We start from the raw sequence: 65,599 nt of genomic DNA, 5'->3' as shown, positions 1-65,599 counted from the left end.
CCTTCCCTTCCCTTCCGCACCTTCCCTTCCCGCACCTTCCCGCACCTTCCCTTCCCTCTCCCGTGCCGACAGCGGCACCTGGCGGCCCTCGCCGCCCCTGCACCCCCGCAAGGAGCCCGCAAATCCCGGGGGCTGGAGCATGTCCAGGGAAGGGAACAGAGCTAGGGAAGGGGCTGGAGCACCAGAAGAGGCTGAGGGAGCTGGGAAAGGGGCTCAGCCTGGAGAAAAGGAGGCTCAGGAGGGACCTTCTGGCTCTGCACAACTCCCTGACATGAGGGGACAGCCGGGGAGGATCGGAACAGGGACAGGATGGGAGGAAACAGCCTCGAGTTGTGCCAGGGAAAGTTTAGATTGGATATGAAGGAAAATTTCTTCATGGAAAGGGCTGTTGAGCCCTGGCACAGCTGCCCAGCTGGTGAAGTCCCCACTCCTGGAGGGTTTTAAAAGCCGTGTGTATGTGGCACTTGGGGACACAGGTCAGTTGAAGCCTTGGCAGTGCTGGGGGAACAGTCGGACTCTGTGGTATTAGAGGGCTTTTCTGACTTAAATGGTTCTATGAGTCCATCTTTATATTGCATTTAGTCACCCATTCCCCACAGCAGAGGTTGGCAGTGGTGTTTTTCAGCCAAGGGCTTTTCCCTGTGATTCATTCAGGAACATTTCTCCCTGGCTGGTTTCATTCTGCTCACAGTAATGAGTCTTTAATGACAACCTTGTTGCATGTTCAGGACAAAGCTTAGAAATGAGGAATAGGGAATCTGTTGCCCTGTCCAGGAGGGATTATGAGCATGGGTGTTGAGATGCAAATATCACCAATGTAAAAGCAATTTTGAAAGTGAAATGCATGGCTGTAAACTGTCCTTTCATCCCATAAAAATGCCTGTGGATGGTTTTCCAAGACCTGCCTTTTGCTTTTCGTGGGATTCAAGAGATATTAAGCAGCAGAAAAGTTCCTTTCCAGCTGACCTAACTCTCACCCTGCCCCACAAGGAGATGCCTTCAGTAGGAAACAGGGAACAGAATTAATTGCTGTGACCCATCAGTGTCCAGCCCTGTCACCCGCAGCTCAAGAAAATGCTGAAATAAGACCTGTGGAAGTGGTTCAAGGTCAGACTTCTGCTTCACAGGGAAAACCCAAGGAAATGCAGCTTATTTTAGTCATGCAAGCAAAACAGCTAAGCACAGTGATTGCAAAGCAAGAAAATGCCCAGGGATTTTTGCCACAATGGAGACAAAATTTTAATCAGCTGGTGAAAACGTGTGAGGATCTTGCAGCCATCATCCAAACTAGGGCAAGACCTGGGCAGTGCAAGTTCCTGCTTCCAGGATCCCTTCTTGCTTCCAGGATACCTTCTCACAGTCTCTGGGGCTTTAAAAGATTTCCTAGCACAGAAATTAACATGGGAATACTGTTGGTTTTATGAGAAGCATCTAAAAATGTTTTGGATTTTTTTTATTTTTTTGAAAGACATTTTCATTGAATTTAAGGTATACAGGGCTTCATGTGGTGGGAGCTGCTGGAGGGCAAATGGTCTGGCCAGGATTCTGAAATCACCCAGGAATGGTTGGATGGGAGTAGGACTGGTTGCCTTTCCAAAGCCTTTTTCCTGACTCTTCCCACAATTTCAAGATGAGGATCTGTGAAAACACACCAGCACTGAAAGAATAAAATAGAGCCAAAGGCACAAAGCATTTTAATGAGGCAAAAACATCCTGCTAAGTCTTTTAGTTTATTGGTGTTGAGCCTGTTCCAAGCCCAAAGAAAAGGACTCCAAATCTATTAAAATAGTTGGCTTGTGGGATGTGCAATATAAGCATGATTAAAATCCATCTATTTTTACCCACATGAGAATATATCAGCCAGAGGAGTCTGTTTTTTTCAGAAGCAAAATATATTTGTCATCAATAAAAGCGTCCAGGTGAGCTCACTGTGTAACTGAGCTTTGCCCAGTATTGGGAAGAGAGAAAAGTGCCTGGGTTTGCAGCTTCCCAGCCACTTTGTTGACTGGTGCTGATGACATTCCAAGAATTGTAATGCCACTTGCACAGAAAGTGGGAGAGAAAAGTTAGATCTCTGCAACCTAAAGAAATTTAGGCTTGCTGCTGCCCAGAGCAATCTAAGCCCTGAGAGGAGTGGGAGAGTCCTGCTCTTTCCTGCTTACAGTTTTGATGGATCCAGGGGCTCCACAACCTCTTCTGTAGAGGGTGTGGGATTTGCTCAGTACTTCTTTCTGCTTCTCATTTATCCCAGTGAAAATGGGATTGAAATACTTTCTCAGAAAGCAAGTCACATAAATATTTTTCACTTCCTGGGCAAATGCTCCAATTGTGCTTTTGTAAAAGAGGGATGGGATATAGTGACTCCTACAATTAATTATCTCCATTCCTGTATTGTGTGTGTGCTCTGAAAAACTGTGGTAAACCATAAACCAGCTCCAACTGCCAGAGCTAAGGGAAACACTTGCATAAGTGACCTGTAAAACACCTGTAAAACACAACCACATCAGCTTATAACTGCTGCTCTCTTGGCTTCCCAAGGGAAAAGGGGAAGTCATGGAGAAGACTGAGCTCTCTGAGGATGGGCGCTGCGTTTGGAGTCATGTACTGAACTACAATGAAAGGTCTGTTGTTTGAGCAGAGACATAATAAAATCCCTGAAGACAAATTCTGAAGGATTTGCACTGAAAAGCCAAGAAAAGACCAAGAAGGAGCAGGTTGAGGTGCCTGCTTTCCTTCTCTTCTCCATCTGACAGATACTCATCCAATTTTCCCTCAATTTTTCCATCGAAAATGGTTTGATTTGTAATTTTCTGTCCCAATACCAGCTCTTACCTGAGCATCAAGCTCTGATCGAGTGCAGAACAAATTGTAACAGCATTATAAACCTTGTTGTGCAACATCCACAGCCTCAAAATCCTGGCATCCACCGGCAAGCAAAACACTCCCAATGACACACACATCAGCCAGCAACTGCTGGGTGTCCTGGGGAGGGAAGAGGTGAGACAGCCAGCCCCCAAACACAAACAATTTATTTCATATTTAGCAATATCATGGCATGTGCACTCCCTTTATAACGCAAACACAGGAATGGCATGTGCCTTCCCAACCACATGCTGAAACCGTACTCTGAGGCTCTGCTCTCCCCTAGACCCCCTTGCTTAATGCCACAGCAGCTCCAGCCAGCTTCATGCTCACAGGATGTTTTTCCATTAAATGCTACATTTCCAGGAACTTGTACACACATTTCCCTGTGCTGCTGTGTGAGTGACTTTTCCTCTCTCTATATCCCAGCCTGGGCAGTCCGACTGCAGCAATGGAGAGCCAGTCCTTCCTTCTCCAGGGCAGCTTTATGGACCCACGTGCACAATAGGAAATAAATAAAGGAAAAATAGAGGTCTGGTGCAAAGGGGAGCAGGTTGGAAGTCTGAAGGCTTTTGACTTGGCCTCAGTGCTATTCCAGAAACAGGACACCAGCCTTCCCAGTGCTGCCTGTTTATAGTTGATGTAACAGGACAAGAGTTTGTGAGAAGGTCTGTACATTTTAAACTTTGAAATTTCAGCTCTTCCCTTCCCTGGAAGACTCCACGGGTCAGTGCTGATTTGAGTAAAGCCATCTGTCTATTTATATTACTCAATATGTTGTCCATTCCCTCATTCTCAGTTCTCCTCATGCTTAGGGAAAAGGCATGGCAAATTCAGAGATGTGGGAGAAAACGAGCAGCAAGCCCCCAGTTTGTTCCACCCTGATGAGCAAGGAGAACTGGAAATCCTGGGGCACTGTGCTCTGAGAAAAACAGAAGTGAGAAAGTCCTCAGGAAACAGAAGGAAGTGAAGCAGAGCAAATAAATAGGTTTATCCCTACTCAGAGGTGTATGGACGAATCCTTGCTCATGGAAAGGGGTAAATAAATGCTAAATAAAGGGGAATGCTAAATAATAAGGAAGTCAGTCAATACTAAATAGCTTAGGAAGCCTTCTGCTTGCATAAGCTCAGCTGTGCCATCTTTTCCTAGCACTCCTAAATCTGAAGCCCCTCTTGCCCATTTCTAATGCCCATCCACGAGCAAAGCCAAAGCTCCAGATAATTTCTGCAGAGAAGCCTTGCAGGCAGAGGTCCTTGTGTAAATGACAAACTGAAGACTCCTAGGCCACAGAACCAAGGTGCAGTTGTGTTGGAAGCCATCCGAGCACTGAGGTCACCTGGAACTCGTAAAAGAGAGAAGCCGTTTGAAGGGAAAAATGTTGGAAGGCTGATTGAATAGAGGCTGCAGGACTTCATTCCTGTGTCTGTGTGAAGGGGCCAGCTCTCTTCTCCAGGGAATGCTGTACAGTCACATGCAATCATGAAGAGGAGGTGAGAAAAGCCACCCCCTATCACAGCAGCGTGTGTGAGCGAGTCTGGACACGGAGCAGTCATTCCCAAAGCCCTGTCTCCCATCTTCCAGCACCCAGGTAAACATCCCTATATCATGTGTCTTCCATCAGGCCCTCATGTATCAAATTCCTATCAGTGCCATTAATTGTCAGCTATTTGCTTTTACAGATTTGTTTGACATCCAGAAATGAATCACAGCTCTTCCATGCCTCTCGGGACCCGGCGGTGGGAAGTGCTGATACAATCAGGCTGGGAGCACATGCAGTGAGGCATCCCAGTGCCTATCCAAGCAAAACTTTTCCATGTCAGCGCTGCGAGTTCACAGCTATTGCTAGCAGCTTGCCATGGACAGACTTTGTGTATCCTCTTGCAATATAATCTTCCCCAAAATGGTTTTGAAAGACTGTGAACTCGATCCTGCCAAAAATAGTCTGTGCAGCCAAAAAAAATCAACACAAGATCTTCAGTGTTTGAGCTGGCCTGTGAGTTGCATTTTTCACCTTTTTCCAATGAGATGTTTCTTGACATCCGTGAAACCTTCATTTGGCTTCTAATACCCCCAATTATCCTTGCAGCCTGCATTTTAATTACAACATCAGAGCCCAGCAAGCAATTGGCTTCATGGGCAAGAGGGGCCCAGCCAGGCCTGTAGCCTTGTGAGCGGCCGTGCACAGGCTGGCAGCTGCAGCACAAGAATGTGTTTATTTGTGTTTGGTTTATGTGGTTTTGGTGACCTTTTGTTAAAATCAGCCAGTGGCTTCCAGGAGGCAAAGTTACATACTCACTGAAAAGAAATGCAGGGAAATATCCCCGCCTGGGCCCTTCTGCTGAATGTCACATTTGTGCTGAATATCGTGTCCTTATGCCCAAGGCAGGGGTGGCTAAGGTTAAAGTCATATTTATTATCCATGGTGGCGGCATGAATTATTGTCCTCTTGGTCCTTGTGAAGAAGGACAGCCCAGAAATAAGTCTGGGTAAAATGGGGCGCAGTGGAAAATGCAAAATGGACCCCCATACTGGGGTTCCTGTGGGTCCTGCCACCATTACAGGGTGTTACAGTTGAGGATTGTCCATGTTTTTCACCTAAGTGAGGTGCATCAGAAACCACGTGGAGTCTCAGATTTAGGCTACATCTGCAGGGCAAATAAACACAGATGCCCAGGCGCCGGGTTTCCAGGCTGAGGAAATGGACTGTGGGGAAGCTGTGGTGTGGAGGGATCTCTCAGCAACCAGTGCTGTGCAAGCCTGATCCACAACCCCCAACTACAGACCTGCATGTCATTTCCAGTTCCATTCCAGTTTGGTAATTTTTTATTTTTTTTTTTATGCCTCACACTGTTTAAGTAAGTGATGGATACTGTGGGGAGGAGTGTGAGCAATTTCTCTTTCACCTCAGCGATTAGAAGAGCAGAACTTCCTACACACTTTCCACTCTTACGATTATGAACTGAAAGACTCAATGATTAAACCCCACCATGGTCAATTAGCCTGTCACGGTGTCCTGCAGGAAAAAATTCCTCCCGGCAGGTCAGGAGGGAGCATAGAATTCAAAGCCATTAAGGGATTTAATGGTCATAAGTGAATATTGTGATGCTTCTGCTGAAAGTCTCAAGCAAGCAGACAGCTCCCAGTGATGGATTTGCTAAAAGTGAAGCTGTCACTGCTCTGGGGATTCCAGAGGAGCTGGAGAGCAGCCAGGTGTGACAGCAGGTAGGAAGGTGACATTGCAGGTGGCTCTTCAGCCTGGACGCATGAGGAACAAGGTTTAGGGCAGTAGCCAGCTTAGAAAAACAAAATCCCCTTCCTAAGCCAATTGGAGCAGAGCTTTTGTGTTTCAGGGAAAAGACGGACCTTGAAAAAGGGTTTTGCACCAAACTGCCACAGAAATCCTTACTTTTGAAATTCTGCACAGCAGAGGATTTTGGGAAAAGGTCAGGAATGTTTGTATAGGAGATTCAAAGACTCACACTGGAATTTAATGTTGTTTGCATCATTGGACTTGATTATTATTGCATTCTTTTAAAATATATCAGCTGTCAGGCAGCCCTGCTGCTGGCATTCCATACTGTAACAGAACAGGAGATGTGTTTACAGTTTGGATTTTACTTCAGGATCATTACAGGCAGCAGTGGCTTGGCTGGAGCTGAAATGCCCATCCTCTGTGGGCCAAAGGCCCTTTGTTACAGTGAAATGAAATGCTTCTGCTTCTTAGCTCTGAAAGGACCGTAAGATATAAAAGCAGATTAAAACATTAAATATAACATCAGTATGTTTTATATACTCATAAACAGAGCATTTAAAAAAACATTTTTTTGTTTAAAAAAAAAAAATCCTGAAAAAGGAAATTCTCTTAAACTAAAACACTGGTATTCCAGCAGTATTTCCAGTATGTGTTGGGTTTTGGATAGTGGGGGAGCTATAGAAGTGGCTTCTTTGAGAAGCTGCCAGAAGCTTCCCCTGTGTCTGATGGAGCTGATGCTGGCCAGCTCCAAAACAGACTTCTCATTATCCTACCAATCTGATTGGAAATAAATTCCATAAATTTCCTCAAACTGACTCTGTTCTGCCCGTGACAGTAATTGCTGAGCGATCTCTCCCTGTTTTTATCTCAACTTAGGAGCATTATATTTTCTCTCCTGTGTCCAACTGATGGAGGAGCTTTGCTGGGCACCAGGAATCCCACAGTCTGTCACTCTGGGATTATCTTTTTTTGGAGGTATTTTGGCAGAACATTTCTAGTTGTGGCCATGGCCCCCTGGCCTAACCTGGATGGATGGCTGGGGCAGGCTGGAAGGGTTTGGGGACGGAGACAACCACAGCTAAGTGGGAGCACGGGGATGTCCAGGGCCTCAGGGTGAGCATGAGGTGATTCAGTGGGTGACCTCCAGGATGGGATCAGAAGCCGTAAAGGACCTGGATGAGGGTTTGGAGATGCTGGTCAACAGTGGCTGGATGAGCCCGGGTGTGCCCACGTGGGCAAGAGGCCAATGAGTCCAGCACGACCAGGGCAGTGACTGGACATTGAGGCCCCTCAAGTCCCGAGTCCAGTTCTGGCCCTCATGAGAAGGACATTGAGGAGCTGGAGTGCGTCCAGGGAAGGGAACAGAGCTGGGGAAGGGGCTGGAGCACCAGGAGAGGCTGAGGGAGCTGGGGGAGCTCAGTCTGGAGAAAAGGAGGCTCAGGTGGGACCTTCTGGCTCTGCACAACTCCCTGACAGGAGGGGGCAGCTGAGGAGGATCACGTTCTGTTCCCAGGAAACAGGGACAGGAGGAGAGGAAACGGCCTCAAGTTGTTCCAGGGGAAGTTCATATTGGGTATCATGTAAAGGGTGGCCAGGCGTTAGAAGGGGCTGCCCAGGGAGGTTTGGAGTCCCCATCCCTGGAGGTGTTCAAGGAAGGCCCGGACGTGGCACTCAGTGCTCTGGGTTGGGTGACGAGGTGGGATGCGGCACAGGTTGGACCTGATGGTCTTCGAAGTCTTCTCCGACTTCAGTGACTTTGTCACGCTGTGATCAGCACTACGCAGGGACCAGGGATGATGTTCTCCCTCCTCTTCTTCCTCCCGGCGCCGGGCGGGATGCGGGAAGAGGCGGGAAGAGCCGTGAAGAGCCGTGAGGGGCATCCCGCCCCTCCCGCCCGCGCAGCGGGGGCGCCCGCGGCGGCGGGAGCGGCGCGTGCGCGGGGCGGGGCCTGGCGGCGGCCGCGCCGTGCGAGGGTCCGGCGGGGCGGGGGGTTCTGCCCGCTTCCCCCCGGCCCTGCGTCCGTCCCTCCGTCCCCGCGGAGCGATGGTGCCGCGGCGCCGGGAGCCCGGCGGGGGGCGGCGGGGCCGGCCCCAGGAGGCGGCGGGGAAGGCGGGCGCGGGGCCGCGGCGGGGCCGCCGGGTGCGGGGCCCGCGCCGCCATCTCCTCCGCCTCCTGCCGCCGTCGCCGCCGCCGTCGTCGTCGCCGCCGCCGCCGCCGCCGCTGCTGCTGCTGCTGCTGCTGGTGCTGGTGCTGCCCGTCGGCGTACAGGGCCAGCTCGGCCCCGGCTCGCACGCTCCGGACTGGCCCCCCGGCGGCCCCGGGCCCAGCCTCAGCATCTACCTGAGTGAGGAGGAGGTGCGGCAGCTGATCGGTGAGTGCGCCCGGGGGCGACACGGGCCCGGGGGCCGTGCGAGGCTGAGGTGGGGGGCGTCCGGCCGCTCAGGAGGGACTTAGGGGAGTTCTGTGGGCCGGGGTGGAAGTTTGGGGGCCTGGAGAAGGATGGGACGATGTGGGACATGGCTGGAAATTATGGGCGTCAGCAGGACCGGAGGTGGGCGTGGGGTCCAGCAGGGAATTGGGGGTGTCTGTGGAAATGTTGGGAGGGATGCAGAGGAGGGTGGAAAGGGCTGTGACTGGGGATGAAGGACCTCCAGCTCATGAGAGAATGGGGATCTGTGGGTCTGGGATGGGAATGGGTGAATCCAGAGATTTGTGTGGCTTCTGTGGGAGTGGCTGCGAGTGGGCATGAAGGACCTGGGGCTCGGGAGGGTGGGGGGCTAAGGCACTGGGGTGGGGATGGAGGGTGTCAGCAGGACCAGGGATTTGCTGTGGGGTCCAGGAGATGTGGGATGTCTGTGGGATTCCTGCAAGGGATGCAGATTTGGGGGTGCAGGGGAGGATAGAAAGGGTCATAAGTGGGGATGAAGGACCTGCAGCTCAGGAGGGGACTATGAGACTGGGGTGGGGATGGGTGATCCCAGGGATCTGTGGGTTTTGTAGGACTGGGGTCATGGTGAGAGTGGACAAGTCAAAGGGGTCTGTGTGCTGCCTTGTGTCTGTGTGGTTGGGAGAAGAAAAGAGCACAGGGCTTTCACCCTTATGGTGAGGGGCTCCCCAGATTGGTGCAACCCAGGGTGGTGTCCTGTGGGAGCAGGGTAAGCCCTGGAAGAGGCGAGCTCAGGTCCATGATTTAATTAGCCAGGCAAACGACAAGGAGAGGGCAGAGTGGAGACCTGGCAATAATTGGGTGTGTGTGTGAAAGGAATCTTAATTTCTAGGCAGGCTGACAATTGCTGCGCAAGGACTTGGAGGCAGTTCCTGAAGTCCCCCATCTGGCCTGCTGTGGAAGGCTTTCACAGGAGTTCTGTGCTTGGAGAGTCTGACTTAAACAAAGATTTGTTTTCTGTAGGCTTTGGCTTGCATAGGCTCTTGTTTAGAGTTGGTGGCTGGAGTCTTAAAACAAATCTGTTGGTGACCCCAGTGATTTGTTTTTCCCAAGTGCCCTGTATCTCTGCAAGCTGGAAAACTGGCAGTGTAGGAGTTTATTTGTGTCAAATGGACAAAATAAAAAGATCTCCAGTTAATTGGCACTCTCTGAGCACACAGCTGACCCAAATCAGGGGATCTGGGGACTGAAGAACACTGTAAACATTTTTCCCTCATGATTTGTCTTGGTGATCAGTGTCCTGCTGTTGTCATTTGTGTGTGGCATGTGCTTGCTGCCAGATGCTCCAGTATAGATACAGGGTGAAAATGTCTGCCTTGATGGCGAGCTGGGATTCTAAATAAGTAGTTTATCTTGGGAGTACTGAATGGTAAGGTTTGAGCTCTTGTCTGTCTAGTGCCTGAAATCTCTGTTAGTTGGAATTGTTCAGGCTTCTGTGGCCCACTGGCATAATTACTCATCATGAAGTAGCAACTGAGGAGGCAAGATGTGCTGTTACTGGTCTTTAGGCATAATTTCTTCCTGTAGCCTACCTTACTACTACATGGCTGAAGGCACTTAATACTCAGCTGTCTGTAGCTGGTTTATATCACTTTAAGTATCTGACATGAATGATTTGCTCTGCCTCTGTGACCCCAGAGACTTGGATAAATTGGAATCTAATGTGGAGGTAAACTGGGACTCCCTTCAGTTAGTGGGATTCAGATCACTGGAAATCTGTTGCAAACTAAACTTCTGGGATCTAAATTGTTGTTGTTTGCATAAGCAGATTTAATTTTAGGGGTATCTCTACATGTGCTCTCTGCTATAGGTGAGGTGTAGATTCTGAAAACAAACCCAGCTTTTCATATGTTCCATTTTGCAGTATCTGATTGAGGTTTACATACAGTCAGGTTCATGGTTTAAGGCCTCATACTGATGTGTGAACTTGCAGAGAGCAGCAATGGGGGTTCAGCTTCTGGATCTTCCCTGAGAAAAGCCGTGGTTCAGCAAATGCTGGGATAGTCAGCCACGGGGGGATAGGAAAATGAGGTTGCTTGTGAAGTGTGAAGTTCAGTGAAGCTGCTAATAGAAACTGGATTCTTTCACCTTTTGTCTCTAAACAAACTCTTGTCTCTGTTACTGTCTTGCTGTGGCTGAACAGAAACTCTGACTTTCTGAAGTGCTCATAAACCCAAATGTTGCAGGAGTTACTACAGCCGGTGCTGGTTTCATGCTTCTAAATATCATCCCTATACATCTTTAGGTGACAAATTTGATTAGGAATAAGTGTAAGCACACATGTGGCTGCTGAATCAATTGCAGACAGCGATGCAGAGCTGGAACATCCCCAGGGTCTGGTGGAAGCTCTGTGAGGCCATATTCCCATGTGGTCTCTCCATCAGCCAGACTGACATGGTTCAGTGGAGTGTCTGGTGCTGCTTCTTTCCCTGAACCCAGGGTTTGGTGTCTTGCAGAACCATGGGTTGTGTTTTAATCAGGTTGTGGCTCTTGTAAGTGAAGTAGGAACTTGTTGCAAATTATTTGTAGCTGCTGTTCTTTGTGGTGTGGAGGAAGGACAGATAGGGTGATTTACAGTGAAAACTGCTCCTTTCCTGTATGCTCACGCCAGATTTCCACCATCAGGCTGTGGAATTCTGACCATGTGTCTGCCTTAGGAGGAATTGTTTTGTACTCTTCAGGACTTTATGTAAAAGAAAACTAGAGGAAACTGGCTCATCTTGTTGTGCAAGGTGGATTTTTGTTTCAAAATGCTGCAGAGTTCTCAGGGTCTGAAAGCAGGACTTGCTACATGGCAGGCATATGGTGTCTCTGTCAGAAATATCTCTTGCCATTCCCATGGAAAATATTCCCAGCCATCCAGACTATAAGCCTTTGGGAAAAATAATCTGTGTTTTTCACATAGTGAAAACTGAATGTGAAATGTGAATGTGAATCTGAATGTGTCAGATTCCGCTTGCATCAGGCAGGATTCGGCAACAGAGGGGATGGAGTAGGATGGAGGGGACTTGGCTGAGGTGTCTCTGGCGAGGGCAGCAGGAGCCAGAGGTGTCAAGGAGAGAGCAGTGATGTGGAGTACAGGGTGATGGGGAGTTGGGGAGGAGGAAGTGCTGCTTTTGGGGAGAGATACCCAGAGCACCACAACCATTTTAGGGGTGTCTGTGAACTCTCTTGGCACCATCATCTGTAGCTTTTTAAAGCTGGTTCATCTGGCGAATCTTTTTTGGGCCTGTGCTTAGACCTGAAGGAAGTTTTGTTAGTAGTGACTAACATCTTATGTCTTACATAGTGACTGTACAGGTGTGAGAACACCTGATCCTATCCCTTTTTTCCAGTGACCACCTTGTGGTGCTGAACACACAGGTGGTGTGAAGTTAGTGATGAGTTATTCAGTAGGAGGTCTCTACTTGATTTAGTGACTTTCATTCAAGTTTTCCCATGAAATCAAAATGTGGCATTTGCCTCATGTTGAAATACTCCATTGTTCAGCTTTTCACAGGATCCTGGGATGTGAAGGCTGCTATATCCCTGTTTTGCAGGTAGCAGTCTAAGGTTTAGAGAATAAGGTAGAAAATATTCATTATTATTAGATAGCTTGCTTTAATAATTAAGGATTTGATTTACTCTGTTTCAGTATATGGTGTTATTTGGCACTTTCTGCATTCCTGTTCTGTCTCTTAGACACTGATTGTGAGTTCCCAGCAGTTCTGAGCTTAGCCTCACAGGTTCTACCTCCTGATTCTGAGGACCAGAATCAATAGCTGCCTGTGAAAACTCTGCTTAAGCAGTTCTCCTGGCATTGCAGGCTGTTCTTTTGCAGCATTCATATGACAGCAATAAGGTGCTTAAGCAGTGAGGACAACTCTTTCTGTCCTTGCAGGGTTTTTTTCTGGAGACTACATGACTTTCAGCCGTGAAATTGGTCTTGTGGATAGTCCTCCTGTCACATGGCTGTGGGTCTTTTTAGGAGTCTGGTCTGGATGTTAACTGAGACTTTAGACCCATGGGGGGAAAATACCACCACATTATCATGTAACTAAGGGGTATCATAATGGATATATATATATATATATATATGTATATGGGGCTAAATTAGTCTTGCAGGGGAATTTTAAAGTCAGAAGTCCTACAATGTTTTCATTGAGTTTCCAAATTTAGTGTTCTGTGGCCTAGTTTCTTCTGAGCAATCACTGAATACTGTCTCTTAGTTTTATATTTGCACTCACTCAGTTACAGAATTAAATTAATTTCACTTACGTGACTTGTACTTACCTGTTCTGGAATTTCATTAAAAGCGATTGTGCAGTTTACTAAAATGACTTGTCTGGCTCTAAGATGCAACATTGATGCAAAAATCTATTACAGCAGAGGGTTGTTTGTTTGGTTTTTAAATTGAGGTGGTGACTCACAGGGTGACTGAGGTTGGCAAGGATCTTTGGAGGTCATCTGGTCCCACCCCCTGCACAAGCTGGGCCACCCAGAACTGCTTGTCCAGCACTGCATCCTGGAGCTTTTGAACATCTCAGAGGATGGAGACTTCACCACATCTGTTGGCAGCCTGTGCCAGTGCTCAGTCACCTCTGCTGTATGAGTTTTTCTTGCTGTTCAGGCAGACCCTCCCGTGTTCCAGTTTGTGCCTGTTTTTTGGATTTTGTCACTGGGCACCAGTGGGAACCTGCTTCCATCCTCTCTGCACACACCTTTGAATATTTATATACACTGATGAGATCCCCCTGAGCCATCTCTTCTCCAGGCTGAACAGTTCCAGCTTTCTCAGTGTCTTCTCATGGTAGAGGTGTTGCAGTTCCTTTAATCCTCTTTATGGTATGTCACTGAACCCCCTCCTGTAGCCCTGTGGTTCTTCTATTGGGGAGCCCAGTGCTCCAGGTGTGCCTTCACCAGGGCAAAGTCCTGGGAAGTTACAGGCCAAATGCAATTTTGTATGTTAGAAATGGAGTCTAAACATCATCTTATTGCAGTAGATGATGTTAATTGTCTTCATTTTATACTGTGAAATATCTTTGTTGATGTCGTTGTGTTGGGGTGTTGGCCAGAGGAGTTCCCAACAAAAGTGCTCTATGGTATTTGCATTGTGTCTGTAGTGGCTGGAAACCCTCTTGTTCCTTTGTTGCCTGATTGTTATGAAAGGGAGTTCAAAGTGTGTATTCTTTGTGATTCTTGAAAAGCTTGAGGGCCTTGTTAAAATCCCACTCAGCCTGTCTTGGATAGCGTCACAGCCTGGAGCACCACCAGCCAGCCAGAGTGTGTGCTCTGAGTGAGGGTTGTTAGCAGCACCCAAGATCATTTTCCATGGGAGTTGGGGAACTCACAGGCTGTAAAAAATGCAGCAAAGAGCCTCTAAGGTTCCATGAAAATGAAGGAGGTGTCCCCAAGGAGCAGACATTTGAGTACCCCAAGATGTGGAAGCAGATGTGTGTGTGACTTACAGTTCAAGATCAGGTTGTCTTGAATACGTGTTCTGAAATCTTAATTTCATAACTTAAGTGCTGGGCTCTGAAGAACAGAAGCTTTTTGCAGGCTGTACTTTTGCAGTGTTCCACATGTCTGTCTTTGCAGGAGCACAAAATCCCACTTCATGGCACCAGTAGAAAGGGAAAGATTTACATAGGTGCACACCTGGATGTGCATACTTCTAATCCTGAAAGACACCACACACTGAAACAAAACCGAACTGCTGAAAATATTCTGATATATCCAGTGAAGTGCAAGTGCTGTTTTTAGGATAATAATTCTGTTATTTGGTTCTGTAAAGCCCTTTAGCCCACTGATAGTCTGTGATGTGTGCCAGTGAGATTGGGGGTGGATGTTACCCAGCCTGCTCTGGAGAGTGGGGCTGGAGACAGGCAGATGTTTAGGGCTGTTCAGCAGCAGCAGCAGGTCGTGACAAGTTTCCTGCAGCAGCCTGTGTTCCTTCTGGAACCTCCCATTGTGCCTGGATGTCTGTCTGTCTGATTTACCTGTGTCCATTCTGGAGCCTCCATTGTGTCTGGGTGTCTGTCTGTCTGATTTACCTGTGTCTGTTCTGGGGTCTCCCATTGTGCCTGAGTGTCTGTTGATCAGATTGACCCAGTGCCATGGTTCACATCCATATTGAGGCTTCTGAGACCGTGTTGCAGTTGGGGTTCGTCTGTCTCTTTCCATTCTGTTACCTCCCCTTCCACTTGAGCAGTTCTAATAACAGTGCACCACCATTTCTTTGGAGATGTGCGAAATTGTATAATCCGCTGCATTATTGGTAATGCTTGCAAACCTGCAGAAGAAGCTTCTAGAAGCTTGAAATAGCCAGTGGAAGGCATTCCTCCTAGAGGAGGCAGCCTCTGGCCTGGATTAGGATTGCTTTGAAACCATATTCTGTGATACCACTAAGGCAGGAAGTCTGTGAAATAGACTTTACTCGTTGAGTGTGTTGATCTGCTCAGCATTGCTGAGGTGGGTGGTTGATTTCTGAAGCCTGCTTTACCACATCAGCTGATGTGCTGGGATTTACGCTGCTGGGGGCTCTGGATCCTGCCTGGAGAAGGCTCTTACCTTCTGCAGATCGGTGCTCAGGCGGGACTGCACAGGCAGAGCCCAGCTGGGCTGCTTCATGCAGTGTCTGTGCTCAGGCCTGGGAGGAAACAGTCATTTCAGCTTCCCAGAGGCCAAGGTCTGTCTAGTGATAAGTGTTTGTGGCTCTTGTAGCATTTGTGTGTCAAGGACTTGGAAGAAACCTGACCTCGGAGGCTTGTCCTGGTGGTGGTGAGGGGAAAAATTCCCAAAACTGCATTCCTCACTCCTGCGACTTTACACCTGCATTCTGTTTGGCAGCATCCTATTTATCACTGCTGATTGATTGGCGTCTTTCTCCCTCCAGTGCACAGATGGAATGGGTATGAAAGAGAGGAAATGGAGGCACAGCTCCCTGCATGCATGAGAAAAGCCAGTAAGAAGGGCTCAGGATACTGGGAGGAAGTACCTTAACGGCTCCTAAACACCACCTGCACAGAGGGAAATACAGGAGATAGGGATCATGTTCACAGGCATGAAAAATCCCAGGGTGGTGTTTTCCCGAGTGGGAGCTGTGGAGGCAGCTGTACTGTACACGTTGAGTTTTTTAAAGGATGAACCCTTGTTTTTCTACTCCCCTTCTGCTATTCAGAGTTGTGTTTGGATACTGGAAAAGCTGAATTAATGAGACAAATTCCAGATGTGTTGATTCATGGTTGTGCTGAGCTCTAGTGAAATGACTTGATGACTAATTCCTACCTGAAACTATCCAGACCGGGATCACAGAGGCTCCTACTTTCCTTGCAGTGGACAGGTGTTAAGTCAGAGTTACTCCTCTGTATTTTAGCGTGCAGGATTGAATCGTACTTGGGGTCTCAGCTGTGAGAGCAGGGAGTACAGGCTTAAGTGCATTTAATGAGTTAGGCCTGTTGAATTGAGTTCTTTTCCCTTTTTCCCCCAGAATGGCAGCAGCACCAGCAGCTCCCACGTCAGGATAACGTGGCTAACACTCTCTGCAAATGCCTTGTGGTGGCACAAAGGGCGCGATGGCAGAGGCTTCAAATGCATTATTCCTCTTCCATCGCTGCCTTTGTCCTTCTTTCAAGCAAATAACTCACATATTTGCACTGACTGCTCCAGAGAGCTGGGAACAGAAGCAACAGCATGAAACTAATGTGATGCTTTAGAATTTCCCTGCCACTTACTGGGTGTTGAATAGCTGTAATTAAATTAACCAGTATATTGATTTCAGCACGCTGCTTGGGAAAGAGCAGAGTGGGAACACAGGCATGGGAGCTGCTGCTTGGGAGGCTTGGAAAGCTAGAGCTGGCTGGTAAAATAATGATGGTTATCCTTTCCAGTTTTTTGGACCTTTTGAAATAAGTTGATGGCCTTGTAGAGTAATTCCTAATAAAAGAAAAAACCACTAAGCTCTTTGAGTTTAGAGATGACCACAGGAGCGAACAGACTTGGCTTAGTTTGTTTAGAGCTTGGTTTTGGATTAAACAATCTGTGTCACTCTGATGAAAGTGTTCAGAACACCTCAAAAGATGTGGACAGTCCATTATCCCTTCAGCAATCCTGTTAGGCACAGAACCTGGTATGGGCTTCAAGGCTGAGAGAACTGAAGCACTGAGGGAGGGTGTGTTTGTTCTTCCTAATTAATATTAAATTTATTTGTACTCTGTTGTGCTTGTGCTCATTACTGGAATAGCCATGGCACTGGCCAGGACACTGTTCTAGAGGTGACTTAGGGTCTTGTCTGCAGAGATAACTAAATCAACATGAGGGTGCATTGCTATAAGTGAAATAAAAATAAAATGGGACAACTTCTCTGGCTAGGTGACACCGAAACATCACAAACACACGTTATTCACAAGCCCAGATGACACCTAGCATAACTCTGTGAGGTGGTGGTTTTAGCTGGGAAGATGACAGCAGCTCCCTTCCAAAGCTTTGGGGCACTACTGAGCATTTCATTAGAGGTTGTTTTATTTTGAGAGCTATGCTCTCAGCAATTGCAGATCATGAGGAGGGAATATTTTGGTTTTTTATTCTCAGTGTTTGCTTTCATTCTAATTTAAAAGGAGCTTCAAACTTCATATTACTGTAACAATGAGATTTGCCATAGCTGCTAAGTTAAATTTATATTTCATAAGTACACCTAAGAATAAAGTTATTTTATATTTTTCCCTAAAGTTAGATTTATTTTTTTGTATTACAGTGTTTCAGTTGCTTCCAACCCTGTATCTGTGCCATTCCTATTCCCACTTGTCCTATTTCCCCTTGTCCTGTGTGTAGGTCCTTACCACTAATTTTCCTCTGCCTTCAAGTATCTATTTTATGCATCTCTACTGCATTTTTCCTTTGGAATTGGTGCTTCAGGTAATTCATGTGCACCATCCTGCCTATTAACAGCAACATGGCAGCTGGTTTTGGTGAGTTTTCTAGGTTTTCTTTTTTTTCTTGAAATGGCTGAATTTCATTTAGAAATACATTCTCAGGAGCAGAGTTCAGTTGCATTTTGCTCTGAGGTGAGATGTACGGTTTTGGTTTGGGTTTCCTGCCCCCACCCCCCCAAGTGCCATCCCATTATGAAGGGATCTTTATATCCTGCCCAGCAGAAAAGTGGAGGGTTTTTTTTCTGTAGGTGTAGGAGAGAAAAACAAGCAGGTGGCTGAAATGTAATTGTTGTTGTTCAGAGACAAAGGGTATGCAGGTGGGTTGTAGAAACAATAAATATCTTCTGTTTAGTATGGATTGAGTTAAATATTGGTTGTACTTCAGCAGGTGGCATCTCCTAGGGGAGCTTCGTCCTGTGGAAGTGAAGAAGTCCTCCCTCTGACTTTCCAAGAAGCCTTTCAGTGGAAAAAATCCCATTTGCTTGCGGTGTTGAATTTGCAAATTGTATTTAACAGTATCAAGGAGGTGAATTGGGGTGAACTGCCTGTGAAGATTCACAAGGACTTAATGAGAGCTCTCAGCTAAGAGTTTTTTCTCCCCTTTGCTGGATGTTGGGAAGCTTCCTGCCAAGACTTCCTGCCGGGAAGTCTCGGTCAGTTTTCAATGGTGCATTAATTGCCTTGAAGTTATGTTGGATATTTCCTCAAACTGAATGCCTTGCACATTACATTCCCCACTCCAGCTCATGAGAAGTTAACTCTGCACAGATAACAAATTACCACAACCCATGTTCCCTCTGCTGCTGCTCCTGGGAGATGGGTGAGCTCGCAGAGCTGTGAGTATTGCTGTTCCTGGGTTTATGCTGCTTCATCATCTCCATGTTTCTGAAGGTTTAACTTGGTTTTGGCCTGTTTTATTTTTCATCACTCATCTTTTCCAGAGACTTCCCAGCGTGTAAGGTGTTTAAAAGCAAGTATTTCAGCCCAAGATCCTGACCAACAACTCTAACTGGAAGACTGTAGCTTTGTGGAAAGCTTAAGTAAAAATGCAGGTGGAAGGCTGTGGTCAGTTACCTGTTTTATTAAAGCAAAGTTCACTTTGTTGTTGTATGTGCTGGATATGCACAAATATGATGTAAGTAGCTTTTTGTGCCTCTGTATTTTCAGAGGCTTAGTATTGCATTCCCAATAGCTTGCTATTTTCTAAACTAAATCGATCCATGTGGATCAGTTTGCATTTATTTCCTTGTATCTTTGAACTCCCAGCTGTGGTTTCAGCCCTGGGCAAGCTGCTTGTTGAATTAATTAAGTACATTCAAACTAATAAGGCTTGCTCTGGGAAATGTGTTCTTTTTACCCTGTAAAAAAAAAAGGAAGTTTCAGTAGTCAGGAGCTGATTTTTAATTCTGCAGTCACATTCCTTGGGTTTGGGCTGTATTTTCCAGTGGACATTTGCAGAACCTGTTGCAAAAATAGCAAAGTTTAGCATTTAAAGTTAGTGTTTCAGACTTAGGGTGCACTTTAAGTGAAAGAAAAAATGGAATTAAGAAGAAGCTATCTTTCTTCAGCAAGATCAGTTGTGAAGTGGTGGGAGAATCCAGTGTGTTTATGGAGTGGAATGAGCAGGCTAGGGAGGAGGGTGATGTTGGAGGCGTGTTAAACCTTGAGGTTTGTACTCTCTCACGAGGTTCATCCTGGTGTGGAGACTTGTGGTCTGGCCACAGGACAAACCCAGATGAGCTGCTCAGGGGTAGAGGCCTCATCCTATGGAGTACATAATAGAACAAATAAAATATTTATATACAGATCATAACTCACTGAACTGGGTAAATCTTCCCTATTGGTTTCAGTGGCTGTGAGTCAGGATCAGGAATGGCTCTGCTCTGCATGGGCTGTGGTGGTTTGATGTCACTGCAGAGATTTCTCAGCTGCTGATGAAGAAACTCTATTAAATTACAGACTAGAGCATTAAGAAAACAACCTTCAATTTCAGTAATTTCTCTGCTGGGGAGACACTGGACAGATAATTGTCAGTTATTGTTACCAGACTGCTTTTAATGAAATGCTGCTTTTTTTGCAATATTCTAGCCCTAGTCTAATAGGAAGCTCTTGTACTACACACTCATTTTGGATCTCCCATTTAAGACAAAATCTTCCAGAATTATGTTATGGAGATTTGAAGTGATTTAGTAGTGAAATGAAACACCAGGTACGAGACTTCTAAACACTGCTGTCATCTTTGAGAAGAACCTGTTAGTACTGGTGCATATTGCTTGATGAAAGTGAAATCCAATTTTCTCATGGTGACAGAGGCAAGTTTCTTTTGTATATTGTGCTTAAAATTAAGAAAAAAAAAAAAGTGTTGAAGCTAGACTGCATTTGCACATGGATATTTGAAAATAAGTGTTTTGTTAGGCTGCTAGACTGACACGATTCAATATTGTCATGAACACAAGGGCTACCCAGCATCCTTGACATCTGGGAATGAAAGTTGGCCTCTCCCCTTCCTTAGTGAGCTTCTTCAGATGCTTTGTTATGTTAAACAGTGCAAAGAATGGCAGACTTTCTCTGTGCTGCTGCTTAGATTTACCTTTTTGTTTGCCTTCAATTCATTCTTTTGAGTCTGTGCCCAAGGTACAAAGATGGGGAAGTTAATAATGAGATTTAGAGGTTGCCTGGGTAAAAGGTTGGTGGTTTTTGCCTCGAAATCCAGTAGATTTCTGAACTGATTTTGTGTGTTGGTGTAGGTTAGTCAAGTCCAAGTAAGGAGAAACCAGATCCTTCCATGCTGTGCCTTGTCTGCATATGGGCTTGTTTAGGGAGCTTTGTCAAAGCAAAGCTGCAGCCCAGCTTTTCCAACTGGCCAGCATCGATCACCAATATTCTGCTTAAACCAACAGAAGCTGCTTTTCCTCCTCTGCATTTTGTGATATTTCTTTGTGAGGCCCTCCAACCCTTTCTTTATGTTTTGCCGCTTTGCTTAGAAAATGATTGAGAACCTGCCCATTTCCTATTGCTGTTTGTACCTGGCCATGCCTTCTCTTATGGCTGGAATGTGGTGCAGCTCCTGGTGTCAGCACTGAGCTCCCCTGTGGCTGGAGAACACACTTGCATGCCTGGCTGCTTTCCTGCACAGGCTGGGGCTTTTCCTCACACTGGCAAGTTCAGCTGCAAGTTCAGGATTGAGTTGGAGAGGTAGTGAGGGGATGAACAATTAGGAATGGAAGGATGGTCTGGAAGCAGATCTGTCCTGTGGTGGATTGGAGGTGGGGAGATGGGAGCTTGCTTGCCTGAGGAAGACCCTGGTTCTTAGCTGTGTATGGGAAATGGAATTCTGTCAGTAGTTTGCTGATGGGAAAAGATGTGCTAGAGACAAAATGTTTTAATTGTTGATAAGCTTAAAAGGGGGAATTACTCTACAGTATTGGAACACTGACATTTCCCCAAGAGTGTATCTGTCGGTTTCCCGGTTTGGAGAAAACATTGACTCAAATTCCTAGAAGAAAATATATCTAGTGTGAAGCAACTGGGAGATACTGCCTGTGAATTTAATCACAGAATCGTGGAAAGGTTTAGGTTGGAAGAGACCTTAAAGCCCATCCAGTCTCACCCCCTGCCAGGGGCAGGGACACCTTCTACTACCCCAGGCTGCTCCAAGCCTTATCCAGCCTGGCCTTGGGACACTTTCAGCGATGGGGCAGCCACCTGCCTCAGAATTTATGGACTGGGGGAAATGTTTGCTTAAACATGCAGATTTCAGTGGAGCTGGTGGTCCTGAAAGTTGCCAGTTCCAATGTGTTTGGTCCTGTTCTCTGTTTTACTTTTCTCTTTCTTACAGGTCTGGATGCAGAGCTGTCTTACGTGAGGAATGATGTGGTTAATCACTATGCCTTGTCCTTCAATCTCCTAATACCCAGTGAGACCAACAATCTCCACTTCACCTGGCATGCCAAATCCAAGGTGAGCAGGCATGACTTTTGCTCTGGGTACTTGAGACACGAGCTGTTCTGCTTGGTAATACCCACTGCTATCATTTAATGTCTTTTTTCTTTGCAAAAATTAGCTTATGCAAAGTGCAAAATATTTATTTATATGACTACAGGCAGTAAGTTAAGATGGCATATGTCCAAGCTGTTCCTTATTTTAGAAAGTTGAATCACTTATTTCAAAGTATTTCATACTTCTTGCTCCTGGCAAGGTCTGTGTATACATACAAGCCACTGGCTGTGGAATCTCTTCCCTTGGTTCATTGGACACACAGAAGTCCAGCCATGAACGGAAGCCTCTGGAAATCATATGTAGAGCAATTGTTGTAGAGATTTCTAGAAACATATGCCTGGAGACAAGGAGAGTCTATAAAAGAAGCATTCAGTATGTTATTACTGAACCCTGATTAAATGGAAAGGGTCTTTATGTCACTTAATCTCCGTGCCTGGAGCATGTAGCTGCAGCTGTCAGAGAGATTGCGTATGCTCTTACATTCTGAAGCATTTCCAGTTAACAATTTATTTTCATATATGAAATGATCTGTTTAGTCTCTGCCAGATGTTCATTCTGGTTTTTTTTAAACTTGAGTGATGGTTGTTGTTCTGCCCTTAAGTAGGAAAGGCTGCAGTAGGAGCAGTAACATTAAGCAACTCCACTAGTGCAGGTCCTGAAGATTCCTCCTGCCCTTGTTCTTTCCTTTGAGGTGTAACTTGTTAAGAGGAGTGAATTTTGGCCTGCAGTGGAGCTGTGTTGAGTGCCAGGCAGCCCTGATCCCAAACTCCACATGCACAGTGACAGTTGAGTCACTTGTCATTTGAGTAGGAGTTCCATTGTCACAGCTTCAGCTGAGACTCCCTGCATTGCTGGCCCTGCCTCGTGTTTCCTTGGGCCTGGCTGTGAATTCTGAGGAGGAATTTTGGAGCTTGTGTAGCCTTGCATCCTATTGCTGTGATTCCACCCCTTGGCATCTTTCATTCTAACTTGGTGTAGTGTGACTTGAAGGAGCTCAGAAAATGGGTTATTCCTCTTCCCTTGGCATCTTGACTGGAAAATAAATTGATAAGAGAAATTAACCATATTATGTTTTAGAGGCGGGGCAGAACTAACTACTGGGAGAAAGTAAAATTAATTCAGCTGAGAGTGGGGATGTAGGATGAATTTCCCAGAGGAGCTTGTGACTTAGATTAGGTCCTGTACTTTTTTTTTGAATGAATGTTTGCAGAGTCAGCTTCTTAAGTAGAAACAAAATCTTGAATATAGTTGAATAAACTATTTCTAAGCAATCTTGTTTGTAGAACTGACTATGAGAGGGGGAATTTTTAAATTCTAGCAGCTTTAACAAACTGGCTTTTGAAAAAGTAAATTTAAAAGTATCATCAAGTGAGGTTTGTGGAGGATTTTTTTTTAATACAAGCATTCTGAATTCTGCCCTGGATTTTAAGGCATGGTTTCAAGAGTAACTTCTGTTTTGGCTTTCTTAATTTGAATTGCCACAGGAGTCTTGATACTAAAATGTCACATAAAAGACTTGGTATATGACACTTAAAATTACCAGCACTCCTTGAAAATAATGTATGTTTTTTTTATTTTCAAGAAGAATTATGAAAAATGATGTTGCATTTCTTTATACTCCTAGACAGGTTTCAGATGTGTTTTCTTTCTCCCAACTGTTGTTACAGGTTGAGTATAAACTGGGATTTCAGGTCCATGATCCCATGGCTATGGCTCTGCCCCAGGCCAACATTTCTCTGCAAGGAGAAGTTCCTCGCACCCTCTCAGGTAAACTCCCCACCCCCATCCAGCTCATGGATGAATAATGGTCATTTAGCCACAAATGCAGTTTTAGTAATCTTTAGTGATCTGTGAATGCTTAACAAAATTGACAAAAATTAATTTAAACTCTTTGTCCTTTAATGCTCTAATAGCTGAAGTGATGAGGCATGAAGACTAAAATAGCATTTCTTAGTATCGAGTTCTTTATAATGTGATAATTTATGATGTTCATGATGTACTTCATAATCAGAATCTCAGAAGGACCTTATTTAAATATTTTCTCATCCCAGTGTCTGAGAAATGTCCCACTTCCCTGTAACCCCTGTGTTGTGTTCACAGTGTTCCGTGTTGAACTCTCCTGCACCGGCAGACTCGACTCCGATGTCACAATACTGATGCAGCTCAACTTAACAATAAATTCATCAAAAAACATCACAGTTTTAAATTTCAAACGAAGGAAAATGTGCTACAAAAGTAAGAGATTAAGTTTCAGATATTTAAAAGTTTTTACAGTTTAAGTACGATGAGAAAAGGGAGTGGGATGGTGTATGATCCAGGACAAGAGTAACAGAGTGAATTTTGGGGAGAATCAGAAGGAACCAGGTGAAATTCTGCTTTTCAGAGAGGAATGGGGACTTTTGGTTAAAGCAGAAGCTGATGAATGTACAACTTTTCCCAAGAGTTCTGCTTTTATATGACTGACTTTTATAGAAAGATAACAAAAAGCATTTTCTCTCTGGTTGGAAAGAAAAAAACAGTTCCCTCAAAACGAAAACATTATGAGAATTCAGATTTTTTCTAAGAATTACCAAGAAAATCTACTCACTTTATAAATTGTGGTAAAATTGGCCATTGAGTGAGTGTAGGAGGTGTTAGTCTGTTGTTAGATGTGAAATACAAAATGATATTGGGAGATAATCCACACTTTCAAAATCCTACATTGACTCTTCTGTGTTACCACTTGGGAATTTGCAAACATAATTTATTCTTGAATTGTTCCTGCTCACTGTTGCTGCTCCCTAGAACTTAATGGCTTTCCCTCATCTCTTTAGAGCTTGAACCAGAAGTCAAATCTCCAACAGCTGATAAAAACAGCAGCAAGGCTATCTGTAAGTAATCCTGAATGTACAGCTTGGGGTGTAAAAACTGAAAAACTTAATATATGCTTTGATTCCACAGCTTTCCCTCTGAAAACAGTCCCCAGGTAGTCTGTACGACACCCAGTACTGCAGTAATTTTTGGTAATGATTTGTTTTAAGTGGTGAGGAGGAAAAAACCTTATTCCAAATCTTGTAACAACTTTTGCATCACATCTTAGGGGCTCTGGCTTCCATACATGACTCCAATCTATTTTCCTGACCTTAGGGCCTGTCTGGCTTGCTGTTTTAATTTATCACTATTGAAGGAATAGAATGAGGTAGTTTCCTTCCCTCCCCTTCTAGCTGGAAATGTCATTGGCTGACTGTGGCTCCACAATACCCAAAATGTGAGCGTTTTTGCCAGAATGCTGTTGGAAAGGAGTGGGAAAGAGTGCTCAGTTCTCTCTTTGCCTCCCACTGTCTCTTCCAGGGTAGTTGTTCTCCACGATGCTTTATTGAACATTTGGGATGGCTGAGGCTGTTACCTCTCCCTGCCTCCAGCCCCTCAGCTTGTGTTGCCATTAGCAAACTAACAAAATGTCATTTCATGGGGGTTTTGTTTGGGTTTTTTTGTTGGTTTTTCTCCTTTTTGAGAAGGGTTCAGTAACTTTCCACATCTTTGCAGTCGATCCTGTAAACGCAGCTCCCACCACTTCGACCCGGGTGTTCTATATCAGTGTGGGCGTGTGCTGTGCTGTGATATTCCTGGTGGCAATAATCCTGGCTGTCTTGCACCTCCACAGCATGAAGAGGATAGAGTTGGATGACAGGTATGTGTTCAAGCTTTCCCAGTGTGGCTTTCGGACATACTTACTCAGATTTGTGGGAGTTTGGTCTCAAAATGAGCACTCTGTGGTAGTTTGCAATTCCTGCTCTCGATGGCAAGCTGTAGCAGATACTGCCTGTGTGGGGTTGTGGTGAGAGCTGTGCTGCAGAAAGGCAGCAGTTGCAGGTGCTCTGCTGTTTATGAGGCTGAAGGGTTGTTCAGGTTTTGCCAGAATATTTCTGTGGAGTGGGAAGATTCAGACAGAATCAGATCTGCAGGGATTGTCAGGATTGAAGGAAAAATTGACGTGGGCACACTGGAAAGGCAGGGTGAGAGAGCTGGAGATGTTCATACTGGAGAAGGCGTCAGGGAGACCTTAGAACCCATTTCAGTGCCTAAATGGGCTCCTGGACAAGAGCCTGGAATGCTGAGACAAGGGGGAATGGTTTATCACTGCCAGAGAGTTTATACCTTTATTTTAACTTAGATGGGATGGATATTGGGAAGAAATAGTTCCCTGTGCGGGTGGGGAGGCCCTGGCACAGGTTGCCCAGAGAAGCTGTGGCTGCCCCATCCCTGGAAGTGTTCCAGGCCAGGTTGGACAGAGCTTGGAGCAACTTGGGCTAGTGGAAGGTGTCCCTGCCCATGGCAGGGGCTGGAACAGGATGAGCTCTAAGGTCCCTTCCCACCCAACCCATTCCATCATACATGATTGGATGAAAACATTTGGTTTTTACTGACATCTGCAGGAGACTGGATTTGTTTTCCGTAGTTTGATAGATTTTCCAGTGTTCGCTTTGGCCTTAGGGTACAGTCTGAGCATTCCAACTGCTTGGTTATAAAACTGGCAATGTTGGCCTCTCCCAAGTATATTTCCAATCCGGAAAAACTGTAGCACATGCATGGAAAAGGGACTTGTAACATGAGTCCAAGGGCACTGGAGTGGGGATTAAACACTGAGGAGAAGGAAGGCTGGAAAAGCAGGTGGACTGAGGCTGTGTGAAAAGCCTGCATCAGATGCAACTGTTCAGGAGCAGGCAGTGTGAAACTGGATCCTTTGGAAAGTCAGCCTGTGGGTGGTCACTCCTGTGAAAGGATAGCTTGAACTAAAGGATGTCTTGAACTGCTGCTGTGCTGCCTGTGGCTTCATGGAGTAGCTTTATCTTTTCATCCTCCTCTTTATCCATTCATCTGTTTTTTTTCGGTTTTCTCCCTGCCATTCCCTCCCCTGGTGTCCCAAGCCCATGTGGCTTTCATGGTGCCACTGCATTGAGCAGTTGTGGTTTCTCAGCTGATTGTAACCAAAGGAACTTGTCAGCCTCTCTCAATTTTTTTGTGCTTGATCTGATTGAGGGGTCTTAATCAACTGAAGGTGTTAAAGGTGTTAAAGGATGTGCAGTTTGCATTAATTCAGAAGGGAAAATCATTACATTTATAGTGTGGGATAGTATCATCCATGAGGTATTGAGGTGTCTAGCCCAGCAGAGTGATCAGATAACCTTCCATCTACTCCATTGCACTGGATTTCTGTGGAGATAGAAAGTAAAAATCCTAGAAAACCAGCTGACTTTCTGTGGAGATAAAGCTAAAAATCCAAGTCCTCTGTGGTTTGCAGGTGTTAATAACTTGCTCTGAATCACTGTATATGCTACTGATAAATTCAGGGGGCTTTCCCTGTCCATGGAAGAGGATTGGAACAAGATAATCTTCAAGGTCCCATCCAACCCAGACCATTGTGTAATTTTATGAAGTTTGTGCAGCTCCTGGGGTTTAGCTTTTCAAACATCGTGTGATGACTTTTTTTTTGAGCCTGAAGGTGCCTGGCCTGGCAGAGCTGTGGATGAGCTGCTGTGTAAAAGCTGTTGCTTAGGCAGTGCCAGAGCAAAGCTGTAACAGAAGCAAAATGTGCCTCAAAATCAGGAGCTGTGGGGTGTGTTTTGAACAAACTCACTGAGGGAAGCAAGAACTTCTGATTTGGTTGTGAATGATAATCTCAAACTGTTTCTGTAAAAGGTTCCTGAACGGAATATGACAATGTCATTAGGGTTAACAACCTCCCAGGAGCAACAGAGCCTGGAAAATCCAATGGTTCTCTTATTTTCAACCCCCAGAACTAAATAAAATTGAGGAGGGTTATTAACTGGGAGCTTAAGCCAGGCAGCCAAGTTACAGGGTGTACATGGATTATTTAGAAATATTGTATTGGAAGTCCACAGAAATGCTGCAGACCTCGGAGCAAAGGCACTGGAAAAGTGCCAAGGAAAGCTGGCATGGCTTAACAGCAGGATAATGGGAGCCATTAAAGCACGAAGGCATCGTTCAAATAGCTGACAGAGTATGCAAGCAAGGAAGCTCAGGAAGCAAGTTAAACCTAAAAACCAGAATGAAGCCAACCCAAAAGGGAGTTTTTCAGTCTTACAACAGGCATTAAAAGAATAATTCCTCACACTTGCCTCCAGCGAAAGGAATCCGCAGGGCTAGTGGGTGATCAGGTTACAAGAAGAAAAGGAAATGCAAGTTGTGCCTTGGCGTTTGATGTTGTGACCATGCCAAGACTCTCCTTCCTGGGCAGCTCGCTGCAGAGTGGATCACACTGAAACAGTTTGTGGATGCAATAGTGGAAACAGTTTAAATAAGCAGTGATAAGTTGCCAGCACCAAAGAATATTCATTCAAAAACTCTGAAGGAAGTTAAAGGGGAGGAGTTAGACCAGTGTCTGTGGCTTTTAGACTCTAGCTAAATGCTGTGCTGGAGCCCTCCACCTGGAAGACCGGGAACGTGGGAATAACTGTAAAAAAAAGGGTTCCAGGGAGAGATGGAGTCCAGCTATAAATGAGTAAGTTTGCATTGTGAGATTCAGTAGATTCTGTACCAAAGAAAAAATTCAGTGGGTGCACCCATGGTAGTGGTATAATGGGGAAGAGTGGACTTGGATTTCTGGTTTATAAAGAAAGCCTGGCTATAAAGGTAGATGTGGGCCTGGAGGGCATCACCAGCAGTGTCTGACAATCCTACAGAGGTGGCTGGCACTGCTTGGTCAGTGTTCAGCAGCAGCCCAAGAAACCTTAAACACTGATTATTTGGCAAAGCAAGGGCAGGCAAACCACTTTGCTCTTTGTCCTCCCAATACAGTCAGCAGTGGAGAAGCTTTGAAGTTGGTTTAAAGGGAGGGACATTTGTGTGTGTTGGGAGGGGGATAACATCAAAAAAGCTTCCAGACCTGCCATCTGACCTGCTAACAAGGTTTTGGTCCATTACAGCTGCAACAGCCCTTTTTGTAGGGTTTTGACTGTGAAAGTAAAACAGAAGTCAGCCTGCTGTGGTTTAGGCTGTGGTTTACCTGTTTCATGGATACTCTGTGGACCCCATGTCCTTCTGCCCAAGGAAAGCATCTCAAAAAGCACATTTTAGGTGGTGCTGGAAGGGGCAACAGGTACTCTTAGGGAGGGGAATGACAAAGTAGGGTAGAGCAGTTTGGGCTGTAAAATAGAGCCCTTGTCTGACAACAGTACCATGAGAGAAATGTGTGCAAATCCTCCCTGGAGTATAATGGTTGTTGACAGGATGGTTCTGGCAAGGCATGTTTTGTCCCTTTGATTATTCAAAAGTGGGGAGAAGTACTAGAAGATAGAGAAAATTCTGGATAGCAAATAGGAGGAAGCTGTTCGTGCTTAGTGCCAAGATTTTTGAGTTACCTGAAATACATTTCATGTGTGAGAGACTTCAAAAACTCTGCTCTTTCAAAGTCTTGCCTGGAAAATTTCCTGGTTTTGACCTCAACAAGTTAAGTTGGAATGTGTTGGAGTGGCAGGCAGTGATGTTGATGTGCATCTTTGTTTCCCCACAGCATCAGTGACAGCAGCAGCTCACAGGGGCTGTCACAGCCCTCCACGCAGACGACGCAGTACCTGCGAGCTGACACGCCCAACAACGCCACACCAGTAACCAGTAAGTGTTAATCTAAGCACAGACAATGCTGCCACGCTGCTTTGGTGCCAAGTGCAAGAGAAGAAGATGAATAATTGTCTGGCTCTGTCACTTTGCCTCTTGAATTCACACAATGTGTGTGGGTTTTATTCAGCCACACCATAGTCAGGAATGAGTTCAGGGGCATGTGAGTGGTCATATGAGTATGAGCATGTTTGTCCCTTGGGTTGTTCTCCCTGCACCCAGAGCAGTCAGCCAGCCAGACTTCAGTAGCTGTGAAGCACCTGTGTTTTAACACTGGGAAGAGCCTACCTCGTGCAGTCCAAGCAGAGGAGAGAGAGCAGGATGTATCCACCCAGCCCTGGGATCAGTTGCTAAAGCAGGTGATGCTGTGTACATGAGTCCTGATGTTTTATTCTTGTCATCTCCTGTTGCTTACAGCTTTGCTTGAAATGATATAAAATCACTGAAGAGAGCAGTCAGTGGACAGGAAGGGTGGCAGCAGTGTCTCTTACCTGCTTTGGGACACTCCCAGTAGCAATGGAAATGGTGAAAATTAGGAGAAGAAGAGAAAAGGTTGGATATGTGAAAAAAGCAGGATTGACATTCTTGGTCATCTCACAGTTGCATAATTTTGTTTTCAGTAAAATTTAAATTTGGAAGAAAGTGTTTTCAGAGTAATTCTCAATATTTCTCTAATAATTCATACACGTGTACAAAAATATTCTGGCCTTTCTATCTCTGTTGGTGTATCCAGATGTCTGGAATAGCCAGAAGAGGGCACTGGTAGTTTGTTAATGTCCTGCTGGGGTAAGGCATCTTCCCAGCTCTAAGTTTTCCAGCAGTCTATTTCCTCCTCCTGAGGGCAGTGCAGTGTTGATTGCCATCAATACAGGAGTTTCCTTTACCTAGAGTTAATAATGAAACTTGTTTGCATGACACTACAGAGAATTCCTGTGTGATATCTTTCCCTACAGATGATTATTGTGGTTTTTGTCACTAAATACTGTAATCTTTTTAAAATTAATATATAATATATTTAAGATTGTGCTGCTCCATGGTGTGTGGAGCTGTAGGTGTCAGAGGTGAAGCTCTATGCCTGTTCTCATTCCAAGGGTGTTTATGTTGGATTGTTTGGCTCTGCTGGCTCCTCAGGTTATCCCACATTACGGATAGAGAAGAATGATCTGAAAAGTGTCACTCTCATGGAGGCCAAAGCTAAAGTGAAGGACATAGCCATCTCCAGGGAGAGGATCACCCTCAAAGACGTGCTCCAGGAAGGTATTTACAGCACTCAGACACTTCATTCCTATAGCATGGTGTAGATATATAAATATGTAAATATTTATTTACAGGTTTTTCTGAAATCATTCACGGGTGATGTTTCTGATCTTTGTAGCTTTGGTGGAGGGGAGGAATGATGACTTATGTTTGCATTTGGGGTGTGGAGAATTCTAGAAACTTCTAGAATTCTAGAAACTTCTAGAATTCATTAGGATGGGGCAGCAACCAGGCATGCTCAGTAAATCATTCAGCTTGTCTGTCTTAATAACCTGCTCCCTGAAATGAAGGGTGGCTGAGGAGAGAGGTAATCAGTCAGGGCTCTTAGTGCCAAGGTAATTCACTACTGGGAGTTCCTACAGGAGAGCTGCTCTGAACAACATGGAAATCAAAGCAAAACCAGCCAAAGCCCAGGAAAACTTCAGTTGTCCAAATTTGGTGTCTCAGTTTGATAACTGATTTGGAAATCTAATCAGCAGATGCAACATTTACAGCTCTGATATAAAAGATTCAGAGTTTACCTGATTGTGGGTCCTTCCAACTCAGGATGTTCCATGAAAACAAAGATCATCTAATTCCTGAATTGTTCACTCTTTGTTTAATGTGCGCTTTGAAAGTGTTCATGCACAACATGAATTGATTCTTCTTGATACTGAATTTGAAAAATAGGCTTAAATATTTTGTTTTCTTTGTCATTCACCTTTACTGCTGCAATTTCAAGTCTGTTCCCTGAGAAATCAAACTTCCTGAAGCTGGAGATTGGAGCTAATCGTCCTTTGGAGGCAGAATGCATTGTGTTAGTCTGAGCAGCAGTGGAGGATGTTCCCATTCTCATTCAGTGTGTGCCTCTGAGCCTCTGAGCAGGCAGCTCTGTGCTCACATAAAGTGTTGGCTCTGCAAAAACCTTCCTTGTGGGATGTGCTTCATGTTCCTCTGGGCTGCCTGGAGCTGGGATGTTGGGAGTCATCCGTGACTAGAAGTGACTCAGTGCCCCAGCAATGCTTTCAGATGTTTGGTGGCAGAGCTGCCCTGTTCTGCCAGATGAGGCATAAGGAGCTGTTGAATGCAGCTTGGACCCAGTCAATCCTGAGATTTCGTTTCTTAGCCTCCAGCTGTTAATTTGAGTCAGAACCTTCAAAAGTTAATCACAGAGTCATTAAGGTTAGAAAAGCCCTTTAAGGTCATTGAGTCCAAACACTCCCCCAGCACTGCCAGTTTCACCCATGTTCCCAAGTGCCACATCCACACATCAGAGGACTTAGAAGACCTGACTAGTTTTAGTTCAGAATTGTAGTGGTGTTGAGTCTCTGCACTAAAGAACAAAAGAGCTTCAGAGGGGAAGAAGAGGATAAAATAAATGCACGTGTGGAAATTTTTTACTGGTCATGGCCACAGGTTCATTATAAACTTCACATTGCTTCCATAGCTTCACATCGCTTCCATCTTCACCTGCTTTAACATTTTGGAAATACATATTTAGGCACTTTCTCAAAGTCTTCAAGAACCAGGACAGGAGGATTTTACTTGCTGTTAAGTAATTCATGGTGTTGTGATTGCCTGAGAGTCTACCGAGTTCAGCTGCTGCTTAGTGAGACTGAAGACCCTGTCATGCAGGGTTCCCTTGCAGCCCCAGGTGACAAATGTTGCACTGCCCCTGTTTAAGGTATTTAGAAACAAATAAAGACCTGTATTTCATACTATCAAAGGTCTTTCAACCTAGTCAGGCAGGAGGAATCCCTGGGAATGGGCTGTAGTCTGGAGTAGACTGTGTGGAGATGATGCACACCTTGGTGCAGAAAAGTGTTGCCAAGCTGAGCAGTAAAACCAATTAATTCTCTGTGTGTTACCAGTTGTTCTCAGCCCAGCTCCTCAGAGTTGCTCCTCTTCCTGCAGTAGCAGCAGTAACATCCTGTGAATGGAAACATGCTGGAGAGTCTGAAAGACCCCCCCAGACAAACCCAGCATTTTCCAGTTGAGGTGAAACTTGTGAATAATGTGACATTGGCTATTTCAAAGTGTTCTGTGTGTGCTGGCTGGTCAAAATTGCTGTTTCCTTGTGAAGGTTTCCAAAAAAACTTGGTCCTTGTGAGAAGTGCCTTGGCTTAGAATTGCAGACTGGGTGGGTGAGAAAAGGGAGCTGGAGTTCTTAGTGCAGGGAGTTGACTGCAGTGCCACAAATAATCATCATATTGATACTTAATTTCACCAGGCTCCACTGCTATCACTAGTTCACTCTCATGCTTGTGCCCTTAATTTTTATTTATGTAAAACTTCAGCATTTACTGCCTGTAGTTATGAATCCCCCTCATGCTAGAGAGAGGTTTGCTTCTCTCTTGATGCCTTTATAGGGTTTAGAGACACTTTAACTGCAGGTGTTTCTTGCTTTCTGCTGTGAAAGGTACTGTTTGCTTAAGATACTCCTAATGTTATCAGTGTTTCTTAACCACACATTACTAACTGGATGTTCTGTTCCTAGGCACGTTTGGGCGCATTTTCCATGGAATTCTAATAGAAGAAAAAGACCCCAGTAAAGAGAAACAAGTTTTTGTCAAAACTGTTAAAGGTATGTTGGCATAAAGGAGCAAGTTTGTATGCAGATATTTGAATTGTGCTGCAGGCTGAGGGTGCCAAGCCTGGCTTTACAACAACCCCCCTTCTCTCCAAAATACACATATGATGAAAAGCAAAAGCAATTTGGATGCTTCCTTCAGCCACAGAGAACAGCAATCTTATATGGAAGAAAAATGCATGTGTTCTTCACCAGTGCCTTCAGTCACTGCCCTTGAATACTTTTGTTTATTATTCTTCTAAGTAAAAATTATTTTTTTTCCCCAGCATGTCATTGTCTTCCCAGTCACAACCTTGTCCCTTCAAAATTGCTGAAAAACACCTGAAATGCATCTTAAAGATCTTTTTAAAATGCATGACTGTACAAAAGACAGGGCATAGGTTCTGCCCTCCTTAAGCTTTGCAACTGAAGCGTGAGAATTGGCATTTAGAACTGAATTTATCCAAATACAGCACCTGTGTTCAGGAAACATCTTGTTGGAGTGATTCAGGTGGGGATAGGTAGACTAAAGGAACAAGGTAGGTGTAGATGAAAATACTGGAAAATGTCCTACATGTCTGTCACATGTATCCTATGTGTATATTACATTATCCTAAGTGTATCCCTATGTTACATGCATCCTGCATCTATCCCTTCCTCTGCGATCATCACTAGTTCTCTGGTAACACACAAGATTTTTGCCAATTCCCAGTGCAGTGGTTGTTTCACCACTTATTTTTGTCATTTCAGTTGGGTGTCTTGTTGCCTTTGGTTTTTCATTTGACAACTTCTTTAATTCTTTCTTGGAAAAAAAAAACATCTGTAAGAATTTCAACTCATTCTACTTTTTTTTTTTTTTTTTTTTGCCTGGCTATTAATTTTTGAAGGTACTGATTGGGAAATGATGAAGCTGCTGAATTTTGTTGTTGAATCTTTCTGCTACCCATTTATTCTCTGCCACCTTTAAGAAAAATACCTTACTTAAAGAAAACAGCAACCTTGGGTCTGTTTCTGACACAATCAGATGCTTGTGGTGCTCTTTTCTCTCACATGACAGAGAATCATGGAACAAATCATGGATTAGTTTGGGGGGGGGAGCTTAAAGCTCCACCCCCTGCCGTGGGCAGGGACGCCTTCCACTAGCCCAGATTGCTCCAAGCTCTGTCCAACCTGGGCTGGAACACTTCCAGGGATGGGACAGCCACAGCTTCTCTGGGCAACCTGAGCCAGAGCTCCACCACCCTCACAGAGAAGAATTTCTCCCCAATATCCCATCTAACCCTGCTCTCCAGCAGCTTAAAGCTTGTCCTGTCCCTCCATCCCTTATCCCAAGTCCCTTTCCAGCTTTTCTGGAGCCCCTGTAGGCACTGGAACGGGATCTAAGTTCTCCCTGGAGCCTTCTCTTCTGCAGGTGAACAGCCCCAGCACTCAGCCTGGTTTCTCTTATTTAAAAACCAAAAAAATATGCTTCTTTCCAGTATTTGGGGAACATTTTCTGAATTCTGGCTTCTTCTGTTTGCTTTCCCTGCCAAACAGTTCTGTCTTTTTTTTTTCTTGGCTGTTATTTAATATAGTTCTCAAAAACTTAGCCCTTGGCACATGAGCTACTTTTTATAGCATTGGATTAAACAACATAACAACATTTGTCAAAAGTGATCTTAATTTAGCTGCCTCCCATGACCTCTTACTAAATTGCTTTCCCAAAATGGGACTTCCAGAGCACTCCCAAATTCCTAATTCTCCCTTACAGTGCTTTGTGTCTGTAACACAGCAGTGTCCTACAGGGACAATAAAGCTCTTCCCTTTGCTGGGAAGGATTCAGTGCAGTGAACTGGAGCATGGTCTTCAGGGAGTGATGGCATTCATAGGATCACTGTAGAGAATTTCCCAGCATTAAAAAGGATCTGTATGTAAAAAGTGTAGAGTAGGTTTTGCTGATACTTGGGCTTCGGCAGCACAAGTTTGCAAGGGAAAAACCATGTAACATCCCCTCTCCTCACAGCAGCTTCATTTTCACACCCTGGCTGTGATTGCTGTGTGTGCAGCTGGGACATGTAATGAGTTGGGAATTTGATCTGGTTGGAAGAAAAAACCTGCAAAAATTCTCATGTAATCACAGTTTTTCCTTGATCTCACTCAGTGTGGCCACACACACACTGCTGTTCTGGCATGAGCAGGAGCTGAGCAGGACCATAAAAGCTTGATGGGTATGCGAACCATTAAACTGACTTAAGTATCTCTTTGCTGAAGGCAATAAAGCCTGAGGGTCATGGAAAGCAGATGAGGAATAAAGGCTTTGTCTGTGGAGTTAAATTATCCCTTCCAAGTATGAGCTGCTCCAGAACTGTCTTGTTTTACCCAGAGGTGCACTCTGAAAGTGATAAAATGAAGTTCAGTGTTACCCGAAATGTCAGGAAACAATGAGGAGGGAGGGTGGAGTGTTCCAGATCTTTAAAAAATGTGAGCTGAAGTTCTTCTAGTAGGTACCATGAGGAAACACCCCTTTTTTTCTCACCAGGCTCAGAGCTTGAGAAACTGAAGACACTGTTCTGACATTAGGAGAGTTGTTATGGCTTTAAACCTGGAATTTCAAGAGAATCCTAGAATTCCAGAATGATTTGGGTTGGAAGGGACCTTAAAGCCATCCACTCCCACCCCTGCCATGGGCAGGGACACCTTCCATGGACCAGGTTGCTCCAAGCCCCATCCAGCCTGGCCTGGGATACTTCTGTGGATGAGGCAGCCACGGTATCTCCAGGCAACCTGTGCCAGTGTCTGATCTCACAGGGAAGAGTAAATAAATAATTTTTTAAAAGTTGTCTTCCTTATGTCAAATGTAAATCTACCCTTTTCCCATTTAAAACTGTTGCCCCTTATCCTGTCCCTGCAAGCTGTGATGAAAATACATGAAGAAAAGTTGTGCCCTAAGTACCTGTTACAATGGATCTCTTTTCATGTCTCCCTCCTTCAGCTGTCAGTGTATTACAGCATCAATACCCTTTCAAGAGGGGCTATTTTCAGTAATGTGGACAGAGGGAATGTGCTGTCAGTTTTCTCATTTCCTGTGCTGGGGAAGGTGAATGCTGTGGCTGTTGAGCTCATCAGGCAATACTTATATCTGTGGGTATTTCCTGCCCTGGAGGGAGAGTAATTGCAGCCTTGTCAGTTTGTCTCTTCCCTATATTCTTTCCCCATGATAGATTGTTGCCCCCAAAGGATCAAAAGCACAGGTAGTTGACTGCAGTAATTGCAGCAGCCCTTCCCACTTTCCTTCCCCAGTGTTTTCCAGAGCTCTACTGAGATGCAGAGCATTGCTGTAAGCCAGGAGAGTGCTCAGTGAAAACAGGCTCCCTGGATTTCTCTGAACATTGTACTTGTTCCCCTTCTGAAGTGATCTGCTCTTAAAGGAGTCAGTAATACATGAAAACCAAGAGAGCCTGGACCTGCCTGAGAGGTGGAAGAGCCCATCCAGAGAGTTTCCTGGGATATTCTGTATTCCCTGTTGTCTCAAACTGGAGCAGATTAGATCAGACTCTCAAAAAGCAAGTTGGAACCTGATTAAGCAATAGCAGTGCAGGGGTTGAATAGTTGGGAGTGTGCTTGTTCAGCATGATCTGACTGGTTTCTCATCTGCCACACAGTTTGGGGTCTTTCATTTGAACACTTGATGAAGTTATTGAAGTACTTTTGAAGTGATTCAGTGATTACTTGTTCTTTAGCTCTTAAATTGATGGGAAAAAATTGATAAAAAGTTGGAGATGCTTCTCTTGAAGTCTCAACACCACATCTCTTACAAAGACAGGCTGAAGGAGGATTCATCCCTGGGTTTCACTCCAGATCCTTAAAGGAGTTTTTTCTTTAATGGAACTTCAGTTCACTACAGAGAGAAAGTTGTAACATGCCCATGGCAGTGACAGAGTTTTTACATGCATGTTCATGAAATAGATGAGTTTATAAGTTTTTTTTTAATGCTGTATCATCTGTGTCTGGGTGCCTGAGCCTTCTGATATGTGCAGTGCCTCGTGCCAGAGCTTAAAAGGAAAATGGATCTCTCTTGGCATTCAGGAAACTCTAATAACTTCAGACTACAACGATCCCACGTTCTGGGGAAAAGTTATGACTTGTTCAGACTGTCCTACATCCTTCATGTTGGCCATACAGTTGTTGTGTTCTCTGCACTTTATACTTCCACTCTGTTCATTTGCTAGGCAAGGTGCTCAACGTCATAGTTACTTTCACACTTAGATATTTCAGTGGAAAATTTGCCTTCATTCTGTTTTCAAACAGACACTGATGAAGATTGAGGATGTGTGTCATTGCCAGCAAGAACAAGGATATGTTATCTAGAATATTTGGGATTTTGGAATCTTTGGATCAACACAACCTGACTAAGTTCTTAGTTAGAAAGAGGAGACTTTGCTGACATTTGCTTTCTTTGATGTGTTTTTTGTTTTACAGAAAAATTCTGTTACGAGGGTGTAATGCTTCACTTTCCAATCAGTTTCCAATCCCTCTCAGTTTTGGAAGTGTCTCTGATGGCATGTTTCTCCAAGCAGGCATTTCATCTCTTACCAGGGTTTAATAGTTCCCTTCAGCCTTTCTGGGGAATCTTAAATCATTACAAAAAACACACAAGTTTCACCTTTGATTTAAAGAACACATTGTTTAATGGTGCTTTTCCTGTGAAGGAGAAAATGCTTAACAAAACAAATGGAATTGTATTATTCCAGGAACATATGAAGTGAGGGTGAGCTGTGCAGAGCCCTGACTCATTTAGGATGTTCTGGCCAAGGTACACTTTTGGTAAAAACAACCCAGTGTGCTGTTCAAGATAACCCAGCTGCTCCCATTTCATGTTCTTACCACTTAACATTTTTCTGATGTACAAGGAAGGAGTGTTTGGAAACAAACCACCCATGGAAAGCACTGGAAAAAAAGTCTGTGTTGACAAAGGTCAACTCTTTAAACTATATTGTTTTACCAACTTTTAACAAAGCTTTGAGTTCTGTCATCTTAGGTGACTAAAAGACTTTCAGCATTCTTGGCTATCTCTGACATTTTACTGTTTAGATTTTTTAAAATTTATTGCTGGTCTAGTTAGGAGGAGATGCCCCATCCCTGGAAGTGTTCAGGCCAGGCTGGACAGGGCTTGGAACATTGTGGTCTAGTGTGAGGTGTCCCTGCCCGTGGCAGGAGGTGGAGTGAGATGAGCTTTAAGGTCCCTTCCAACCCAAACCATTGCAAGATTGGTGACCCTGTAGAACTTCATGCAGTTGAGAAGTGTAGGAATAGAAATCCTGAGAAATCAGGCTGTGCCAAACAGGAAAAAGCAATGAGCACATTTAGGGGGTTTGTCACAGAGCTGCTTGTCCACACTTAACCAAGGTGAAGGTTTCTTGTTCACACTAAACAGATACCAGAACTTGGAGCATCCACAGTTGTTCTCAAGCAGTCACCTTTAAATTGATGAAATTTGCTATTCTGGGCAGTTCATTCTTAAAAGCACAGCCTTGTGAAAATAGTTCTGAGTTTAAGTTCATACTTTAAACATACAGTATTTGAACTAACTGTTCAAAAGTATTTAACCTTCCAAAATCAGAGTGCAGGATCCTGTTTCTGAAGAATATAGTTTATGCCAAAAAAATAAATCAAGAGTTATTGCTCATCTGAGCTAAATTCTTGAGTGTCTTCATAAAGGACGATACTTGAATTTAAAGAAATCAGGATAAGTAGCAAATTTCTCAATATCACCCTAACAATGCACTTGATTTGTCATTTAATCCTAGATCTTTAAGAGAATACCCTGAGACACCTAAAGCAGTAAATTATGCTTCAGAAAATACTGAGGGGATGATTTCCAAAATACTGTACTACATCATTTAAAGATATTCATCTGCAGGACACTTCAATTTACATACAGTTAAAATCTCTGCTTGTACATCAGTTTAATTATGTGCTGCCCCTTGTCCTTTGGACCATGACATCTGTCATGTCTCTCTTTCCCAGTTTCACTTTGCATTTACTTAACACTTCTAGGTTCATTTTGAGTTAAATGGATTATTGACCAAAGAGCCTTTTACTTTCTCCTCTTTGCTGCTGCTTCTTGGTTTCTGGTGTTACTGTTACACAGGGAACTAAGACTGTCCCCAAATCCTGCTTTTCTCTGCCCTTTTCTGTGGTTTAAAACTGCATGTGCATTTGTAATATAGGAAAATCAGAATAACATTCCCTATTTTAGCAGTGTCATGTTGACTCAATCCCAGGATTTATTTAAATTAGGCTTGATTTTGTCAGTGTAAGCTGGCTCGCTTTGCAAAATAAACTCATGTGGTTGATACTTGATGCCTGAATACCAGGACTGGAAGAGAAATCCTGCTCTCTGGAAATGTTACCAGGACTAAGTGTGGTGTCCCATGCTGTAATCTCCTCCTGCTGTGGTTTGGTGTGCATGTCTTAACCTTTACAGGAGACTGGAATTCTGTATGATGCAGGGCTGCCTTGGAAAGCAGGGCGATGTTGATTTATGGAAGTGATGACCTGAACACTGTTGCGGCTAGCAACTTCAGGATCTTGTCCAGGGAAGCAGCAGGATTTTGGGGACCAGCATCAAACACCAACGAGACGGGCTCTCGTTCATGAAACCATTTATTCAGCATGGGAACAAAGTCAGGTCCAGAACAGAGAGCCCCGAACAGAGGCACAGCAGGGGTTTTTGAGGGACAGAACCCCCGAGGGTCCCCACCCCCGAGGGTGGAGTTCAGGGTCAGGAACCATCAGAAACACAGCAAGGGAGAACCCCCCAGGGACTGAAACCCAATCAGAGCACCTGGGCCGCCCTTCACAAGGGGTTTGGGGTGGGACAATGTAACTCTTTGTCTCCCCTGAGGCCGCTGCCACAGAACACCTCCTGCAGTTCCAAGCTGCAAACAGGAGCACAGTGTGCTGTGCTCAGTCCATGGCAGGAGGAATCATCGGATGCTCCACTGGCTCCACTTGGCCCTGCCTGACTCCTGGGGCCTTGAAATTTTAAAGCTGAAATATTTTTTATGTGTACTTTCCTTTCTGCCTATGAAAAAGCAGGTTGGATCATGACTTCTTGCATTCCTTTAGCATCCTTCTAGTGAAGGAAAGTTGTGAAAGTTACCTGCTAAGAGCATTAAAAATGTCCTGTGCAACAGATGTGAGCACAGGCATTGAGTTTCTTCCAAAGACTCGTGTAGAAGGGTTAAAGCAATACTCAGGCATGCATTCTCTTTGAACTGGGGTGGAATTCTGCCTTGGGAGCAGTTTTACCTAATTAATTGCCACGAAGAAGCAGCAGTAATTAACAAGGATGTGTTGATACTTGGGAGCATTTATCACCTGGAGCTGCTCTAGCCCTGCACTCTCAGTTCCTGTGGCCACACTCTGTGACCACTGTGCCTGCTTCTGTGCCTGTCACCCTTAAATAACTGGAGCCTGTGTGCTTTGTAATGGGATATTTGGCAAAGCTCACAAGACTGAAAAATAATAAAGGTAATAGAAGGTTGTGAAAAAAGCAGGTATGTAGGAAATGGGCTGTGTGTGATGTGGGGGAGTATTACCTTGCAGTATGAAACAGGAGGAAGTTCATAGGGGAACAAGCCATTACAAATAGTCCGAAGATGAGAAAAGCTGCAGGTAAAACATCTTAAATATTGCTGTTGGAAACATTCATCAGAAGCCTTGGAGCTCCTGGCTGTAGCATTTGCAGAGCTGCTTCTGACAGGAGTGCTGAGAGAATCTACTGTTACTACTTGTAGCAGGCTGTGAGAGGATTCAAATATGACACAGTTCAGTTTTGAAACCTGTGGTTACATGGATTTTCAGGTTCTGCTTTGTCTTCTGAAGAAACAATTTCAGTGACCATTCTACAGTCTTTTAAATTGTAATGCTGCCTGAGAGGGGATTGTGAGGTGGGTGTCAGTCTGTTCTCCCAGGGAACAATGGACAGGACAAGAAGGAATTGCCTCAAGTTTGTCCCAGGGTTTGGGTGGATATTAGGGAAAAATTCTTCCCAGAAAGGGCTGTTGAGCCCTGGCACAGCTGCCCAGGTGGAGTCCCCATCCCTAGAGGGATTTAACAAATGTGTGGATGTGGCACCTGGGGACATGGCTTAGGAGTGGCTTTGGCAGTGCTGGGGAAATGACTGGACTTGATGATCTTGGAGAGCTTTTCCAGCCTAAAGAATTCTGTGCTCTACTTAAGCTGTGCTTTGCTATTTTGAGGTTCTGGGAGGTCTAACTTAAAAAGTGACTCATAAAAGCGTGCAGTTCATCCAAGTAATTGCCACTTTTTATCCCTGCTACATCCTTTGGGGTGTGGAGTGACTTTTCCTGGAGAAGCAGAGCCTGGTGCCCTGCAGCTGATGAGTACCTGGTCTCAGAGCAGGTAATTTCCTTCAATTTAGTGTCATCACAGAACTTCCCCAAGATCTTTTCACTTGATGATTCATTTGATCAATGAATGGTAACATACAAAGATTTTTAAATAAATTTTTACAGCTGGATTTTAAGAAGTCAGTAAAAATGGAATAGGTGTTTTTTCTCCCTGTGAACCAGGCAGGGCCCCAGCACATCCCAGCACACAGAGATCAGCCTCTTCTGTAAAATCAGCAGTTCCAGGACCCCCATTGTGTCTGGCTGCATACAAATCCTATGATATCAGGAGATAAACCTGCAGCTCCATCAGAGCTTGGAATCCTGCCTTGTTCTTGCCCTGAGCCTCAGGGCAGGCTTTCACAGCCAGACTTTTGGGTAAAACTAGGGCTTGGAGAGCATCTTGCTTTCTGGACTGCATTTACATCTATCTCAGTCTTGGTTTTAAGCACCTTCTGAAAGTTGGACCTTTTTGGTCCTCACTGAGCCTCTGGAATATTACTGGGTGTTAAATATTCTTCTGAACTTACCTGAAGTTGCTGCTTTTTGGTTTCTCAGTTGTTGGTGCATGATCACCTTATGGAAACCTGGCTGCTCCTCATGACTATCCAACTGCAACTCCATTCATGGTTGAGCACTGACATGTTCTTAATCACAAATAATGGTAATACCTCAGTTTAGCTTTTTGCAGAACTTTGAGGAAGTTTTACAACGAGCCCTTGTTGTCTTGCCCTGGAGCATTCAACTTAAATCAACAGGCTCTTCCTGGTACCCAAATTTAATAAATGGGAGACTGTGACCTCCTCAGTTGTGTCTCCAAGTAGCTGTTGTAATGTCAGAGGTTTCTGGCTCTGTGGGAGGCTCTCTCCCCTCTGTAGCTGTGTGGCTGTGCTCATATCCGACATTTTCACAGATTGAGGGCAGACAAAAGGAGCCACAAAAGCCCACGGGCATCCCCTGGGTTTGACAGGATCCTTCCCTTGTTTTGTTTGATTGACTGCACAGACAGCTCTGAGAAGAAAACAAAGTGTATGTGCTTAAGTGTAGCACTCAGGGATTGACACAGTTTGGGGAATTTAGGGTTATACATTGGCCCAGGCAGGAAGATGAAATCTGTAGGATTCATCTCAGTATGTCCTTGGAAAAACATCTCTGGGATTGCTCTGACACTCACTGGCGTGGCTCTGGGGCTCTGTTTCTCTTACCCAAACTATAAATGGTGGGTTTGCTGGATTGATTTTAAGGATTTTCAGTACAGGATGCTCAGATTCACTAGGCCCTCACAACATAAAGTGTAATATTGCCAAGATCACCTTTGTCCTGGTCTCTGAAGAATGTGTGTATTGGTTGCTCAAAAGAGGTTATAGTCTACTAAATGTGACAGAGTTTGTTTAATTGAAGTTTTTCCTTTGTAACTGATGAAAATGGCCTTAAAAGGCCTGATTGCAGTGGGGACTGTTGGAGTAGCAGTATTTTGGTGTTATTTTCCTCTTTTTGACAAGAATCACTCCAAAAAGTGGTGATTAATATTGTGTTTTGAATTATATCTAGTACAAACTCACAATAATCAAATTGTGTGGTGGTTCTAAATTGGCACTAGTCTCAACTAGGGGAGGATTAGCCTCGAACACTATTGTTTGTTCTGAGTCTGTTGAATTTGTTGGTGTTGGGTAAGCTTTTTTCCATGCAGAAAACAAGGAAATAATATTGATAAGCAAACACAATATGGATGGTGGGACTGTTTCACAAGATAAGATTTCAGTTTCCGTATATACTTGCCTGGGAATCAATCATCCTTTTGGGTGCTCAACCACTATAACGTGGGGAGAAAACAACAGAACGTCACAGTGACCTGCTGGAAAAGGAAAGGCAGCGGCAGAAGAGTCACCATGAGGAGATGAGTGGGTGCATTGTCCAAACCAGCCTGACTTGTTCTGTAGATTTTAAATCCACTCTTAAACAGTCTCTGATTTAAAGCTTCAAATTATTGCTTGGTGGCTCTTATAATTAAAAGCAAACCAGTTCAGCAAGCACAGGGCCAGAGAGTGTGTGAGGAGTTAATCAGCTTAAACTCACACCCAGGAATCTCTTTCTTCCCTTCATCATTTGCTGGGTGAAGACATTGAGGTCTTTGGGCCCTGTAATTACTGTTTTTACACCTGAAGCTCTCTACAGGTAACCTGCTCCTCTGACTTCTCAGAATCTGCATTTCCACCTCCATTTTTAATACTGGCTTTTAGAACTGCCTGATTCAGTCATTAAGGGCTGTGTAACTTTGTTTTAATGTAGGATCTTGGTTTTTCTTTCCTCTTTCCAAGCCTTTTGCATCTGTCTCATACATAATCAAATTCATCAAGTGTCCAGCCCACAGGCCCTTCTCTTTCTCATACTTCTGTTGGAGTGCAGACCAGAGACTTCAGCTGGCCATGGCTTCAGTGTTTCCTGCGCTGCAAAAACCTCTTCGTACCATCCCCACTTACAGACTTGTTAACAAATAGAAGGGAATCAGAGATTTGTGTTGGAAGAACCCTTGAAGACCATAGAGCCCAGCCATTCCCCCAGCACTGCCAAGGCCACCACTGACCCATGTCCTCAACCACTGCCCCAGGCAGCCTGTTCCAATGTCTGACCTTTCTATCAATAAATATTCCCCAATATCCAGCTTAAACCTCCCCTAGTGCAACTTGAGGCTGTTTCCTCCAATCCTGTCCCTGTTCCCTGGAAGCAGGGCCTGACCCATCTGCCTGTCCCCTCTTGTCAGGGAGCTGTGCAGAGCCCGAAGGTCCCCCCCAGAGCCTCTTTTTTTTCCAGGCTGAGCCCCTTTCCCATCTCTCTCAGCCTCTCCTGGTGCTCCAGGCCCTTTCCCAGCTCCATTCCCTTCCCTGGAGAAGCTCCAGCCCCTCGATTTCCTTGTAGTGATGGGCCCAAAAGCACTGGCTGATGCATCCCATAATATACCAAAGCCATAATTGTCACTAATTTGGTGGCACATCTGAGCTTCTTCAGAGTGCTCCCATCACTCTTGACTCAGCCAGAGTCACAATTTCTTTTGCAGGGCTCAGGCTCAGTTAGGAGAGGATGTCAGGGCTACACAGGGAGCAGGATCAGACCTTGGAGGAGGGAGAAGAACAGATGGTTTCTTGCCTGTTCTTCCTCCCAGGGCAGTAAAACCTTGGCTTGACTCATCCACAACATGTAAATTCCCCTTAGTGGTGCAGCAAGGAGAGCTCCTTGGGCTGTGCTAGGCTCTCCTGTGCCAGCTCCCTGCCAGAACTAGTCTCAGCACGAGGGAGACATGGAAAATGCTCCCAGGTGTGAGGAGGGTGGGATTGGGAGAGCTCTCGTTGACGTATCCTTAAGCTTCCCTGGAGGTTCTTGCCACTAAAGGGGGAAAAGAACCCCAAATTCACAAACAGTGGTGGGAAAGGGGTTGCAGGCACCACTTGTGCTTCTTCCCAGTGGGTGCTCTGATTTCTGTGGGTTACTGGAGTTGCCACAGGTGCCTGAATTTTATCTGTCAGCAGTGGTTTTATTTATTTATTCATTTTTAAAGGTGGGGTAGAGAACAGCAAACAGTTCTAAAGTTACCAAGAGTCAAGTGTGTCAAGCAGAGAGCAAGGAAATAAGTAAATCTAGACCATAAGCAACCTCCAGCCATGTGGCAGTAAACACAACTCTACCTGGAGTGGTAACTCAGCAGTAAAGCAGTGTCCTTTTAGCACATTTGTGCTTGGGAAGCACTTGACAACACATCCCAGTGCTTCCACGGGCACCGGTCCTGTGCAGGATGAGACCACACTGCCCAGTGCAGCCAGCTTGTGCCTGCCCAGAAGCTGTCAGGAAGTGCAGAACCACAGCCTGTCAGCACCTGGAATGTGCTTGATTTCCTTTCTGAGCTTCACCCCACTCCTTTAAGCAGAAATGAGCCTCAGAACTTGGCCTTGAACTTCGGGGCTTTTTGTAAAGTGCCATTTTAAGAAAGGAGGCAAACAAGTTCTGTTCATGCTCAAATGACCTCAAGTGACTTGCAAATCTGGACTGAATTTTAATTAATATGTTGATTTGTTTCCAAAGTTTATCTGTGGTTCCTTTTTCCCTCAGATCAAGCCTCAGAGGTGCAGGTGACAATGATGCTGACGGAAAGCTGTAAACTCAGAGGGCTTCACCACAGGTAGGGCAGGCAGGGCTGGTGACAAGTCCGTGTCACTGTGAGGTGAAAGTACCTGGGCTAAAGCTCCCTGGACAGAGGGAGCTCTTTGTTGGGAATTCAGCAACACTTGTGTGGAATCATGGAATGCCAGGTTGGTTTGGGTGGGAAGGGACCTTAAAGCTCATCGCTGCCCTGGGCAGGGACACCTTCCACTAGCCCAGGTTGCTCCAAGCCCCCTCCAACCCTTGGACACTTCCAGGGATGGAGCAGCCACAGCTTCTCTGGGCAACCTGTGCCAGGGCCTGCCCACCCTCACAGGGAAGAATTTCTTCCCAAGATCCCATCTATCCCTGTCTGGCAGGTGGAAGCCATTTCCCCCTTGTGCTGTCACTCCATCCCTTGTCCCAAGTACCTCTCCACGTCTCCTGGAGCCCCTTTAGGCATTGGAAAGGGCTCTGAGGTCTCCCTGAATCCTTCTCCAGGCTGGACGTTCCCCATTCTTCCAGCTTTATATAATACAGGCCTTGCCTAAAATACAGGAGTAGCAGGTTGTTGGTGAAAGATACCTAAAATAGAAACAAAATCAACCTGCCCTGCTCTTATCATTCCAAATGAGCTGTTCTCCTCCCTTTTATAAGTCAAACTTCTGAAAAACAGTCCAAAAAACTTTTCTTCCCTACACTGCCCATAAAGCTGGGACCTTCATGGGTCTCAAGAGCTCATGGATGTGACACCTGGCTGTGAGAAATTTTCAGGAAGGAGTAAGAAAATTAAAAATTAAAAACAATTGTCAGTAATTGGTGACTTCTACTAATGGTTTTCAGTGGAAAATACAGGTATTTAAAATAATGATTAATGGAAATTGAAACTGTATCCACTATGATTTGAGTTTATATGAATTTGCATATTGATATATGCAAATACTATAGATTATATTTCTTCTGAGGAAGATGTGCAGAGATGCAGCAGCGTGAGGGTTACCTGAGCCACAAAAGGCTTGGAAAGGCCCTTAAAGTGGCTGATTCCGATTTAAAATTTTCTGTTCTGTCACTTTGCAGCAGATCTAATGTGATGTTCTGACTTTTTTTTTTGTTAAACTGCTGCGATGGAAGTATATGTTTTATATCTGTAGTTGATTTAGAATGTAGTTAATATAGTTGTTTTAAAATTTTATCCGAAATCTCCCAGATTAGGATATAGCACTTCTGTGTACAAACGGTAACCTGCATTCACAACAATTTGTCAGCCCTCTTGGACCAAGTGAAAACATTTGGGGGGGGTTCTTCATGATGGGAAAGTAGTCAAATATTTAATTTATTAAAAAAAGTAGTGTCTAGGGCTTGAGTTATTTGGAGATGTTGTGCTGTGCAATTCCTAATACAAGACCAAATGCTTTTCTTCCATGTTGAATTAATTTTATTGCTGTGTTTAGGAATCAAAAGTACTTTTATCAAATTTTAGTTCCATAACATTAGGAATTTGTCTGTCTTCCAGGAATCTGCTGCCTATCACTCATGTCTGTATAGAGGAGGGAGAGAAACCAATGGTGCTGCTGCCCTACATGAACTGGGGGAACCTTAAGCTCTTCCTGCGACAGTGCAAATTGGTGGAGGCCAACAATCCTCAGGTACACTCGGGCATGTGGGACTCTGTGCCCATTAAACCTCCATTTACTCTGGCACCTGACTTTGTGCCACCAGAGGAGTGGCTGTGGCACTCTTCTGTTCAGTGTGATGGCAGGAGAACTGCAGAGGTGGCTCCCCAGTGAGTGATTCCCACCAGGAAAGCATTCCTGGCTGTTTATCCTGGGTGTTCAGAGGGCAGGAAGCTGAGTCACCTCTTATTAGGGTAGAAAATCAATGCATCCTAAAATTATATCAACAAATAGAGAAAATTGTGGATTAAGTTTAGGGAAATAGTGTATGAAGAAATTACAGATTTACTGGTGCTACTTTTGGTATCCCAAGCTATAAATACGTGCAAGTTTTTCATTATGATGGAACTGTGAAGTTGCAAAAGGAGCTGAAGGAACAGCCTTCGATATTGGTTTTGGAGAGCGACAAGGATTTTGACTGTGCTGCTGCCTGGAAATTAGCTGGTTTCAGGGAAACAAAGTGAAAAAGGTGTGGGAAGAGGGGTAAAATGGACCATTTTTGCCTATGTCCACTTCCAGTCAAAGGAAAAGTAGGTACAAAGAGTGAGGTGCTTGAAAGATAGAAGTATTTTCCCTTGGCACATCAAAAAAATAAGTTAAAATTTAGAGTAAGGCACCATCATGAATGTCAATAGGTGGTTGTGTCTGTGAGGACTGGAAGGGGAGGGGGCACTGGGACACAGCAATCCCAATCACCCTGCAGGTACTGGGCTGAAGGGGCTGATGGTGCTGCTCTGGGCTCTTGCAGGCGATTTCCCAGCAGGATCTAGTACATATGGCCATCCAGATTGCCTGTGGGATGAGCTACCTGGCCAGACGGGAGGTCATCCACAAAGACCTGGCTGCAAGGAACTGTGTGTAAGTACTGACCCCTCTGCAGCTGCAGCTCCCTGCACTCAGCCTGAGCTCTCCTGCAACATGTGGGTTTGGGGTCACTGGTGTAGACAGTGGTATTCCTCCAAAGCAAAGGGAGCCAGGAATCATGTTTCCAAAGGACGCAGAACATCCTCTCTGTAAATGCTTCAGCTGGGTTTGTCTATCTCTTTTTCAAAGGCTTGAAAAGAATTAAAGCTTCCCTTCAACTTGAATAAAAACTTGGAATATCTTTGACAGATTATCAATGGATAGATTTTTTAAAAAAAGTTGGTTTTCTTAATTTTTTTTCTTCTTAAAAACTGAGTTAAAGACTTTGTTCATTGGTAGATTTCTTAGTTGCCAATGATGGATAGATACATATGTGCTCTGGAATGGTAGGAATGCCAGAGAGGGGTTTGAGACCATCTTCAGGCTGGAATACACTCCAAAATGTAGAGATGGAGGTGTTTGGTGGGTTCCTGGGAACTCAATCACTCAGTGACCACCACCTCTGTTCTTGTGCCTTTTAAGGATGCTCAGTGTGATGGGGTTCCTGACAGATTCTGTTCCTAATTTCTGTTGCTTTTCCTCACTGGTGAGCGCACTGAGGAGGAAGTGGGACTACAGAAGACAGAAATCACCTGGAGCTTTGTATCTGGAAAGAGAAAGAAGTGCCAGTAGTAAAGGTCCCCTGGAGGACCACCTGCCCCTCTTTGTTCCCCAGGTTTGCTCCGGGTGGTGAAAGGCTAGGAAGTGCATCAGACCCGTGTCCTAATTTTGGGAAGGGAGCCAGGATTCCAGTGATCTTGGCAGGTTTAAGGGAGGAAATGCTTTTAGTCTCACGTGCCCATGGCACAGCCGGGTCCAGTTACAGTGGACATGAGGATTACACAAGTCAGGGATATAATCACTGAGGAATTGCCCTTTGAACTGAATTTGTTTTCAAATGGGTCTTCTAGGAATTTCTCTGAATTCTTAGAAATTACTAGATAGGAAATTTCCTGGTCTGTAAATTTTAAGGGTAGTGAACTGGCCTGAAAGTTCATAGAAATAAAATAAATTAAAAGGTATTTGAGATAGTAAAGAGGGGAAAGCACAGAGATAGAGCATTTATATTTAATTTTTCTCATCAAAGTAAAGAAACAATTGGCAAGATGAAAAGACAACAAAAACCAATTTGTTACGATACCCCCAACCCAAAGTTCCTTCTGTATTTTTGTCATACAATATTGAAGCCAACATCTTTGCCATATTCTGAAGTCAGTTTATGAGAACATTGAACTTCGTTACACACAGTTTTAAGTTCAAAGAATTTGAATCACATCCCAGAGGGGGAGAATTCTCAGTACTATTTTGAGTCACCTTTTCTCAATTAAAATAAGTTCCCTTAGTACACTATTTCTGACAAGCATCAGCATCTCTTGTGGAGGGAGTAAACATTTTTTCAGCAGATGCTTTGATTGGAGACATGCTTAAGGACCACAGAGTACTGGTTGCTTAAAGATATTACTGGTTCTTGCTTTGCTCAGATCTTTGCCTTATTACCACACAGGTACTAGAGCTACAAGATGTTTAATTGCTCTGATAGGGGATCTCCTATAGAGCAGGAGTAACTTGAGGTTACTTGTTTGCTTTAACAGTATTTTTTTGCACTTGTAAATGTTTGGTTTTATTTAATCAAACCTGCTGATTTTCTAGTGCTTATCAGTTGGCACAGAATAAATTGGTGCTGTGATAATATTTGCTAATCACGGAGTGTGTCTTGATGCAGGAGTGACAGTGCTTGAGATGGGGATTAGCAGTCCCCAGTTAGATAGATGCTGAGTGTGTGCCTTAGGGCTGAGCAGAGCTGTTTGCTGCGGGGCTGTGCTGCTGCAGTCGCTGAGTGCTGCTGTTCTCTGTGCCCAGCATTGACGACGCGCTGCAGGTGAAGATCACGGACAACGCGCTGTCCCGGGACCTGTTCCCCATGGACTACCACTGCCTGGGGGACAACGAGAACAGACCAGTCCGCTGGATGGCTCTGGAAAGCCTGGTGAACAATGAATTTTCCAGTGCTAGTGATGTGGTGAGGTTTTTTTCCCTCCCTCTTACACTTTGGAAATGTGTTTTGTTGACATTTTTATCTTTTTTCAGCTGTTGGAGAATCCCAGAATCCTAGAATGGTTTGGGTTGGAGGAAACCTTAAAGCCCATTTAATTCCACCCCCTGCCATGGACTAGGACATGTTCCACTGTCCCAGGTTGCACCAAGCCCTGTCCAGCCTGACTGGAACACTTCCAGGGATGGGGCAGCCACAGCTGCTTCTGGGCAACCTGTGCCAGGACATCACCGCCCTCATAGGGAAGAATTTCTCCCCAGTATTCCATCTAATGCTGCCCTTTGGCAATGGGAAGCCATTCCCCCTTATCCTATCCTTCCATCCCTTGTCCATAACCCCTCTCCAGCTCTCCTGGAGCCCCTTTAGGCACTTGAAAGTGCTGTGATGTCTCCCTGGACCTTCTCTTCTCCAGGTGAACACCCCCAGTTCTCCCAGCCTGGCTCCAAAGCAGAGGTGCTCCAGACCTTGGAGCATTTCTGTGGCTTCCTCTGGACTCGCTCCAGCACCTCCATCATCTTTCTGATGTTTAGGACCCCAGAGCTGAAGGCAGGGGATCATGGCACTGAATTGGTACCAGTGGCTTGTTTAGAGCAGCATCCCTACTCCCACTCCTGCATCGACTGCTTGTGACAGATGGTTCAGGGGTCCATCAGGCCCTTTGTCATAGCAAAAGTGCCCCCGTTCCCTTGAGAATGCTGCCAGGGAACACAGTCAAATCCAGAGAGCTGCATTGGGACTGGTCTACTTTTTGTAAAGTATCCCAAGTTGGAAGGGACCCTCAAGGATCATCCAGTCCAACTCCTGGCCCTGCACAAACACCCCAACAATCTCACTCTGTCCCTGGGAGCATTGTCCAAATGTTCCTGGGGCTCTGGCAGCCTCGGGGCTGTGCCCATTTCCTGGGGATCCTGTTCAGTGTCCCACCACCCTCTGCTCACTCTCTGCTCTCTCTGCTCAGCAACGATCTGGTCAGGCACAGCTTCCCTTCATAAATCCACACTGCCTGTTCCCAGACACCCCTGTGCTTCATACACATGGGAGTGAGTTCCGTGATAATGAGCTCCCAAACATTCACAGGAGCTGGTGTTTGACTGTGTAGCCCATAGTCCCCTGAATCTCAGCTCTTCCAGAGAATGCCTTCATTCCAGTGGTCAGGAACCTCTCCCAGCTGAGGTGACCTTTCAGAGATAAGAGCAGTATTGCAGCAACCTCAGCCTGTTCCTTTGGTTCCCTCAGATGCATCCCGTCTAGGATGGTGTTCTGGTGCCAGTTTGGGAAACTTAAGGGATGTTCTGGTTGGTTTTTTTTCCTCCATGGTCTCTGTACCAGTGCTGCAGCCATTTAAACAACAAGAAAAAGAAGGAAGGAAGGGATGGTGCCAGTTGTGTTCCACATGTGTACTCATTGGAAAACACATGGGGATATGTGTTACACCAAACTTCAGGACAGAAGAGGAAATGGAAGTTGCCTGTAAAAGCATGTTTTTAGAGAGCTAAATGAACTCAATCAAATGGTGGGTTTTGTTTTTATTTTTACTTTTTAAAAAAAATCTGGAATGTGATTTGCTGTTTGTGAGGACTGGGAAATCCAAGCTTATGTAACAGTGGCAGTGAGATGTGGAATTTTATTAGGATGAGTAAATCTCAGTATTGTAACCATTTTTGAAAACTCCAGTGCAATTCAGCATCTCTTCCAACCCATTTTAACCCAGAAGTCCTTTTTTCATTGCTTAGGGATAAATGCCACCCACCTTTTAACACACAGTTCTAACTGCAGATATGTGGCCATCTGAGTTCTGTGGAGTTCAAAAGTGAACAGTTTTTCTGGGTGTAGGAAACACCATGTGCCCTGAATATCAGTTTTACATCTACTGGGACTCCTTTCACAAAAAGCTGATGTCAGATGTTTTTGTGGGTTTGGTAGGAACAAACCCAGTGATCCGTTGCATGTAATAGGGAACGGGTGATGAAGTGTGGTACAAACAGCATCTGTGTCTGCAGAAATGCCATGGGATCTGTTCCAGGCTTGCTTTTTTGGATTACTTTCTTTCAAATTTGTTTGCTGGCTTGAAACTTTCCCAATGATGTGTTGCTCCCCTGCCAGCAGCTCTATCAGTCAGCCAGAGTGTAGGAAAACAAACCACGATTCCTGCTGAATCTTAATTCATGGTTTTCCTGCTGTTGGACATGAAGCTCTGCATTTCTTCATGCCATTTTTATGCTGCTACCTATGGAATTAGAACAGCTGTATTCCCAGAGTGGTTTTGCTTGAATCACTCTCTCTCATCTTCATGACTACCCCTTGTCCTTCAGCACTCTTCTCCATTGCAGGTTATTTCCTTCAGTGGCTGTTTGGAGCAGGGCCACATCTGTGCTCCTGCCCTTCTCTACCCTTCCCACCTGAAAAAATCCCTAAGGCTTGGATCAAGGCAGTGGTGGGATTCCTCTACATTAAAACAGGAATTGTGTGAGCCTTGCAGGACTCTGCCCCTTTTTAATGAATGATGATGTGTAACTTGAGTAGTGAGTCACTAGCGTGCAGTATCAGCCCCATCTCTGTTTGGTCTCCTGGATCTCTGGATAACAGATAATAAATCATTTTCCTTGTATTCAGTTTGTGTGTGGATTAATTGAGGAATTTTTCATCACTTTAAGCTCCTTCTGGCAAGGGTTGCTGGCTGAATGTATTGAATGCTGATCCAGGTGTCAGGTTTACTGAGATTAAGTCTCTTTTTTTTCCTGAGTCCTATTCCTGAGCATACGCTCCAAATATACAGATTATTCAGAATCAAACAATTGGAATTTCATTCAGTTTGCTATTCTTATCCTTTGAATTTTGCAGACTTTTCTGAGGATTTTTGAAGAAATAAAATGTAAAAAAATAAGTAACAGTTTTATACTAAACATTTATTCAGTGCTCAGTATTGTTTAGATTTAGGTGTTCTGTAATGTCATGTTTCAAAAGGCTTGGTTTTTAGCACTAATATCTTAGTGCAGTAAGATTTTAAGTTTAGTTTGACTTCATAGAATCACAGGTTGGTTTGGGTTGGGAGAGACTTTAAGACCATCTGGATCCTACTCCCTGCCAGGGACAGGGACACTTTCCTCTAGCCCAGGTTGCTCCAAGCCCTGTCCAGCCTGACTATGGACACTTCCAGGGATGGGGCAGCCACAGCTTCCCTGGGCAATTTAACACCAGTTCTGTGATTCTTAATTAATCCAGTTCAAGACATGTTGAATTTGGTTATATGGAGCATTTATGTAAAGCTTTCTTACTATGTGTAATCTTACTTAGAGCTGATGTTGTGCCCTGGCTGGAGGAGCTCTGGGGTTCAGCGTGTTGTGTTAATGCCTGCACTGTTCCTTTGCAGTGGGCCTTCGGGGTGACACTGTGGGAGCTGATGACCCTGGGACAGACCCCCTACGTGGACATCGACCCCTTCGAGATGGCAGCTTATTTAAAGGATGGCTATCGAATAGCTCAGCCCATCAACTGCCCTGATGAACTGTGAGTGCCTCTGCTGGTTTGTGTTTGGTGTGTTAAATTGAGAGCCAGGGTTGCCTTTCCCTGCCTGTTGTTCTGCCTGTCAGACAAACCCTGGGCTAAACATTGCTCATGGAACACTGCCTCTGGCTCTAGGGTCCACAGCATCAGAAGGATGTGGAGCTGATGGAGTGAGTCCAGAGGAGGCCATGGAGATATACTCTGATGGCTGGAGCCCCCTCTGCTCTGGAGACAGTCTGGGAGTGCTCAGCCTGGACCAGAGAAAGCTCCAGAGAGACCTTAGAGCCCTTTCCAGTGCCTAAACAGGCTCCAAGAGAGCTGGAAAGGGACCTGGGACAAGGGGTAGAGTGACAGAACAAGGGGGAATGGCTTCCCACTGCCAGGGGGCAGGGTTAGATGGGATATTGGGAAGGAATTCCTCCCTGTGAGGGCAGTGAGGCCCTGGCACAGGTTGCCCAGGGAAGCTGTGGCTGCCCCATCCCTGGAAGTGTTCCAGACCAGGCTGGACAGGGCTTGGAGCAACCTGGGCTAGTGGAAGGTGTCCCTGCCCCTGGCAGGGGGTGGGACTGGATAATCTTCAAGGTTCCTTCCAACCGAAACCATTCCATGCTTTTATAGCATTTGAGCAATTTCCAATGAACTATGTTGCTTCTTCCTGGATTGTTATAGGTCATACCCTAAATCATGCCAGGACCTCTGGTGACAGCCTCTTTGCTCATCATTCCAGGTGTCCATCCTTGGAAGGAGCTGTTCAGCATTATGAACCATAAGATCCAGGGCTCCTTGCCTCAGTTTCCCAGTGGCAAATGCTGTTTTGCCTTTCAGACTGGGGCTGTGGTTGTCTGGCTGACATTCCCTTGTGCTCCATGTGCCTCTCTGTTGCAGGTTTGCTGTGATGGCCTGCTGTTGGGCCCTGGATCCTGAGGAGAGACCCAAGTTTCAGCAGCTGGTGCAATGTCTCACTGAATTTCACGCAGCATTGGGAGCCTACGTTTGAAACAGCAGCAGAAGATGGAATTCCCCGCTTGGGAGGAGCCACGGCATCCATCTGCAGCTCCATGCGTCCCTCGGACTCGCACACGTGATGTGTATAAAGCAACACTACAGGGAGAAAGCACTTCTTCCAAAACACTGTGCCTTAGAATGCCTTAGTAGTCTCAAGTTTTTTTGTAAGACCTCTTGGTGTTGAATATTTTCTAGATATCACTTTTGCTAAGTTAAATTGAGACCTTTTGGTTTGCCATCAGGATTTGTAAAGTGTAGAGATAGTGAACTGAAACATAAGATTTGGATGGACTTTGCACTCTGACAACAGACACGTGATTTTTTCAGAAGGGTTTATGGAACTGGTAGAAAAGTGAGGAGAAGGGAAATGAAAAGCCACACTGCAGAAAATTTTCCCTGCTTTTAAAAAAATGTTGAAACTGAATTTTTCTGACCAGCTCTAGTGTTTGTACTTGTATGTATCTGGAATAGCTTTTTAGTATCAACTTCTTCTATTTTGAGACAACAGCACATTGTGGTTGGATCCACACATCTTACCTTTTTAACCCATTCACAAATGTTCTTTGGAAAAGCTGGTCTTCAGGATACAACATCTCCTTTCTAAAGCAATGATGTAAAAGTGATCCCAGTTTACCTCATATAGAGAGTGGTGAAAGTGGGGTAAGAATGGTGCCCCTCCTTTCACAACAAAGGATTTTTGAGATGGTTTTATGTGCTAACTAAAGGCCTTCAGAGAAGCGCCAGAGCAGCCCCTGGGTGGGAGTCTGTCATCTCAGGCTTCTGCCTCACAGTTTCTCTTCTTCAAAAAGGTACTGGTTGTTTTTTATGGGCTTTTATGGCCTGAAATGGGCTTAAATATATAAATATATATTTGTAAAGACACTTTCAGAGTAAAGAATGTTTTTCTATTACACCTAATGTGAAAGCTTGGTCCCTCACCTTGCCCTGTGTATGGATTGTGCAGGATGGTGGTGATTAGGTTTGAGTTGGCAGGAAGGGAAGGTGGATTATGGAACTGCTCCCTGAGACTTCAGGTATTACCCTGCTGTCTTCCTTAACCCAGAGACTCCTTCCACTCCGGATTGTTTTGAGTTGAACATTAGAGGGCTAAACATGTGTTTTCAGCAAAATGTGTGATAGATTAAGGCTTTTTTTATATATATAAAGTAACAGGATAGCTCCCAGTTCTCCTGGTGAGCTGTAGGCTGCATCCTCTGCCTGGTGGCACCATGAGGGGGGTTGTGCTTCAGCACAGTGTGGGACATGAAAAGTTGCCTTTTGTCTCTCACCATCTGCAGCTGAGCACCCGCTGCCTCCAGTGTTTGTGCAACTGCAGGGGTGGGACATTGCCCTGACAGGCTCTGGGGCCATCAGAGTGCTTTAGGAGACTGCTGTGCAAGTACGAGCAGCTGGATTTGGCTGGGTCATGCAGATGTGCAGCTTCTGTTCTTTCCAGAACCTTGTGAACCTTGCTGAAGACAATTATTCCTCTCTAATTAGTGTCATATGAGGCAGAGCCTTGTGTGGTTTGTGTCCCTCAAACTGCCAGAGCTTTCCTGTCTCTATTCCAGGGTTTGTTACCTGCGGCCAGCAACCCAAGCCTTGCGTTATCCTGGCAGGAAGTTTTCCTGCTGGCTCAAGTTTGGGCATGTTGTGATGGTCTGTGCTTGCCTGACAGAATTTGAACTGGTTTTGTTTGGTTGAGTTTGGAGTGGCTGAGTCTGGGGACAGCAGCAGGGCTTTGGGTGTGTGGTCTTTCCATTCTGACCTGGGCAGCTGGTACCAGCAGCAGGACTTGACGGTGACGTGGGTGTTGAAGTCAGCAGTGGCAGTCCCTGACATCCAGGTGGGTGTTCCAACAGGATCTGCGGAGATCACAGCTCTAAAAGTGAGATTGGAGAACAGCCCAGGGTGAAAACGATCCACCTGTTGCATGTGCCCAGGGCAGAGTCACGTGCACACAGGATGTGCATTGTGCAAGCTCTGCTCACACCCCAGGGGTGTCACAGGTGACATCTGACCACAGTGGGCTGGACGTGGCTTAGGGATGTGGTGCACATGAACCTGCTCCGCTCAGAGCTGTGGGAATGGGAAATGTGTCAACTGTCCCTTCCCTACACTGCTTCTCCCCTGCTTTCATCCTCAGAGACTGGGAAGTGGTTCAGTGCAGTTTAAGGTACAGATACAACTCTTTATTGTGGAAATCTGCTTTCATTTAATCAGGGTTCATCTACAGGGATGAGGCTGACACCTGCTCCACCCAGGGCAGTGGTGAAGTCCCATCCCTGGAAGTGTTCAGAAAACAGGTGGATGTGGCCCTTCTGGATACAGTTTGTTAGGCACAGTGGGCTGTGGTCAAAGGTTGGATCTTGGAGGTCTTTTCCAGTCCTAATGATTCAGTGATTCTACAATTGGCATTCTGCTGGTAGCAGAGCTACCTTGAGTAGAATCCTTTCAGGAATTTGTTGTACCTGTTTTGCCAAATAGCTTTCCTGCAGGGATTTTGCTGCATGTGCTGTACCTTAGCTCCATGGGCTTTTGGGGAAACTCTTGAGGAGCAGGTCACTTGGGCAGAAGACTGGAAGGACAGACTTCCTGGAAGAAGAACATTGTTGGTAACTTCTAGTCCTAAAGTATGTGGAAAAGTCTAAGTGTGACCCTGGGGAGAGCTGGATAGAGCATGGATGCGAAGTGAGGCAAAGCTATTAAGAATAGAAATCTGTGCTTACAGAAAAGAAGAAATGAGAAAGATTTAAGCTCACAGTTGTTTTTTTTCTTGGGAGGGTAATGTCAGAAGTAAAAATGAAGCATGAAGGAGTAAAAGGCAACAGGGGTTGAGCATTAATTAAGTTGGTGGCTTAGGTGGGAAGCCGGCTGAAGGGCAGGGTAGGATGGGATCCCCTTTGAGGACAGAGGGCAGAGTTCTTGGGTGGATTCAGATGGAGGAGTGATCACTCGGGAGTGAAGGATCAAACTATGGGGAGAGGAGAAGGCTGAGAGCAGACAGGGCTTCATAAGTGATGTGTTGAGAGCTGTGGAGATGTTCAGGGAGATGAAGGGCACCTGGAGAACAGCACTCAGGGAATGGCTGCTCTGTGGTTTTTCAAGTTTTTTTCATGTTTGTTAAGACACCTTGGAGGATCAAAACACTTTCTTGTTCAGCCTCAAGTCCTTTGTTTCCCACTGTAGCTGTGTCCAGATTGGCAGCAAAGAATGAGGCTGACATGGCAAAAGAAGGTGGGAATGAAGAGGTGATGTTTTATTTAATTTATTTTCTTCCCTGGAGTTTGACACTTGGAATCACCACCCCAGAGTGTTCAATAACCTTTGTACTGGGACCTGAGAAGGCTTCCAGCTGTTTTGTCTGGAAAGACTCATGTGTTGTGTGCTCTAAACTGCAGTGTGGAAAGGTCAGCTGGTGCTTGTCAGAGGCAAGTGGAAATACTGCCAAAACGGTGGAACTCCTGTCAGGGCATTGAGTTTAAACATTTTTTGTGGTAGGTGATGGATGGGAATCATTTCAAAGACAAGGAAGATTAAAAAAAATAAGGAGAAAAAGTCACCAATCCAAATGCCAGTCTTAAAACTCTCACCTGGCAGATGAAGGGTGTCCATGCAATCCCATTGGGAAGCATCACCCTTGAAGTGTTTTGTGCCTCTCATCAGGTATTTTTTCAGTACAACCCATGTGCAAATGACCCATGGATTTGTGTGCTTGAGGCTGTGGTAACTCAGCTTGAGAAATCCCTGTCTGTCAGCTGAATTCCTGCTGGTGCCAGTGGATTATCACAGGATGCTGTTCGAGCTCAGCACTGGAATTTTAGTGAGGAGCCATTGGAGGAAATTAAAGAACTGTGTTTAAAATATGTGAAAGAGCTCTGAGAACTGGTCTAAGGGATCCAAGTAGCTCCACTGGCGCCACAGAATGCCCAATAAGGAGCCAGCCTGGCAGCTGGAATCTGTCAAGCTGCTGCTGGTGGAGTGAGGCACTCAATGACCTGGCACATCCAGATTCTTCCAACCAGGTAAGGACATTCCTGCAGCCATCCATGGGTTCCATACAGTGATGCTCCTGGTAATTGCTGCTTCCTCACAGGTGAGGATGTGGAGAACCTATCTTTGCTCTGGGAGTGCCTTGCAAATACCAGATGGAAGTGACATTGCAGAGAGGGAATGTTTTGGGGTGGAGGGAATGTGCTTTATTCCTGATGGCTCATCCCTTCCTGCTGGGAGTGTGCTGTGCCTGTCCTGACCTCTTGCTTGGAGCAACATGTAAGTGCTGCTGAGAAGGGGCTTGTGTTGCTGTCTAGCAGCTCTGAGCGGGAGGCAAAGTTTGGCTGGAAGTTTTGGGAGGAGTTTTAGGTCAGTTTCTGGCCTGATTTGGCACTGAGTGTTGGATTCAGCAGAGCTTGGCATGTTCTCACGTGAATGATGTTGATGTCCTGCTGCCAGACACAGTGGCTTTCCAGAAGCTTCCAATGAAAACATTCTTCCACCACGAAATCCAAGAGTTAGACGTAGTTAAACAAAATAACATCCCCAACTGTGTTTTTGATCTATATGCCAGCTTCTGTGCATACCTAGGGTGGGAGAGGCTGAATCATCAACCTGTCTTCTCCTTTCCCTTCTTTTTGCCCCCAGCCCCTTCTGCAGCTCCGTACTCTCAGCTTGGGTTTCTTAAACAGGATGACTTACTTTACTCCAGCTCTTTTTTTTTTGCTTAGGAAGTTTTATCTCAGGCTCTTCATTTGTGTCACAAATCCCATAGCTTTGGACCTGGTGAGCTGGGTTATGTCTGGGAGAAACCCTCTGGTATCCAAGAACTCTTGTCCTGCCTTGCATCCGTGTGGAGCCAAAACACAGAGTAAGCAACCAGAAACCCTGTCTGGGCTGCAGGGAGTCCCCCAGCCCAAGGAGTTTGGCTCATGGGATCAGACTGGAACCAGCTGGTAAGAGAATGATCTGTGTGGTTCTGCTCACGTCACCCTGGAGATGACAAGATGTCTGGGACCTGTCCTGATGTGGGAGAGACCCAGAACAGAGGCTGGCACTTGAGGCTTGCTCTTGGAGCTGTCCAACACCTTCAAACGAGCCATTTTCACTGTTGGAATGGGTCTGAAATCCCAGTTCTGTGCAGGTCCCAGGCTTGCCTGCCCTGGAAAAGCCAGTTGCTCTAAGGGTGGAAGTTGGACGAGGTGGCTCCAATGCATTTATGATGCTTCAGCCTTTGGAAGAGGACTGGAGTTGGAGAAGGCTGGAAGCTGAAGCTGTGAGTGCTGAGTGCATTTCTGCTACAAGACTGGGATGCAAGCCAGTCTGAGATGTTCCTGAGATGCCATAGCCTGTGCAGGATGCAAATCAAGTGCTGCAGCCAACATATAAAGCTGTTTTCAAGCTTACCTGGAACTGGGACTGCTCAGCCCTCTGTGTCCCCCCTCATTCCAGGCAGCCTTGGGTCAGTCACCTGCTGTAAGCATGTCTTGGTTCTTGAAGCCCCTTACCCACAGAGAATCCAGCTGTTCTCAACCCTTCCTTTCCAAATGGAGGAGAGCTGGTGGCACTTGTAAGTAGAGCTCCCTCCAAGCCTTGTTTCTGAGCCAGGAGAAGGCCAGGGCTAGTGTAACCTCCCCTTTGGAGTGTAAACCTCCCCTTTGGAGTCAGGCTGAAGAGGTTGGGGCTTCAGCCTGGAGAATAAAAAGGTGTGGAGATCTTAGAACAGCCTTCCGGGATCTGAGGGTACTACAGGGAAGCCAGAGAGGGACTCAGGAGCTGGGGTGCCATTGTAGATAAACTGCCAGATTTTACTTCTGAAGCAAAGGAGTGGTTTACTGAGGAACTGAGGAGACAATTGGCCTTGAATTCTTACAAAACCATGAAGGGATGGTGAAAACCCACTGAAAAGTTTGCTGGCCTGATCCTTTTCTGCAGAAGGATGGTGCTGGCAGCTGAGTTGTGGCCCGAGCTGGTCTACAAATGCCCTTTGTAGCCTGGGTGATTGCAGCAAGTCGGGTGGGAAATCGGGGCCATCTCCATAAAAAAGGTGTTTTCAGTGCCAGTGTCCAGCAGAAATCTCAGTTGTTGCTCTTGGAAGACAAGTGAAGTTCAAGTGATGCCACTTGGAAGGAAGCTTCAGTCCTTCCTTTTCTGATGTTATGTTACCTCAGGATATCTCGGTCCTACCTGCAGAGACCATTCCTAGCTTTGTTTTGGCACCCAGCTTTTTGTTTTGGGATATAGCAAAGAGCATGGATTCTGGGAAGAGCTGTGAGTTCCAGCTCTGCTCAGCTTTTGGGAAAACAGGATCACACGTCAGAGCTGGGTTTGGGTGTCTGCAGGGAGTTGTTGTGCCCTGGGGGATCTGTGCTGGATCCTCGCTGCTGGTGCCCTGGGACGGTGTTGGCTGCTCCCCAATCCCACTGTGGTGCCAGCGCTGTGGAACATCAGAGTCTTGACTTTTGGGATGCATTCTCCAATGACTCTCAGCCAGAAAGCTGAACATGGCAGCAACAGGAATGCTGCTTCCAAGAAACAGGAAGACTTCCTGGGATAGAAACAGCCACCCTTGCATTGCTGCAGCAGGTCTGGAGTCTCGTGGTGACCCAGGCTGGGGTCACCTATGGGGTGGCTTCTCCTCCTTAACCCTGGTGTGGTTCCTGGACCTGCAAAGGAGATTCTGTTGTTCTGCTCCTTGTTCTGACTTGACTTACCAGATATAATCCCATTCCCTTGGAATGGGATTATAGTGTCCAAGTAATTTTTGGAGCAAAAGTGTGAGGAGGAGCAGCTGGGGGGGGCTCAGCCTGGAGAAGAGAAGGCTCGGGGGGACCTTCTCACTGTCCAACTCCCTGACAGGAGGGTAGGGCTGGGGGAGTTTGGTCTCTGCTCCCAGGGAAATGGCCTCACGTTGCACTGGGGGATGTTTGGGCTGGATATTAGGAGAACATTTCTTCACAGAAAGGGCGAGAGAGCCATAAATATCCATACAATTCCTGGTGTGGAAATTAAACTCTGGATTTACCTATCACTACAATGAAAATTTTTCTCTTTTCCCCTCCATTCCCTTTTCCTTTCCATTCCACGCAACACCTCACATTCAGCTCCATGGTGAGGAGTGAGTGACATGGTCATGGAGCATTGGAATTACAGTAAGTCTTTAGGGATAAATTAAAATTAATGCAGGTCCTGACCCAGGTGTTAGATTTGTCATTTTCCCTTGTGTAACGCTGGTGTAATGAGGAGTGCCCCACACTGTGGACAATTATCCATACTGGGAAGCTTCATCAGGACTCCCAAACAAGGGAAAAAATACTTTAATAATGAAAAGCTTAATGCCCTAAGTTGTACACACAGAGGTTTGCTGCAAGAAGAGACATGTGGATATTGTCTCCGAGTCTATAGAAACACGTAATTCTCTCAAAGCTCCTTTGTTCCTTTGGGTAGCCCGAGCCATGCTGGGTGTGTGTCTCTAATCTTGAAATCTATGAGCTTTAAGGAAAAAATGAAGTTAATTAAAGCAGTTTTTACATGTATTGTCAGGCGGTGCTTCTGAGTGTGGGACCAGACTGCCTGGATCCACGATCACTGAAACACAGGAATCTCTTACCATTATCCCCTCCCAAGATATGCTTAATTTGGACCAGAGCAGTTTGAAACTCTAGTGTTTAGGAAATTAATATCCTATTTCTCAATGTGTCTGCTCAATAGACGCCAAATCCCAGGGGGGAAATTGGGAGCCATAGGAAGGGGAGGTGGGTGGGAGAGCACATTAAGCAGCCGCCACTCCCACGAATATATTTCCTCCTAGCAAGTCGTTGATGAGATGCTCTATATTTGCAGGAAGCTTTAGTGCTGCCACTTCTTTTTATCTCCTTCCTGTGTCCTGGCAGAGTTCATCTGAGAGTAATTGGTGACAGGTTTGTGTTTTCCTTCAGTTCCCTGGAGCACAAACTCTCCCTTCCCTTCACTGCTGGCAGTCAAGTCATGGTTCCAAGGGCCTTGGTGGTCAGACCCTCATCTAGAGCTTAGCCCCCCCAGGTACATTCCTCATCCAGGAGCAACACCTTGTACCACTTCCAAAGTTCCTATGGGCTTCTTTCATCTGATATTGGTGCTGAGCAGGTCCTTAGGGTTCCAAAACCTGAAGGTTTCCTGGATTTCCTGTCCCTGTGGGGTGAGGTGGCTGCAAGGCCAGAGCCCAGGTTTGGTGAGCTGATGTTGCTGCCTATAGTTGCCACCACAGATTGGATGTCAGAGCCACAGAAAACTGCCAAATGGGGCTTTTGTAGCATTGCTTTAATTTTCTCCCTTAAAAATATCAGGGTGTGGAGTCCTGTCCTTATGTGAACACCTCATCGAGGTGCTGCAGCAAGTTCCCAGCCCTGAAGAACCAAAATCTGGAAAACAAATGGGCTCTAATAGAGAAAATGCCTTCATGAATGTCATTTTATAAAAAAAAGATTTAATTAGTTTTGGAATTTTTTTCCATGTTGGAGGAAAATTGTTTTCCTTCTTGTGTGGCACAGAAGCCAGTAACACGTCAGTCTTTGAGTATCACCTGGAACTTGGACACCCCCAGCACAGGAAAGAGGAAAATTGTTTGTGTTTGACTGCAAAAATATGGTAATCTGGGAGGCCATTTGGTGGAGGAAGCAGTTCAAAGTGTTGATTAATTGCTCAGAGTTTGTTTTTAATTTCCCAATCTCAAGGTTTCATTCTTTCCCTGTGCAGCCCAGAAAGGCCCCAGTGCTGGGCTGATCCCCCAGCAAGAAAGGGATTGGGATTCTGCCCCTGTGCCCCTGTGCTCAGGTGAGACCCCACCTGCAGAGCTGCCCCAGCCCTGGGGCCCAGCACAGGGAGGACGTGGAGCTGCTGGAGAGAGTCCAGAGGGGGCACCAGGATGAGCAGAGGGATGGAGCAGCTCTGCTGGGAGGAAAGGCTGGGAGAGTTGGGATTGTTCAGCCTGGAGAAGAGGAGGTGATTGTGGTCTTTCACTATCTGACAGCCAGAGAAGGTCTTTGGACAAGGGGGAATGGCTTCAAACTGAAAGAGAGTGGGTTTAGATTAAATGTTGGAAAGCAATTCTTCCCTGTGAAGGTTCTGAGGCCCTGGCACAGGGTGCCCAGAGAAGCTGTGGCTGCCCCTGGATCCCTGGAAGTATCCAAGGCTAGATTGGACGAAGCTTGGAGCAACCTGGGATAGTGGAAGGTGAGCCAACGCTGGTTGGAGGCAGCAAGGGGTCAAAAGGGCTGGCAGGTTTCTAAGGCACCTTTTCTAAGCTCCCAGGAATGTCAGAACCCAAAGCAAAACATGTGTGCATTACCCTCTGACCCCAGCAAGGTGTGGTGTCCCCAGGAATGAGCTGGCTTTGCTTCCTGAATGTACCCCAGGATTCCAGCACAGCATTGGGTCACCTGTCCCTGGTGCTGTGTCCAAGGCTGTTCCAGAAGAAGAAAGTAGACTAGAAATTATGAAAAATTTCTTCACAGAAAGGGTTGTCAGGTATTGGAATGTGCTGCCCAGGGAAGTGGTGGAGTCACCATCCCTGGAAGTGTTCCCAAAACACATGGATGTGGCACTTGAGGCCATGGGTTAGTGGTGAAACCTCTGGTGCTGGTTGATGGTTGGACTTGGTGATCTCAAAGGACTTTCCCAACCTTGAAGATTCCGTGACTGCTGGGAGCAGGGCAGTAAGGATGCTCCCCCATCACGCAGAGTTCATCAGCTTGCCTCTGGCAGAGTTGTCCTCCAGCCCAGCAGCACAAGGGACAGTCACACTGGGCTGGCAAGAGCAGGCACGTGCCACCTGCACATCCAGGCCATCCCTGGGGACCTCCCTGGTGCCGCAGAACCTCGAGAGGCCATGCCCTGCTGGCATCCCTGGCTCCAGGCTGGGCTCACGTTAGTGGGGTGGTTCTGTGTGCTCCAGGATAAGGCAGAGCTGTGGAACATCCTCCCCGTGGAGTCACTTGGTGGTTTGCTTGCTGACGGAGATAAAGGCTGGCGTGGGCTTGGCCACACGTGGGGCTGCGGCTCTTGCACAACCCCGTGAGAATGAAAACAAACCTTAGTCCTTCCTCTTTCCTTCACCCCTGGCATTTAGTGGAAATGCTGATGGGCCTGGTTGGTATTTTTATGTTTGTTTGTTGCTTTCCTTCTGGCTGAAGTCCACATTGCCGCAGATTTTCGGTTAAGCTTTTTCCTGGAAAGCTCTGCCGCAGAAGAGGAGGAGCGCCCAGAGGAGACTTGGGGCTTTGTGCAGGTGCTTCAGGGGTGGTGGGATGCACTGACCAGGGCTGAAACAGGGCCATCTCCTGGGACCAGCAGGAAAACTTCATCCTGGAAGGTGGAGAAGAACTTGGATGAGACCAAAACGCTTGAATATTTTGAAGATCACAAACCCAGTGGGGAACACAGGAGGGAATCATGGAATGGTTTATGTTGTAAGGGACATTTAAAGGGCATCCAGACCAACCCTCCTGGTGTGAGCAGGAAGTTGGACTTGGGAGAAATTCAGATAGCACTGAGGATATGCAGGGAGAGCTCAGGAGCAGTGACTGTCAGAGCTGAGTGACACAGTGCCAGGGTGGGGTGGCTGCCTGTCACCTGTCCCCACCACACCCCAGGATGGAGCCAGGTGTTCACTGAGCTGCTGTGTCAGGATGGGTCAGCCTGTCCTATCCTGCTCTGTGTCCTTGCAGTAAGGGATCTCCATCCAGGAAGCCATGGGGGCAGGAAAAGGGCCTCAGCAGCAGAGGTGGTGCTGGAAAATGGTCTCCTGCACTGTGAGGATCTTGCAGTGACCTAGAGCCCAGCCAGAAGGGCAGAGCTGGGTGTCACACCGTGGCTCTGTGGGCACAGTGGGTGTTCCTTGCAGGGTGTCTTGGTAGGGTGTAGGATTCTGTGAAGAATCTCACCCTGGGTTTTTTGTAGAATCAGAATGGTTTGCTTTAAAGGGACCTTAAAGCCCATTTCATTTCACCCCCTGTCAGGGGCAGGGACAACTTCCACTATCCCAGGCTGATCCAAGCCCTGTCCAGCCTGGC

At 45.7% G+C, this 65,599-nt stretch overlaps 1 protein-coding gene across 2 annotated transcripts; it reads left to right on the top strand.

Annotated features, from left to right (window-relative positions):
* The first annotated feature begins 8,323 nt into the window (after nt 1-8,323).
* On the top strand, nt 8,324-55,439 carry RYK (receptor like tyrosine kinase). Of its 2 annotated transcripts, none has more exons than XM_015638129.3 (15): nt 8,324-8,487; nt 21,310-21,431; nt 23,138-23,237; nt 23,571-23,705; nt 24,284-24,340; nt 24,996-25,140; nt 28,984-29,084; nt 30,219-30,344; nt 32,821-32,907; nt 45,390-45,459; nt 46,933-47,065; nt 47,841-47,950; nt 49,856-50,015; nt 53,419-53,555; nt 54,438-55,439. In XM_015638129.3, exons 3-15 carry the CDS (start codon nt 23,174-23,176, stop codon nt 54,547-54,549), a joined length of 1,437 nt encoding a protein of 478 aa, XP_015493615.1. In that variant the 5' UTR covers nt 8,324-8,487; nt 21,310-21,431; nt 23,138-23,173; the 3' UTR covers nt 54,550-55,439. The 2 variants fall into 2 exon arrangements, with proteins under 2 accessions (XP_015493615.1, XP_015493613.1); XM_015638127.3 differs by having other exon boundaries at nt 30,210-30,344.
* The last annotated feature ends 10,160 nt before the right edge of the window (nt 55,440-65,599 follow it).

The sequence above is a fragment of the Parus major genome, chromosome 9 (genome assembly GCF_001522545.3).
Source record: "Parus major isolate Abel chromosome 9, Parus_major1.1, whole genome shotgun sequence".
Lineage (NCBI taxonomy): Eukaryota > Metazoa > Chordata > Aves > Passeriformes > Paridae > Parus > Parus major.
The sequence above is the reverse complement of the archived record's forward strand: the minus strand, read 5'-3'. Positions and strand labels throughout refer to the sequence as shown.

Excerpts from the sequence above, each read along its gene's own strand:
- RYK (XM_015638127.3), top strand. The coding sequence starts at position 23,174 with ATGGCTATGGCTCTGCCCCAGGCCAACATTTCTCTGCAAGGAGAAGTT. Across the intron at positions 25,141-28,983 it reads AGGATAGAGTTGGATGACAG|CATCAGTGACAGCAGCAGCT; the intron begins GTATGTGTTCAA and ends GTTTCCCCACAG. Across the intron at positions 53,556-54,437 it reads ATCAACTGCCCTGATGAACT|GTTTGCTGTGATGGCCTGCT; the intron begins GTGAGTGCCTCT and ends TCTCTGTTGCAG.